Below are 72,089 nucleotides of genomic sequence, written 5' to 3' on the forward strand. Positions count from 1 at the left end.
GTTTCTGTTAATAAACAAGTTAATTTGCTCTGTTTTTTCACCTCTTCCAGGAGTGTTGACACCTTTGAACTGCACTATTCTCTCTGAAAAAAAACCCTAAAATCTGCTTGAATGAATCACCTGAGATTTTTAGAACTTATTCTAGACAGAGTGCTCAACAGAGAATGCAAACCACTGCAAATTCATGGAATCACAGGATGGTTTGAGTTGGATAGGGCCCTAAAGACCATCTTATTCCACCTCCCCAGCCATGGGCAGGGACACCTTCCTCTAGATCAGATTGCTTCAAACCCCATCCAACCTGCCCAGAACAAATTGGTAAGTCACTGCTATAATATATATTAATAAAAAGTTACCTTTATATTAATATATAAATAGTGTTGAGGGAGGCTTACAGTTGTGTGGCACAATATGCTCAAAGCAATTTAGGAAATTTGGCTATTCACAGCTGTCTAAGACATTTCTCAAGTATCTTAACGAGGTTTGGGAATCACAGAATTACAAAATCTCAGAAAAGACCTCTGAGATCAACAAATCCAGCCTTTGAAGATGAAAACAAAAATGTAAAACTGTCATTTAAAAAAGACATTTAAAAACAACATCTGAAACAATCTGCTGGGTGCTCCAGAATTCATTATTCATTGTATCTCAAGGTAATACATTTTTTTGCAGAGACAGTTGGAGTTTTCATTTTTCTCCTTGCACTGTTCTCCAGTTGTCCATTTCTTCCCTTGAGTCATTTCTTTGTTTTTCCTCATTCTTTCCAAGGTCAACTGAAGGTCTTCCCAGCTGATGCAGTAAATTAATTCACTTTGTTTTATTTGTTCCCTCAAAAACAGCCAGACCAAGACTACTACATCCAGCAATCAACTTGTCCCTTCCTTTATCCAGACTGAGAAGCAGAGTTACTCAACAAATAGCTCCAATTTATGTCCATCATCCACAGTGTAAGGTAGTTGTCAGTGTGGGAAAAGATGATATAGTACAGCTCTGTCTGCTCTGTTTCCCCAGGTCCAGGGGCCTTTTTGTGGTGCTATTGACCTTGGCAGAGCTGAGAAGTTTTATTTAGTGTTGCTGTTTCCTTCACTGAAGTTTACATATTTTAACTGGCTCAGGAGATGTGTGTGCCTGTGTGTTTCAGACAATAAATGACTTCAGGCATTCTGATTCTATCAGTCAGTGAGATCTATCCTCCTCTGCTCTGAAAGCTACCACATTTTATACTGAAACAGCTGAAGATGTTATATGCTGCTTGTACTATTGAAAATGCATATTTTTTCAATTTATTTTATTTTATGAAAACAACTTCATCATTTTGTTGACACTTTGGAAGCCCTGCTTTGTGCCCAGGTGAGACTATGTTGATTCAGTGCACAAGTTTAATTCTTAGAGTTAATATGCTGAAATTTATTTTAGCAGTAGAGTTTTGTAACATTAAATGCTTAACCTATAAGCATTTATAGTACTTTATTTTTCAAGGATTGGAAAAATAAAATTAAAAAAAAAATACAGGGGGAAAGGTGCTTGTGTGGAAAACATCCCTAAAATAACAAACTACTGAATGTTAGAGGTGAATGTTGCAGCCACCTCCAAGAAAATTCTTGTAAGATTCAGCCAGAAAACACTTTGTGACAATGGTTTATAATAACACTTTAAGACTTAGAGAATCTGAACATCAACAGAGATGAATAGACATAAAAAATAAATAGTTACCTATGTAAATAAATGAAAGATAGCTGCAGTATTTGGTTATCATCTTGGGGAAGAAATATCCCAGTCAGAGAAAAACATGAGATAGTTATCTGTAAATCTTGGATGTCTTTCTATAAAATCTGTTGTATTCTTAGGTGTCAGATTAAAGATTTACCAAGCACTGAGCACAGCAGATCTGGAATGGCTTTGAAAAGGCATTTTTGGCCACAACAGGAATGTGACTGAATTAACATTTCTGAAAGAGGAGGAGCTTTTGTGGATGATTTTCTTAGAGCTGTTGGCAAATAATAACCTCCCATGCTGTTTGCAGACTATGAAATGCACAGAGAAAACAGTCAGGAAATGGATAAAAGTGAAAAATATTTCTTCTTGTTTCTTCATTTATTTCTTCTGTGAAACATTTATCACAGACAAATGTTTGGGGTGTTCAGGTGTGAGCCAATGAAAGACCAAATAAACACAAGCACTTAAGCATTATTTTCTTCCAGTGCAAGCATGAGTTTGGTTTGATTATAATGAGTTCATTAAAAATTGTCTGAAGCAAACATTTTGACCTTTTGTGACAGGTAGCATCGCTCACAGCAGAATTGTCACCTTTCCTAAATTTTTATCAGAATATTCACCTTTGGGGATCATTATTTCTGAAGAGGAAAGATGGTAGAGATTTTGCAAGGAAAAATTACGGTTCTAACACTTATACAGGTCCTTTTGTAGCTGTGAACAGAGGTGAGGCAAGGTCAGGAGAAATAGGAAATATGTTTTATGATATCCTTGGAAAAAAACCAAAACCACCACAGGTGCTTTCAACTCTTTTCTTCAAATCTCTGTTAGAAACAGCAGCTTTCAAAATAAAATCCAGCTTGAAAACAGTTGCTCTGAATTTCCCTTGATCTTTCCTTTCTCAGTCTCCAAGGCTTTCCTGTGTAATTGTACAACATACCTGGAGCGGGACATGGTACTCAACAGTTTTTTACTGTAAAAACTTTGGGGTGAAGATCTGTTTTTCTTTTGACACCCAGGGCAAATGGTTTGATGTTTCGGTGCTTGGATGCTTCTCCTACCTTTAGTTTTCTCTGTTTACTTGACAACTGGAAACACATCTTTCACTTTCTATTTCTAGTGCACTGATGTTTCCATTGGAGCTGAGTCACCTCCCAGACAAAGCAGAAAAAATGGGACTTTTGAGTGCAAGTCTTCTTACTTGGGTGTTTGTTTTGGGATGAGATGAGTCACACTTGATAGGTCTTATTTTTCTCCATTTGTTAAAGGGAGTTCAGAGGAATATATCAGATAGAGGTGTCAAGATAGAAACAATTTTGATTACCATCCTAGGCTACTTATCCATCCCTTCAGATTTGGGGCACTGAATTTGTTCAGTGATCACACTAGAGGACTCAAGAAGTCAAAATGCTCAATCTTCACTTTCAGGAGTTGGGAGAAAATGCAATTTATGTTTTTTATTTTGCAGATTTTTTTACTATAGAACAAATGATAAATATTATTCACTATCTGCTTAAAATAAACTACTCATGGTATAGAATGGTTTGGGTTGGATGGGATCTTCAAGTTCATCTCATTCCAGCCCCTTGCCATGGGCAGGGACACCTTCCACTATCCCAGGTTGCTCCAAGTCTCATCCAACCTGGCCTTGGACACTTCCAGGGATGGGGCAGCCACAGCTTCTCTGGGCAACCTGTGCCAGGGCCTCACCACCCTCACAGGAAAAAAAATTATCCAAATATCTAATCCAAACCTCCCATCCTTCCATTATCCAGGAGATTTGCTAGTGACAGGTGCAAGGCAGATCCCATTCAAAACGTGTCACAATGTGCTCTGCTCCAGCTGTGAGCCAAGGAATCTTTGGAGATGTTTCCCAAGTAATTTCACCAATTTGTGGATCATCCAAACCCTTGGTAACACGGATCATGATGCAGCTGAAGGACTTCTCAAGAGGCCTTCCAGAAGTTTTTCCTCTTTCCTGTCACAGCTGTTTCTCCACAATTATTGTCTCCCTTGTCCCTCTCATCCCACAGCAAAGTTCTGAGCATCCAGAGGTCAGACGGGCTCCCAGGCACTACACATGATTAAATTTGCAGTTCAAAAGAAACTGTTATGAGTCCAACTGTTGTTAAAAATCAGGCCAAGGTTTAGAGTCCTCCAGCATGGGCCACAATAGCAGGAACAAGATCCCTGCTGGGTAACTTGTTTATCTTTTACCTCCATTCCCAAGCCTTTATTTCCTTAAGATCTTGAGATAATGTTGCTTCTTAGCTTTTTATCAGACTGTTTGTGAGCACTGGAGGAAATGTTTTGCTATTAAGGCAGCATCTGATGCTTAAATACTTTCAATCTCTCCCAGGGAAAGAAGAGGGGAACAGATGTTAACATCTGCTTCCTTGAATCTGGCCTACATTTTCTTGTTGCCGACCCTCTTCTCCTCCCCACAGTGTATTGCAGTAACATCCTGCCAGACAAAAAGCATAAAATATCATTCTGCAATTCTTGTGATGAAATCAGAAACCTGTAATTGGAGCACAGACTATCTTGAGAAGAGAAAGGAAGTAAAAACAACAAACCCCTCAATTCCAAATTTATAAAGTTCAGGTGACAAAAGAATTCTCTTCAGGCATCTGTTCCTCTGGCTAGCTTACTGTCAGTGTTACCTTCCCAAAGATTAAATAAATAAATAAAAATACAAAAAGGGGCAAGAATTATTTTCATCGTGAATTTTGCTTGATCTGACTCCCCACAGCCTGGTTTTGTACAGGAGCTGTCTGTTCAGTAAAGAGCCCTGCAGCATCATTTCAGGGAATATCTCTCCTAGATCCAGGTTTTGCTGTAAATCTTTTAGAACTGCACACAGAAATGACATGCTTCATCCCAGATTTTAGCAGCCCACAATCTTGATGTTATGCTTTAATTGAACTGAAATTACATTTAGTCAGAGCTTGAAATTTCTGATTTGCTCAGATGCCATTGTTTTCACATACAAAGCTCTTGCTCTGTACTTTTTCCCCTCACCCTTTCCTTCTTGAATTATTTAACACTTAGAAAGCTGAGCTTTGCCACTTTTATTTCCATCCCCAGTTTTATTGCTATCTAAGTGATTTACAAATCAAGCCTTGCATCTAATGGCGCTGTGTATTTCCATTTCCAGTGCTCTTCTTTACTGTCGTCTCTTGTTGGATGGGGCAAACCTCAGACACAAATAACTGAAATTAATGTCAAATTGCATCATGTGCAGCTTGAATTTCAATTATGGGATCTGAGTGAAAATGCATGTTTTCAGCAAACAGCAATAATGCTGTGACTCGCCTGGACCCGGAACTCGCATTACTAGAAAGCATCACACACAAGACAAAGACACAGGAGCTCAAAAGCTTAAAACAAATCTGCTTGGCATTTAGTTAAGACCAATAAGCTGAGAGAATGAGCAGTCATTCCCTGCCCTATGATATGTCTGTGTCTGTTTATGGCCTGGAATTCCAATGTTTTCTTCCAGAATAATAGGAAGTGAGGAGGGATTAATCTGCCCTCCTAAACCCTAGTGCATCCTAAATATATGGCAGTTTGTGGGCAACACAAGTGGCTCAGCCCATCTTTAATTCTCTGTTCAGGGACCTGAGGGTGCTGGCTGGCAGTGGCTGAACATGATCCAGTGTGTGCCCAGATGGGCAAGGAGGCCAGTGGCCTTCTGGCCTTCTGTGTCAGCACTAGCGTGGCCAGCAGGACCAGGGCAGGGACTGTCCCTCTGTGCTGGGCACTGGGGAGGCCACACCTCGAATTCTTGGGTCAGTCTTGGGTCCTTCATGACAAGAAGGATGTTGAGGTCCTGGAATATGTCCAGAGAAGGGAACAGAGCTGGGGAAGGGACTGGAGCACAAGGCTGATGAGGAGCAGCTGAGGGAGCTGGGGGGGCTCAGCCTGGAGTAAATGAAGCTCAGATGGGACCTCATTGCTCTCTACCCTTGACAGGAGAGTGTTCATTTTATCTGCCATGTCTCAAGTGAAAGGATGAGAGGAAATGACCTTAAATTGCACCAGGAGAGGTTCAGATTAGGTATCAAGAAAAAAAAATCCATTGAAAATATGGCTAGGCATTGGATTAAGTGACCCAGGGAGGTGTTGGAGTCATCATCCCTGGGAGTTTCCAAGAGGCATCAGGACATGGCACTTGGGGATACGGGTTGGGAGTGATTATGGTGGTGTTGGTTTGATGGTTGTACTGGATGGTCTTGAAGGTCTCTTCCAACCCTGGTGATTCTGTCACTCACTGTAATGCTCAGAGAGTGTGAGGGCTCATTGGGAAGATGATTTTCTCTCATGGTTACTTGTCATCCACCTGGTGATACAAAGCTCAACTTTGTTTAGTTTTCTGGAATAGCTGAATGAAAGAATTAGAGGTATTGAGGACAGATATATTTTATATTCATGCAGATGTTGAAGTAGGTTGAAGGAATCACATTCTCCCCTGCCTGTTCCTCTCCACTGCATTCATGTTAAAGCACAAGGTTATATTCAATCTACAAAGTGCAGTGCCCTGTCTCTGCTGAAGTTTATGTGGTTTCAAAAACTTCAGCTAATGGAATGACCAACATATCCCCTCCAAGAGGGTCATTGCAATGCAGCTGCATGTTTTGCCTCTTAACTTGCTGAAGAAAATATGTTCCTTCCATTAACGAGTGGATGCAACATTTGGACATTCTACCTAGGGGTAAAAGTCATATTGCACTCCTGTTGCTTTGCAAGCACTTCTCTCAAAGAAAGAAAAAATAGCCTTCTAATAACATAAAATAATATGATTTTTTTTTTTAATGCTACAGCCCAAGTGAAGCTAATGAATGTGCCCAGATGGCACTTGAAAAAGCCATATAGATACCATTTAACTTATTTCTGCTAAAACCATCCAGAACCTGATGTCCTAGTTAAAATGACAGCAACTTGGAGTTTTGGAAAAGTACTTTTTTATAATCTGGTGCAAGTCTTTCTGTAAAGACCAGCTCTAAACAGAAACTGAAGAGCTACCCAGCAAAATATTAATCAGGTGAACTTTAAAAGAGTTATAACTTTAAAATACAGAGAGCTTGTGAGGACATTTTTCTAGGGGACTGGGATGTGGGTTTGTGTTAGATTCTCAGTGATTAAACCTTCCCTTTATCTGCATAAGAGAAAGAGCAAAGATGGATTTCTATAATTATTCCTCTGAAAATACATTTTAAGCAGGAAAGAGATAGCAAGTTATCTTTCACTGTTTCTGCTGCTTCCCAGCTCAGGGTGTTGGCTTTGGTCAGACACTCAGATCCAAGCTGAGGTCACAAACCCCATTTTTATGCCACGACAAATGCTTACACGACTGAACTGTTAATAAGGGCTTTAGAACTGGAAGGGACGAGCCAAGCCCAGTCCTTCTATGCCTATAGGCACCACATCACCTGTGCTGATGTTTCTGACCACATCAGGAGTTCCCAAATATAAAATGTCTACACCCCCACCCCCTGACAGAGCACTGAAATTGATTTGGATGAACTTGGGTAAGATGCAGCTGCTCCTGTTAGGGCTGTGTTTCAGGAAACAGATTGTTTTTCATTTACTGTATCTGCCCCTAAGTAATGTGCTCAGTCTAAGCTGATGATTTAGGCTCCCTTTGTAGCTGCTGGACTGACAGATTCAGCACCAGAAGTTGCTTCATCCCATTGTGAGGCAGAGCTGTGATGTCTCTAATAAATATAAAGGAAGTTTACACATCTGGCTCAGATTCAGCATTGAGCTTTTAGATAGTTAAATTAGGTGAAAGCAAATTCAGCTACACTGTGAGCTTGAAAAGTTGCTGACAACCAAGATTAGGCATGGCAAACTCAAGACATGCAACTTAAACAAAGAAGATCTTATTTTGGAAGGGATCCTGCAGAAAAAAAATACAAGATACAGTCCTTTGAGGAGGAAGATAGACAGGGCAAAGCAATATGTGAGAGCTCTTTTCCATAAAACCCAGTGTCAAAGGTAAAACAAACCATTTATATTTCTGTCAGCTTCCCTGGTTTATTGTGTGCAAAAGCTTTTGGAAGTCAACAGAAAGGTCAACCAGCAGGGTGGAAATTTTATTAAAAAAAATTTAGACTGGCTTTTCTTGCCAAATGTAAATGGAAACCAATTAGATAATCAAACTAAAAGTAGGCAAAGAAATGGCATTAACACTCCCAGCATGTAATGATCATTGCTAAGGACAGGTTTTGTCCAGTTACTTGCCTTTGGTGGTGATGTCAGGGGGAAATCAATTATGTTTCACCTTTTAACTGCCTTTTAAAGACTTGCAAAATGATTTCATACAGCATCAAAGATCCAGCAATAAAGCAAGGAAGAAGTGGATTATAGAGAAAGGATGATGTAAACAATCTGTAAATGCTGGTCTGCAAAAATACCCCAAAAATCCACAAAAAACCTTCCTACATGGGAAAATGGGTTAAATAGGTACTGCTCCATTGCAGCCATGAGTGCAGAACAGAATTATTGTGGCAAAGTTTGTATCCCTGGGGTGAGAGGTGTGATTCCTTCAGCACACTGCCCCCATGGAAGACTCGGCATTTGCATTTGCCACAAAAAAGCAATGAACATCTTCAGCTCGTGACCACCCAAGTCCAAGCCACAGCAGTCAGGCCATCACAAGGTTGTGATTGAGTCATTGAATCACAGAATGGTTTGGGTTAGAAGGAATTGAAGTTCATCCAGTTCCATCCCCCTGCCATGTGCAGGGACACCTTCCACTAGACCAGGCTGCTCAAAACCCCATCCAAACTGGCCTTGAACACTTCCGTGGATGGGGTGTCAACAACTTCTCTCATCAACCTGTTCAAGGGCCTCATCACTCTCACAGAAATAATTTCTTCCCTATATCTAATCTAAACCTACTCTTTTTCAAATTAAAGACATGAAAGACGTGCAACAATTGTGTACTTTGGGTTAATCCTCTGGGTACCCATCTTCTGCATTTTGTGCACAAATAAAGGTAGCCAAGACAAGTGGGGTTCAGAACCAGGTAGGTTCCTCCCATCCACGTGTGGGGCTACTGTGACACTGTGACCCCAGGTCCAGCAGCAGCAAAGCTGAGCATGTGTCCCCAAAAAGGGCACACACAAATACACACACACAGACAGCCACAGAGAAGAACACAGAGAGCTCCTCATAAACTCACACAGCACTCAAACATGAACAGCACACCCACCACATTGCCCTCCTGCTCCCCTCCTTTAGCTAACTGGGGTTGAAATTGCTACAGGAATAGACACAGTAGAGATTTTTCCAGCAGCTGGACAGATTTTGGAACAGCTGGCCTTGAGGTCACAGTCCTTGCCTGAGGCTTTTACCAGGACTCTCAGACCTCTGGTGGCCCCAGTCTGGCACCAGAGCTCCCATCGTGCCCACAGCCAGCCTGGCTTGCATCCCATCACCTTCATGTGCTGGCTCACAACAGTGAGTTCACTAGCACAGGAGAAAGCAGCAGGATTTAGGAATAAGACAGAGTAAATTGTGGTGAAGGGTTCGTCCAGACAAACATCCTGCCCAGCAGACAGTTTGCCCATAACCCTTTTCCATCTATTTTCCCACTCTTTTTTTCTTCCTGTTCCATCTTGACCCGTCCTTTCTGTTGCCTTTGCTCCTGCTAAACATTCAATTATTGCACAATTATTTCTGCTTCTGTGTCCTACAGTAAGCCCTGATTTTTTTCATGCAGGAACTCCTCCAGTTTTCAGGGCATTTCTGAGAAAGTGGTTTTTGGCTGACTCACCCACCTGGACTGCTTAGGTTACAGGGACTCAGACTCATCCCTGGGTCTCTGAGTTTGGAAAGAATGGCCCTTAATCACATAACCCACCAAAGAGCACATGACATTCCTTTCAGATCTCTTCCCATGCTTTATTTCTTCTTTTCACTTGCCCTTTGTTTTGTCCTCCATTCCCTGCCTTGTCTGCCAAATAAGAACCAAATGTCAGCAGTTCCTGCAGCAGGGAAAAATTTCCACACTGGTTAGTCCAGAGAGGGAACTTTCCCCCTGTGCTATGGATCATTGTGACATCCAGTTTTGTCTCTTCTGCTCATGAAGTGCTGCCATTAACCCATAATGCCATATTTTGCTGTGGCTTGGGAACCAAGGGAAATATATTTTGGCTATTGGAAACATCCCCTACAACAACAGTAACTCATTTAGCTGAAGGCACATCCAAGTGAAATTGGAAAGTTGGAGAGAAGTTTGTGAAATGTCACAGGGTGGTTTGTGTGGATCAATGAGATTACCTTGGTCCCTCAACTCTGGCCTTATGAACTGCCAGCACATCAGCGAGGCAGCTTGGCTGGGCAAGACCTCAATTGCACTCCCAAGTTTTCCCAAAGAACAGGAAGGGTAAGGAAAATGTCAGTCTCTACTTTGTTGTGATTTGGAGCCTGGTCTGGCTTCCAGACTGGGGTAATCCATTCCACTCTATTAAAGCAAAGGGAAAATCCATTCCATTTCCACTAATACATTCCATCCCTTTTAAAAGAATTAGAAACTGGTTAAATAGGAGGATTTTTATCTCTGTCTGATATCAAGTTCTTAGACAAGCTTCTTATTTTGGCCTGAGGTAGCACACTGAAACCCACTGAAAGGTGGGTTCTGTTATGTTTCACATTTCTTTTTTCCTTCTTCCCATTGCTTATAACTGTATGGAAATCCTGTAACATCATGTAGTTAATGGTAGGAAAGAATATTGGTACCAGTATCGCTTTAAATCATGAGAGCTCTGCTTAAACAAATTATCATCTTCCACTCTTCAGAATACATGTGATGCCTGATGAAAGGTCAAAGACAAACCTTTTAAACCAAAATAGAAAGCAGATTTAAAGACAGTGCAACCCTATTCCTTTCTTATTACCTTTGACTTGTTTTATAGGGGACATGAGGGATGCAGGTCAGCTCTGCAATCTGAAAGTCTTATCATGTCTGATTGCCTTTCAAACCCTTTCATTTATATAGAGTTATTTAATTTAGCTAAGAAATCCTGTAAAATTTCTGCAAGCCATAAGATTCTTACACATGGAAAGAGGATCTGTCTCATCCTGCATATCCCATCCTTCATTCTTTCTTGTCCTGTCCAGGACTAACTAACCCTTTCCGTCTGTTTCTCCTTAATGCTCACCCTAAACAGTAATAAATCTAATTATCTTCAGTGTTTGGGAACTTCACTGCTGCTGCTGGACTTTACCTCTTATTCTTATAAGAACTTAGCTTGAAAACATCCCTCTTTTCTTTTCTCATACCATTACAAGTTGCATTCCTTACCAAACAGTTAAGACTCTTGGGGGCAATTAAAACACAAATGCTGAATATTTCCATGGATCCACTTTTATTTTCCTGGAGACAGTAAAACAAAGCTACAGCCCAAAGGCTAAAGAGAATTCATTACTGTGCATGTTGTTATCCTCTAATGTCGCCATAAATTAGTTGGAAGACTCTTCTCCCAAAATAAGGATCAGAAAGATCCTTTGAGGTTAAAGTTTCGTTACAGCAAGAAGATGTCCTGAAAGCATCCTCATTTCAGAGACACTGCAGGCTTGGACATACTCATACCTTGGAGGGCCCCATTTCGAGTCACGCACATTTCCTTAGGCAGCGGGGAAAATAAAGAAATCAGTATTATTGAAAATGCCCTTTCTCACCCTATTTCTAACTGTGTTCCTACTGAGGAGAGCTCACCTTCCTTCTATGCCAAATACTCATCTATTATAAAGCTTTATGCCAATTTAATAATTTTAATAATAAAATATTATAAAACACGTTCTTATAGCAAATTTCCTGGGAATTGATGTAATTTTCTGTTTCACATCCCTTGCATTGTCTCTTTCACTCCATGTTATTTAACATTTTGGACACACAGATCTACCCAAGGAATGAGGTGCCATGACAACAGAAAATCCTTTCTCACAAAGGAAATAATCTAAGAAGACAGAGGTCAAAAAAGGACATTATGAGCATTTCCAAGAGCTAGGGAATATGAAAGACTCCCAGATAACCTGGTGCTGTTTGAAGCATTCAAAGGAGTCCCACCTGAGCTCCAGCCACTGCTCCAGGAAGGAGAGGCTCCCTCGAGGATCCGCTGTTGTGTTTATAGCCCTATAGAGACATCCTGGACAGCCTGGAATACACCAGATACGACTGGGAAGGGAAATTTCCCCTATGGTGAGGTGAAATCCCACTTTAATATCTCTAAATGTAGGTGTATGGGTGAAGTTATCTCCATCTGTGTGAGATCTGGTCAGTATAGTCAATATAACATAAAGAATAATTCAGTTACAAACCTCTAGGTATTTATTTAATAATAAATACAAATTTCTTTAGTCCTTATTTACTATTTTTTCTATTTTTTTTTCCTCTGGGCTTTTTATTTTTTTTTTTTCCCAAGTCATTAATGTCCTTATTTGAGTCTATGTCTAAAATACGGTTTTGGAGGTGGGGAAGTTTAAACAAATCATTTCAGTTGCACCATCTGGTATATCTTTGGGTAATTATGACACCCAAAATATAGTAATTTTTCAGATGTTTTTCAGGCGTTATTAGCAATCTATCCACTGGATGTGTGAAGGTCATTTTAAGGACTTTCAAAGGACTGATGGTTAGTTTTGCTTCTGATTTTATTTATTTATTTATTTTTAAATATATAATGTAAAGCAATTTAGAGAGATCTGATTTTCAGAAAGAGTGTGAAATCCATCCATGTCTTCAATTTTGATACCAGCATTATTATCTTGCTGGGATCTTTGATGGGCCCAGCATATCAAAAAGGCGCTGAAAGAGTTTCCCATGCTTCCCATCGGCTCAGGGAATATTGGCATTCACTTGTTCTGAGAAGTGTTTCTGTTCTGAATTAAGATCTTTTGCCTAGAATTTCAGATAATACCTCCAACTGAAGATAATTTTTTATCCCAGAAAATGCCTTTAGGATTACAGTTTCAGAACAGGAACTAATAGAGAGGATAATGTACTGAAAAAACAAAGATGAGTTTTCTGCAGCTGTATCAATCACACAGACAAGTAACTTCTAGACTTTCACACTCAGGAATCAGAAAGGGTTTTTTGGTTACATATGGTTATGTTACATTTTTTGATGTTGTTGCTATTGGTGGTGGGTTTTTTCCTTCCAAATTTATGAGAAATGCAATATATTGTGATCAACTCCTAGAGAAGTAATTTATTTATTTCTTCTGAAATATTTATAATATTATAATATATTAATAATATCTATTATAATATAGTAATATAATATATTAATATCTATAAATTATACATATTATTATTATTATTATTATTATTATACAATTAGCTTCCAGGTGCTCCCAGAAATAATTGATTGTGTTCCATGACATCAGACACCTTATCTATCTGTACAAAAAATTTCTTCTTCTTCTTCTTCTTCTTCTTCTTCTTCTTCTTCTTCTTCTTCTTCTTCTTCTTCTTCTTCTTCTTCTTCTTCTTCTTCTTCTTCTTCTTCTTCTTCTTCTTCTTCTTCTTCTTCTTCTTCTTCTTCTTCTCCTTCTCCTTCTCCTTCTCCTTCTCCTTCCTATTCTATTATAATCATTGTTGCTGTTATTATGCTGTAAGGTCTCATTGCTATCACTTTTTTATGATGTATAAATCCTTTGGTCCCCCAAATCCAGGTTCAGGCACCAGAAATATAATTGTCAAGGTGATCTTGCTAATAATGTCCCAAGTTTGGATTTTTCCATGATGTTAGAAATAAATTATCAGAAGCTCTACCATCAACTTTTCCTACAATGCCCTGGTACTGTATTTGAAGAAACAGCAATATCTTGGACAGAAACAAGGGATTCAAGATGGTTCATATGCCTGGTAAGGAAAACATGGATATTTTGTATTTTTCCAGAATTCTCTGCTTTGCAGATTATTTCAACTCAGCATCTGCTGGATGTCTGAATCTATTATTGCCATATATGCAAAACAAATCAACAGAATAAGGCAAAATTACTTGTAAATTAAGAATGGGGCTTTTTCCTGCTTCAGTCCAACTGCATATTTCTGAGCTACAAACCCAGATTTATACTCTTTTCCCAGAATCAAAGGAATCAACAGAAAGAAACAGACATTTCTGGGATGTGATATATCTGACATCTAAAATAGATCAGATGTGCCACGTCTGTTCCTATCCACTGGCTCCATAAAAGGAACAGAGCTGACTGCTCAGGCTCCTGCACTGCAGAATTTATTTCAACTAATTTTAGCAGTGTAATCCATTTCGAGATGCAGTGAATTAGGGGTCTATGGTACCGTTATCACAGTGAAGTTGGGTGTGTAGGATAAGGGAAAATCTTATATAAGAACACCAGATTGGGAAAAGACAAGACTTTCTGCCTGTTCCCATTTTTTAGGCTTGCAGCAGAAGCAGCAAACTCCGGGCTAAAGAATAAATTGCTGTGACAACATAATTCTGTTAATCAATTAGACAACTCAAGAGAAAAAAAAAGGTGATTACTGGAAGCTGACAATGAGTTGCCTGCGGAGGAAGACATAAAAGCAAACAAACAATCCGGCCTGCCAATTTAGCCTGGAGGGAACACTCACATTCTCTGACCTCAAATCTAAGCAGCAGTTGAACTTTGAGCACAGCAGCAAGTCCCATCAACCAGCTGCTTTCCACTCCACACAGGATTTCACTGTCCAGCCTACTGCCTCTAGCCTGAAAGATGTGAGGATGTGTTTCCAGCAGTCATTCATCAATTTTTCTACTCTGCTGCAGGGATGCACAACAGGCTGGAGGTGTGTCTTTTTTTTTTTTTTTTTATTCCATAGCTACCCAAAATAGAGAGAATGAATGAGCTTTGCTCAGGATCCATCCTGCCAGAACACCAACCTGGCCCAGCGTTCTGACGATGAGAGAGAGTTATAAAATAACACATTTTGGCTGTTGTTTACCAGATAATAGAAGCCATCAGGGAGAGAGGAAATTCCGAGTGGCACTTTCCTGACAGCTCATCTCTGGCAAGCTGTCAGGTGCAGGCTCTGAGGAGCTCCCCGGAGCAGAGCAGAGCCCAGAACACTCGAGGAGCTGTTCAGAGCGAAATCCTGACCTGCGGGGCAGGCTCCCATCGACCAGCCTGATGTGTGCTAATTGTGTACCAAAAGGATTAAATTAGCAAGGCAATCGTCTGCCATTTCCTTTTTCTCCTTCTCTCTCTCTCTCTCTCTCTGTTTCCTAATTTGCTTGAATCACGCACTCGAGAGGAATTTTTAGACTAGGAAGCTTGTTAGCTAAAATATACTTCTCCATTCACTTGATTTCATCTGCCAAAAGCCTCAAGCAAAAGTGCAAGTAAGGACAGATAAAAGGGTAGTAATTAGAGCATATAGTGATTAATTTTTTTAAAAAATCATTTATGTGATAACGACTGTGTTTTTGTTGCCACTTATCTTTCATTATGGAAATTAGTGAGGAATGAATCCATAACTTCTGACCTCAGGTGTATGAAGACTGCAGATCCTTCTCCTTGGTGCATTTCTCCTTGTGATGTTAATGAAATAATTTTACTGTCTTCTACTCTTTCAGTTGTTGAAGAACAGAGCTCCAGCACAGAGACAAGATTTCCTGTGGATTTGGAAAAAATTTGGAGCCTCTTCCATCTTTTCTAGAATAAAATCAGATCAGAGACACACCAGTATTACATTATAGTGCATGTATAGCAGATTTTGCATATATATCATATGTAAGTTTGTATATATATGGGAAATTTCCAGTTACAATTTTAATTTTGATGCCTTTCTTATTTGAAATGCCAGATGAATATGGATTCTTCCACAGATAAATTAAATACAGTGGAACAAGAGCATTAACTTAAATGAAAGTGAATATATAGACTTCAAAATAAAAAAGGAAGAGGAGGAAAACCTAAATTTCATATTTGTGAATAGACCTCACACCCCTTGAATGACTGTCCTGATTTACAGTCTCCTACCTATGGGATAAAGAGTGATGCTGAAATGCTCCATTTTTTTCCCTCTAAAAAAGCATAAGATGGAAAATGAAGTGAAATCAGATGGAAAGAATCCTTCTCTTGACATTTTAGCTATTTTGTCCATCTCAAATTTGATGAGAGACTCTCAGTAAGCAGAGTCTGGCATACTTTAAGCACAGAGACTTTGTGTAGAAAACAGCTGTGAAACACAGACAGCAGCCTGGACTGGAAGAGCCTTGTCTCAGACACCACTCCCTGCATTCCACCAGGGGCTTTTCACACATCCAGCATCCCATAAAAAGGCAGGCTAGCACTGGAAGGACCGTGCAGGGACTTTCTGGATGGTGTTGGTCAGAGCTGATTTATACAAATGCCCAAGGGGCCAGTCAGGGGTGATGCTGTTCTTGGGCTGGGAAGACTTGCTGGGAAATGTGGCCACAGAAGTGGAGATGAGATGATTGAGTTGATGGAGTGGAAGGCAAGCAAAAGAGGCAAGAGTGGGTTTAGGAGAGCAGGTAATGATTCCTGGCAGAATTCCCTAAGAAACTTCAACAGGAAAAAGGTAAGAGTCAGAAGATCTGCAAAGAAATCTGAGGAACAGGTGTCTCATTATGTAGGAAGTTTGGGAATTCCAGCAGAAGACCCTTGTGGCTAAGCCAGACACAAGCCTTGGATTGTGTTCATTGGATTTTGGTTAAGCCAGACACTTTCCAATGACCAAAATCCATCCTTGACCTTTTTCAAGGCTTGGCCAGAAAATATTATCCTGTCTCTACCTAGAGAGTATTCTCTGACAGTATTCCAACTTCCAGTGAGCTGCTGGACAGGAGACCTTCACAGGTCCAAGGCTAGAAATTTCTAAGGAAACAGAATCACAGGTTGGAAAAGACTTTTAAGATTATTAAGTCCAAATGTCAATTCCATCATAAACCATGACCCTTAGTGTCACATCTGCATTTCTTTTAAAAACCTCCAGGGATGGTGACTCCACCACTTTCCTGGGCAGCCTGTTCTGACAGGTCTGCTTGCCTGACTTTTCAATGAATAAATTTTACCTAATATCTAATCTGCCCTCCCGTGGTGAAACTGGAGGCCTTTACCCCTTGTACTATCTCTTGTTACCTGGGAGAGGAGTCTGACCCATTTTCCTTGAGCCTCCTTTTCTCCAGGCTGAACCTCCCCCAGCTCCCTCAGCTGCTTCTCACCAGCCTTGAGCTCCAGACCATTCATTCCCCAGCTCTGTTCCCTTCTCTGGACACTTTCCATCACCTCAAGATTTTTCTTATAATGAGGGGCCCAAAACTGAACTCAGAATTAGTGATGGGGCTGAAAGCAACACAGAATTAGTGATGCAGCCTCAGCAGTGCCAAGCACAAATAAGAGATTATTTTTATTTCTCTAGTGTTGGTGTTAATGACAACACCAATTCAATATTGGAAAACCAGGAAGACATCCAGAAAATATCATTTACATTTTCATGCTTCTATAGTAACACTAGATTGATATATAAGAAAAGTAGATCTTTAGACGTTTTATACAGATAAAAGTCTGTACCCATCTCTTTTGTTTTTTATTTAATCCTCAGTAAATTGTCCTATAGTGGAACCATGGCATAATCCTGAAAATCCAGGGCACAGCTCAGGACAGAGGGTGCTCAGTCAAGTTTCTCTCCATCTGCATAACAAAGAGCGCCACTGTACCTGGAAATCTGGTTGCCTTTCAGCAGGCAATTATTTGGTTCAAGGAATGCTCCTTAGGTTGAACATCAGGGAAAAAACCTTCAGCCAGCCAGAGGAGTCACCCCTGCACTCTGCTTTTGTGAGCATGAAATCTCCTTCTGCCCTCGCTGTGAATGGGAGAGTCAATCGCACGTCAGGAATGATTTAGATAAGGTTTGACCCTGCCTTAGGTCAGAAACAGGAAGAAATGGTCTTTCGATTTCTCCTCCAGAGAACTGTATCCACGAATCTCAGTTTCTACCATTGCATTCCTATGATTTTCTATGAATATTAAACTGCTGTCGAGGTCCAAGGCATCTTGAGATAAAACATGACATTCCTGGAGGGTGATTCAGTCCATCCTAAACAGGTGAGCATTTTTCTAGAGCAAGTGGGGGAAGGGGAATAGATCTGAAAAAGATTCCTCAGAAAATTGATTTCTCAGTTCATCTTCTTAGTAGGAAGCCATGAAGATGGATTGAATCATTGGGATAAGTTATTTTTTTTTTTACCATTGCAATTATTTTGATGTACTGAAGATAAAAAAGGGGCCTTGTGACTAAGAAACTTTTCCCAAAACAATGAACTCTCAGGCAGCAGGAAGGGTGAGAGCTCCACAAAGAAAAGATAAAACAGTGTTTGGCATCTTCCAAATAATGAAATAGCATGTTTATGATATTAGGATTATATATTAGTTTGGATTTGTCAGAAACAGAATGTTTTATATCGCAAGTTTTAATAATTTCTCTGGTAATTGATTATAGATGCCCACAGTAATTCTGCATTTGAGTTTGCTCTTCATCTAGACGTTCTTCTTTTTAGCTTTTTTAAACAAGTCTTAAATAGTCTAGTTCATTTAATGATGATTAAAAGGAAAGAAGAAGGTCACACACACACAGAGTTGTGTGCCACAGTGTTTATTGGTTAGATTTTGTTTAATAACAAAAAGGAAAGTCACATCTTGACACCATAAGAGAGTAGTTATATGCCAGAATAGGAAAGTTACCACCAATGTCCTTATCAAACACAGGACTCATATAAACTGTTACTCAAATTTCTATTATGATTTTTACTCTCTTCAGCAATGAAACATTTGCATTGCTTTAAAAAGCATTATATTCTTAAAAGATTCTCTTCCCAGACTAACATCTTACATTAATTCATGCAAAAGTGATTTTTAAATAAGCCAGTCCATGGTTTCAGAGTGCACAACACTAATCTGAATTGCAGCCTCTGCCACTGATTGTGTAAGAGTAGTTCTATTTTGAACAAGTAGAAAAAACCTTGTAAGAATTTCGCCTTTCAAATCCAGCTGCTGCCAATCCAGGTGCCATACAGGTGAATTTTGTGGTGCAGCAACCAAGATAATAATAATTTCTGTAAGTATAAGTAACAATCTCTTAAATTTCAAAAATCTATGAATATTTTTTAATAGTTGTGGACTCAAAAAAAAAATTTTTTTACCAGCTACATCTGTAAATTTCACTAGCTGGTCTTTGAGAAATTGTGTCAGACTCTCCCTGCAGTCAGAGCAGACATAAAGGGACACCCAGAACTGAATATTTCATTTTCCAAAAAAGGCGCTAACAAAGATGCGGTGAGGATTTGTCCTATAAGTCAAGGCAAAGGTAATTTAGAGGAACTCCAGCTTTGCCCCCAGTTCTGTTTGGTAGCTACTGAGAAACAGGTGAAAGTGGGAGCAGCTGGATGGGAGCACCTGCAGAGAGAAATGTCCCATCAGTTAGCCTGAGTTAACTTCAGGCTCTGTGAGCTCTGGGACTTGTAAACATCAGAAATAAATTCCTGTCTTAGACACTAATCCCTGGCATTATTTCCCTTCTATTATCTTGTCTGGAGTGTAAAACTCAATCCTTGATTTTTTCTCCCCACTTGGAGAATATCATTAATGCTAATTGTGAACTTGGCTGTGATTGCATATTGCTTAGTGTGATGCTAATGAATTTGAATAGTAATTTGTACTATATTGAATTAGCATCATATCTCAGAGACCATGGAGAATTGAACCCTAAAGCTTTCATCATCCCTTTCTTCTCCTTTTACCAGCCAGGCCTCGTGGCTTTTCTGCTTTTTGAAAATCATTTAACAGGCTGCTCACTGCCCAGCTGAGATGAGATCAACACTGCTGACAAGAGCACTCTAATACCTTATTACCAGCTAAATATAGACTGGTTTAAAATCAGAATGAGTTAGTGTTAGTGCTATTCTTTGGAATATATAATTTTTGTTATTATTAATAAATTAATTAATTTATGATGTTCACAGAATCACAGAACAGGTGAGGATGGAAGCAACCACATCAGTGGGGTCACCTGGTGCCACCTCCCTGCTCCAGCAGGGTCATCCCAGAGCACAGGCTCAGGATCGTGTCCAGACAATGCTGGAATATCTCCAGGTAGGGAGACTCCACACCCTCCCTGGGCAATCTGTTCAGAGTTAAAATATAGATCATGTACAGAGCTCCAAAACCTCCCACGTCCTCTGGGGTTGCTGAAGCCAAATCCAAGTAAAGTGCATAAAACATCTGAACAAAAGCAGTGTAAAGACATTTTCCAGTGAAAGGAACGAGACCTCCATGCACACATCAGTAGTAACAAAACTTCCATGCTTTGGTTGGAAATTTTAGAAGCATAAGGGAAATAAATTTTAGAAGCTTAAGTTGTTTGGTAATTTAAAGATTTTACTCTTTTATTTTAAACCTAACTATCTACATGAGAATAAAAGCTTGATCACTTTGATCAATTACCTTCTACAGGTTTAGGTGAAGAAGAAAATTAGACAAAGATGAGACTATAGAGAAATCAATTATAATCAGATATAATTTTAAAAATTTCAACATAAATTTCAGTATTTCTGCAAGATCTTGACAACAGAAAACCCAAGCAACCATAGCTTTCAAGCTTCTAAGGAAGTGGAGTTAATTATTTGCAAATAAATATGTTCATAAGATCATAAATACTTTTGCAGAAGATCTTATGATTATGTCACAGTAACAAAATGTAGCTATATTTGAATTTTCACAAATGAAAATAAGCTTTGATTACAATTTAAAATGTCAGAATAAGATTTTAAATATTTTGGGATTTTTTTTTCTTTTTTCCCTGAATTAATAATGGAATTAATTATGCACAGATTCATACACTCAGTAATGTAATATCTAAAATATTTCCTGCAAAAATCAAAATATTTGATTGTGTTGCTATTTAATATGTTCCAACCCAAACCATTCTGTAATCCCGTGATGGTTTCTTTATGTCTCACAGTCCTACTGGAGAATTATCTGTGCCTCATTGCTTTTCTATTCAAGGACATGGATATTTTTGAATAATTCCTTCCTCACTGTTTTCTCAGCGTTATGGGACATTTCATACATGAATATTCTAGACATTTCTCTGATATTCTCTGTGACAGAGAGGGGCTTGGAAACAAGATAAAGGATATTTACTAAAGGGTTTAAAGCCATTTTTGGATCACGTATATGTGTGTAGATTTTTACACAATTTTTTCCTACTGTCTAGAAAATAAAGAAATCTGTGGGCACTGGGCAGATCTGTGCTCATTCCTTGGTAAAAGGGAGATTTATTACAGAGTCAGTGCATTCTCCAGCTTAACTTGCCTTACATGAAACTCACCATGATATTCATTCTGCATTCCCCCACCATGACTCCTCCACCTGACTCTTTGTTTTATGACCTTGAACCAGTCTAAACAATCTCTGACAAGCTCATCAGTGACTTGTGATTATTCCAACAGAAGTATAAACAGTAGCTTAGTAAAAAGCTGAATTAAATAAGTAATCTCTGCAATACTTTCCCAAGCTTGAATCTCAGCAGCAGGCTGGAAAAATTACACTTGATTTTTTCTAAAATCTCCTACGGAATTCCTGAATTAAACAGTAAAATTCAATATGACCAAATTACCTGTGATGTTACTGTAAATTGCTCCTGCCTAGAATCACATAACTCATTGAACTAAACCTTCAAAGGATGAAAACTGAATTGAGCTATCTGAGAATCTTTACTTACATACCCCATGTGAGTTCAAACATCCTCATGAACAGCACTTGGATGTTTTAACCACAAATATTGGATTCTGGTGCTGTAAGCCTGAAAACTGAGTAGGACCACTTCAGGGAAGGGAACGGAGTTCAGGGAAGAAAGGACCCAAAACCAAGAAAGGAACGAGTTCCTTCAAGGTCTGATATCAGGCAGATGTCCTCAGACCATTCTGTCAGAGGGGGTCTGGAGGTGTTACCTATGGGCTCAATGAGCAAAATTCTGATTGATGAGTGACTTGGAAAGACCCACAAGAAAGATGAACTTGCAATGCAGCAGCTCCATGGTAAGAGCTGGGAGGTGGGAAATGCTTTGGTCCCTCCAAACTCTGCTTGTAATCCACATGGGTGTTCAGGCCACCCCTTCAGCTAAATGTAAACTGATGTATGGAGACATTCTGAATTGCCTGTTCCCATTTACCCTGATTACAACATCATTCTCTCTTATTCTGTGGTGCAAAGGGGTTGTTGGAAATGTCTGTGGTGGAAAGTGGGGTGGTGTGTGCCCAGGCCCAGCCCTAAGACAAACTCCCAGCCTGGCTGACACGTGCCCACAGAAAGGACATCCTGAATCCCACACTTTAGGAATATTTTCGTGTGGCTGACAGTAGAATTTGCTCCTATTCTGATCAGCCATGCTCTCCCTTCCCTGATTTTACAACCCTGTGAATTGAGTCTGAGACACACGTGCCAATTCCCCACAATTGTCTTGCCTGAGTCTTTTATATTAAATTTTCCAATATGATTCTCTTACCTAGTTAAATGCCTTTCAAGGATTAGGATTCTTATTTTTTTTTACTTTGCTTGTGTCTCAGTTCTGTCTCAGTAAAAATGGGTGACAGTATTGCCTTGCTTTGCAGGACTGCCATGAAGATTACTACGCTGAAGTGTGTGAAGACATATTTAATGTATCATAAATGTGTTCAGAGCTTGTGCTAATTTAGGACTGGGGAAATTAACCTGAAGTGCAGAGCACATCTGCTCTGCCCTGATCTCCAGTCAGCTCACCAAGTCAGACTGCAATATGGTGATAAATATAATCACTGGAGATGTCAAACAGCAAACTGCTATTAGCAATACAAAGATAATGTGGAAGCACTTCTGAAACCCACACTGAAGAAAAAAATAGATTACTACAAAGGGCTTAGAAAACAGTAATTCAGCTTCCTCAGAGTGTGAAACGCATTGAACATGTTGAAGAGGAGATTAGCAAGGAACTTAATTAAGGTCTATATGTGAGTTTTAAGATTTTTCCCACTGGTAAGAGAAGAGATTATTGATAAGTGACAGCTTGGTACTGTGCACAACTCAATGAAATAGTCAAATGTAGGAGCTGTTATTTGAAACAAGATAAATTCAGATTATAAATAAAACCCAAATATTCAACAGGGAGAACAATTTACCACATGCAGAGATGCAATCAACTCACCTTTACATGAAGAGATCAGTAATGCACACTCTCAGGAGCAGAATGAGGGTGTAAGTGCCCTGGCTTGTGTTATACAAGAAAACAACTTAGATCATAATGATCCTGTCTGACTCATAAACATAAATATCCATTGCCTATCAAGACCATTTATTGTCACCTGTAGCAGGGAGCTGTGCAGAAATCCTGCTCAGAATTGAGATCCCTTCCTTCCGGGCAAGCACCAAACCCTTGGCCCTGCTCCTGCCACCAAGGAACGTCCCCCTGGAGTAACATCTTTAAACCCAAGTGGCATCTTTCTGCTGCAGATCTCCTGCATGGAAGAGCAAAAAGTTCTTCACTGATACATCTCAGACCCAAACATGAGATTAATCTCAGCTGAGTCTCCGTCTGCAGGCGCGTTTCAGCGATTTGACTGTATATGCCTTTTGTCAAATACATTTGTCAGAAGATGGTATTTTCCACAAACCTTCCAGAATAAACTTATTTTGTTTACAGAAATAGCCTTGGGTTTAAAGTAAAAACAAAACAAAACAAAACAAAACAAAACCAAAAACAAAACCAACAACCCTGATACTTTGTTTTCAATATATTTTTAACAAAGAACATTTTAAACTATTGGAATTTTCTGTAAAGCAACATTTTTAAAAACAATAGGTTGCAAAGAAACCTTGTTAACTGTGCTTTGACATTATAATATACAGGAAAAATTTAGAAATCCAAGCCATGAAGAAGTGTTTTTTCTTAATTCACATTCTAGTTAATCTATAATTCTGTCCAAAACCAAACAAAACTCCAAAATTCTTCAATATAATGAAAAGAATAAGAAGAAATATTAAGAGATACAGATAATTTTTAAAGGTATTTAAAGAAATGCAAAACAAGAGAATGGAATATGTCTGTAAAAATAGGTCTTTCAGAATCAAGGTCAGAATTTCATCTGGGTCTAAACCAATAAAATGTGTCATTTTCCACACCAAAGAAGTGGTGGGACCATCTGCTTCAGATTCCCAGGGAGCCACGGGGGGATGCAAACTCTGTGGCTGAGCCTTGATGCAAAGCTTAAACTCCCGTTTCCACATTTCAGCTGAGATCTCCAAAAGTCTCTTCAGATAATTCCTTTCACCATAGGTGTAAAATCACAGAAAAAACTCTGTCTTTGCATCCATTTATCACACACCTTTACTCAGTGACCCACCTGCCATTGTCAACATAAGGTGAAGGAAAAGAACCAACTCTTTCAAATGAAAATTAAATGTATTCTCTACCTTTTTTTTTTTTTTTTTAACCCTGGGTAATGTGGTCAGACATGAAAGCACCACACACTCTCAATAAATAAATTATAGTTGCCTGCAGTTTTCCATGACTGTAAGACATTGAGATTGCTCCTTAGGAACACCCAGTTGCCATCCATCAGTCTGTGGCTAGGTCATGAATCATTAGAGAAATGGATGTGCAGTCTTGTCTCTGTTCAATAGATGTCCAAGATTTCAGATGTTCCCTCATGTGCTGTGGATTTTATTATGATGGTAAAGCATTTATCAACAACGACCAAAATAAAAAATAATTTTCAAGTGGACTTCAAGGCTGGGTATTCTCAAGCAAAAAAACAGCTCATAAGTCATCTTTTAAAATATTACCATTCTTCTGTGAAATAATTTCTTTTCTTGATGTATCCAGGGAACTTGTTGACTTCCTTCCGCAGAGTTGCAAGAGAAATATTATGCACTCCTTTGTCAAAGTGAGAGTTTTTATTGGAATGAGTTTCATGGGAGACACTTGAAGCCAGGGTGGTGATTTGTTTCTGACTAAATATATTTGGACCACGTAAAATATTCCTCAAAAAGACCATCCCATCCAGTGATGCCCTAATGCAAATCAGTATTGCAGCTTCCCTGAATCAGACCTTTCAACTGGTAAAATCAAGACAGAAACTATTTATATAAAGAGAAGGGGCTGGACTGAACCAGTGGGAATGATTAAAGGGCTGCAAAAGCACTTGCATACTGTAAGTGAAGGAAAAAAAAATAAATTATCACAATACAAAAAAATTTAGAAAAAACACGTTGAATGCAGTAGAAATTCAGGAAAATAATTAATGGCTTAGAGAAGGCAGATGTGGTGTTCTGTTCTCATCTTGGACTGTAAGAAAGAAGGCAGCAGCGGGAAATAAAAATAACAGTTCTTTTCTTCTTATCTCAGATGCTCCTAGAAGTTAAGTCCATTCATTCCCTGGTTCTGCTGTGGAGCTCTCACTAAGTAACTCCTCAGGGACAGAAAGTTACAGGATTAGACATGCAGTTGTAATTTGTAAAACAAATAGCTTCAGCTAATTAATGGTACTAATTCTCAATTGCTGCAGCCATAAAGCTCAGGAGACAATCTGGGTTGGTATTTTAATACACTGGATTCACTCTGTTTGGCACTGTTGTGTTGCTGAAGAGACAGGGCTTGTTTTTATGTTAATGCAATTTCCTTAGCCATAAATTTAGTACAGCAAGAATAAGGAATATTCCAACTTTTTTTAAATAGGCTTTTCTGAATGCCGCTTTCTGCACTGCCATGCATGTCTGAGCTCAGAATGTTTGAGCCACATTTAGTCAAAAACATGGACAAAATTAAATAACATCATGATGGATTTAATGGTCTATTATTTTCTCCACTGAATGGAGCAACCTGGTGAAACTTCTCAATATTGGTTAAAGCATCTCTTCCTCACCCCCACTTCATCTTGCTGGTCTCTCCCCTCTTTACCTGTCTCTCCTCTGATTTTCCTGCAGGTTGACCACTGGAATTTTCTATCTCTGTGTGTCACTGCCATAGGAAATCCATGCAATGCAGCAAAAATAATTCTTCTTGCAATCAAAAGGAGCCACTACTTCCTGAGTCAAATGGAAAGGTCTCACAGATATCCTAGGGGAAAGGTGTGATCATAGAATCCCAGAATCACCCAGAATGGTTTGGTTTTGAAGAGACCTTAAAGATCATCTCATTTCAACCCCTGCCATGGACAGGGACACCTTCAACTAGACCAGGTTACTCAGAGCTCCATCCAACCTGGCCTTGAACATTTCCAGGGATGGGGAGCCCACAACATCTCTGGGCAAGGAGGTGGCAGGAAAATCGAATTCCTGGCTCTTTTTCCCAGCTTTGTCCTGTATGTCAGAATGCAAACAGGTCCTGGCTGGCAGGACATGGAGTTGAATTCAGACACTCACTACGTTTCCTCATCCAAAATCAATGAGGATAATTAGCAGATGAAAGATCCACTGGAAATGGGTAATTTTCCGTGTCAGCAAGTAGATAAGGAATCAATGAGACAGTCTTGTTCCTCTCATTTCAGTGAATTTGTTTCCATTAGAGGAGGTAACACATCTAATGAAAAACATGTTTGTTTGTTTGGGATGCTCCTGTCTGTCTCCTAGGCAAAACCACACAGGATAAAATATCTGGAACAAATAGGACAGCTTCCTGGGTATACATACCCACTTTTCCAATTATCCCAGACCGGGAGTCTGACCCAAGATTCATTACTCTCAGGCATATCCAGCTGCCTTAAAACAAACTGGGGAATGTCCTTTTATTCAGCAGAATCTCATGCCAGATTGGAGCTACAAAAGACTCAATCTGAACTCACAACCGCATACCTAGAAGAAAAATGCCCCCAAGTGTTCCAAAAAACATGAATATTCATTAGTCCTCTTCGCTGGAAAGATGCAATGGAATGGCCACAGAATGACAAAACAAAGGTTTTGGCTGAGCTTCAGAGGAAGTTTATCAACAACAGATCTGGGAGACTTAATTAACCCAATGAGCCCAAATGAGTGTGGGCAGCTGATGACCTGCAGCAGTGACAGGGAGAGGCAGCAATGAAGGAGCTGGAGATCTCATTGTGGGATGAACAGGGATTCAGCTCCTGAAAGTCAGGGATGGGATAATTTGAGAGTGTGGCATAAACAGGATGAACTGGGGCACTTCTCTCCCCTGGCCAGCCTGGCTGGGGCCTGGAGGAGAATTTCTGACCATTTGTCACTGGTTTATCACTTCCTCTCTTCTTTCTCCATCCCTTCTCACTCCCCTCCCTTACCTGACAGAAATGTTTACATAAGAAGTTTAATGTATATTAATCCAAGCACTCTGCATTTCCAGTCATTAAATTAGGCCTGGAAACAAAGCTGCTCAATTAAATTTGAGTAGGTTTTACTCCTTTTTTGTGTCTGCAATTCCATTTGAAGTATGAACTTCGTTAGCTCACAGAAAGACATGTTATCTCCCAGCATCACTGCTCTAACTGCAGTTCTCTTTCATTGATCATAAAAGACTCAACTTATAGACAGTATATAAATAATTTAAACAATGGAAAATGCTTTGTGTTCACAGCTAGCCTTTCCCTTTGCAAATAGGTTTCTTGTATATTTTGTCCCTCTTTTTTTTTTCCCAAGGCAACACATAAATACTTAAATAAATGCATAAGTTTATTAAGCTGTTGCCAAAATCAGATTTTTAAAAAAGATCGATTTTGCAGTTTGCTCACAAATTTTTAAAAAGGTCACAGGAAACATAACTTATTATTATTTCTTTATTTTTGTTCTGTATTATTGCTACTGCCAGAAGAACAGAGAGCTTAATTGCGATTGTCATCATTATGAGCAGCAGATTTAAGCATGCATATGCAATGTATTTAAATTTACATAAATTGTTTATTAAAAGAAATGGAAAGTCTGAGTATCACTTCTCATTTTCTCAAAGTAAGCCCTGCCCTACTCTTCTTCAGCAAGGACTTTGCAAATAATTATGAACCACTATTTATAACAAGTCTGGGCTCACAATTCAATCTTCCTCTGTGACTTAAAGGCAGAAGATATTTCCTGTTCAATAAAAATAATTTTTAAATTAAAAGATGATGTACTTGTCTATGGCCCTCACTCTTTCGAGGCAAGAATTTCATCCTTATATCTAATAGAAATTGACCCTTTTTCAATTTAAAGCCATTGCCCCTTGTCCTGCTACTCCAGGCCCTTCTTAAAATTCCCTCTCCAAATTTCCTTTCCATTCTCTTTAGGCACTGGAAGGGGCTGTAACGTCCCTCCTCTCCTCTCCTCTCCTCTCCTCTCCTCTCCTCTCCTCCTCCTCTCCTCTCCTCTCCTCTCCTCTCCTCTCCTCTCCTCTCCTCTCCTCTCCTCTCCTCTCCTCTCCTCTCCTCTCCTCTCCTCTCCTCTCCTCTCCTCTCCTCTCCTCTCCTCTCCTCTCCTCTCCTCTCCTCTCCTCTCCTCTCCTCTCCTCTCCTCTCCTCTCCTCTCCTCTCCTCTCCTCTCCTCTCCTCTCCTCTCCTCTCCTCTCCTCTCCTCTCCTCTCCTCTCCTCTCCTCTCCTCCTCTCCTCTCCTCTCCTCTCCTCTCCTCTCCTCTCCTCTCCTCTCCTCTCGAGATATTAGGGGATGGTGCTGGCTGGAGGTGGAGAAGAGGCCCTGGTGTGCCCAGGGTGGGACAGTGAAGTGGTGCTTCGAACACAGCTCTGTTTTCAGCTCTGCTGCTTCTCAGTTTCCAGAGCTGGACTAAGTCGTGGTGTCAGCCTTGTCTCTTCCACCATCTGTGCCTGTCTGTTTGCATTGAACAAGCTTTGGGGACAGTAACTTTTTTTTTTTTTTTTTTTTTTCTCCTTTGTGCTGCACTTATCAGCAAAAAGCCCAGAAGCTCAAATTCTGGGGGATTCTGGGGGAACGTCTGTAAGTGTAAGAATATTCCTTGTAAAAGGCAAGCAAGCCACAGAAATGCTATCTGACAACCTGCACAGACCTGCCACGGCATCTTGTCAGACCTCTTGGGCAGCAAACGTTATCTTAGGAGAGCTCAATCAGAGAAACTCACAGGCAATTCCCAGGTCTCCAGATGCCTCCCTCACAGGCAGACAGGTCTCAGCACAGCTTGGACATTCATTGCAGAGCTTAGACAGTGCCCAAAGAGTTTCTGGTGAGATATTGCTGTTGCTGCAGGGACTCCTCTGATAACTTTTTGTCCTTTCTTCCCAGCAACTCACTACAAGTATAGGAACAAGTTGTTGTGTGGTTTTTTTTTTTTTGTTTGTTTGTTTTTTTTTTTTGTTGTTGTTTTTTTTTTTCTTTTTTTTTTTCAGGATAATGACTGACAACTCCAGCGACAGATTTTTGAGTTCTTGACATAAATGTGGAAGGGGGTAAAGGAAGTGAAGCACAAAGCAGTGGAATGTGTGTGCTTGCACAGAAAGTGCCAAGCACCACAGCCTGAAACTAAGTTTTGACAGCCTGAGCTGGTGGAAGGAAGATGGAGACAAATGTGTCTGTGTTTGTGAAGGGTGAGAGCTGCTGCAAGCAGAGAAGCAAAACTCAGCAGGCTTCACTCAATGGTTGAACAGGATTTTTCTCTCTGCTCTGCATCCACATGTACAGCTGTGTGTTTTCATGGCCAACAAGGCAGTGCACTAAAATACTGAAGCTGTTAGAAAATAAATCCTCTGATAATTCTAATTTCTTCTCATCTACTCAGTTTCTCATTTCCGTATTGAAGTTTAAAATAAGACACTGTCTTGTTAGTTTTGGGCTTCTTTTGTGTCCAGTTTCACTTTCTGGTCCTCAGATCTCAACACTGCAGTATTGGGTTGTCAAGGCTAAGAGAACCATTTAAATTACCCTTATTCATTGGTGTGCCTTGAACAGAAACACTCAGATTGATCTAATTTGCTGAATTTTCCAATTAAAATTTAATTTTACAGAGACCATTTTTCTAGCCATTAGTCTCCAGCAGATTTAATGCCAATGGCTCAGTTTAGATTAGCTTAGATCCCTGCACTAAGATCACCTTGTCAGACCCACTTTGGGACTCATAACATTTATCAGAATTGCAGAATCTGTCCCACTCAGCCCAAATTGACCAACTTTTAAGCAGAAAGCACAGCTCATATTCCCAGTCAAAGGGCAAAATTCAGCAGAGGGAGAACAAAAAGCTGCATGACCAATTTTAAATGAAGCGTATTGAATAAGAGTTTCATTTAGACTAGAGGAATCACTCATTGGGTTCTGAATTACATAAAAAAAAATTAAAACATGACTATGCAAGACTGCCATCAGATTGTGTCTTGATTAAAAGTCAATAGATTTGTTTCAACAGTCATTACCATTTCTGGAATGTGAAATAACTGTTCTGGATGTATGGACACAGTGGATCCAATGCTGGATTGAGCCCAGCATCAACTTCAGCTGCTGCCCAGTGCCTTACTGGGAGGGACAGGAACTCTTGGAGCGGCATTTATATGGAAAATGTCCTGCAGAGATATTTGTAGCTAATATTTCCGGCCAGTTTTGCTCCTGAGAAACACACAAAGTTCCTGCTCCTGTGATTCATCCGCCCACTATGGAAAAAGCAGCCCCATTTTCTACTTTTGTTTACAGGCCTGCTGTTTGGTCAGCATGTATTTTATTTAGCATGATGGCGTTTTTTAAAAGGTCATCAGAAAGTAAAATACAATTCCAGATCAAGTCTCAGGGGGAAAAACAACACAAACAGAACCAAACAAAACAAAACACACACACACACACAATAAAACGGCCCCAAAACAACAACAACAAAAACCAAAATAAAACAGAAAACAAACAAACAAACAAAAGACAAAAACAAACAACAACAACAAAAAAAAAACACAAAAACAACCAACCTGCTCAATTTAACTAAATAATGTCATTTCCTCTTCTAGATCATAATAAATTGTACTGACCAACATTAATCATGTTGTGTGTTTGTGATTAAAAAAAAAAAAAAAAAAGTCATTTTGCAGTCATATGCCTTTTATTTCTTCTATTTTGGCCCTTTCGAGATCCCACTAAATGGCAGAATCAGAATTTTCCTGATTGATCAAAAAAATTCATGGAAAAGGCAATAATTTATCCTTAGTAAATGAGTGTTAGGGGTCCTGGTATCACCATATTGAGATGCACTTCCAAATACACGAGATTTATGGGTTACTTTAAGGTTTAACAGATTATAGTTGAAATAAGAAGGTGTCTGGTACCATGGATGATGAGAAAAACCTGTCAAATGTATCCTAGGATCACAGAATAGTTTGGGAAAGGGATTTTCAAAGATCTTCTAGTCCAAACCTCCCAGCATCTTCAGGAGGACCAGGTTCCTCAGAGCACTGTCCAACTTGACCTTGGATGTTTCCATGGTTGGGGCATCCATCACATCTCTGGACAGCCTGGTCCACTGTTTCACAACTTCATTATAAAAAAAATTCCTCCTTTATCTAGTCTAAATCTCCCCTGTTTTAGTTTAAAATGTTGTTGGGCTGTCCTATTGCAAGAGGCTGTATAAAAAAATCTGTCCCCATTTGTTTTATACCATTTTTAATAGGTTTAATTTTAAAAGGTGGTTTTATACCACCTTTTAACCATTGAAAGTTTACAGTTAGGTCTACCTGGAGCCTTCTCTTCTCCAGGCTGAACAACCCCAACTCTCTCAGCCTGTCTTCACAAAAGAGGTGCTCAATCCCCATCTTTGTGGCCTCCTTTGGACCTTCTTCAGCAGGTCCACGTCTTTCCTGTGCTGAGAACTCCAGAGCTGGATACAGCACTGCAGGAGAGAAGAGAAGAGAAGAGAAGAGAAGAGAAGAGAAGAGAAGAGAAGAGAAGAGAAGAGAAGAGAAGAGAAGAGAGAAGAGAGAAGAGAGAAGAGAGAAGAGAGAAGAGAGAAGAGAGAAGAGAGAAGAGAGAAGAGAGAAGAGAGAAGAGAGAAGAGAGAAGAGAGAAGAGAGAAGAGAGAAGAGAGAAGAGAGAAGAGAGAAGAGAGAAGAGAGAAGAGAGAAGAGAGAAGAGAGAAGAGGAGAAGAGAGAAGAGAGAAGAGAGAAGAGAGAAGAGAGAAGAGAGAAGAGAGAAGAGAGAAGAGAGAAGAGAGAAGAGAGAAGAGAGAAGAGAGAAGAGAGAAGAGAGAAGAGAGAAGAGAGAAGAGAGAAGAGAGAAGAGATTTTTTTCCCTTGACAGCAGGTTTCATTTTTAATAATATTCTCCCAAGCTGTGATTACCATCAAACTTTGGATAGGACTCTTCCTGAATTATTCAGGGCAACTTGTACTGTAATCATATGCTTGTTAATACGGCTGCTTGCAACTTTAATTCAAAAGGGTTTTTCTTCTGTGCCCTGGAGCTGCTGCCATCAAGGTTAGAGATGGTCTCTGTTTAACAATCTGCTTCTCAATGCTGTGCAGAAAACTGCAAGATGCTCTAGAATTTGCTGTTCAGAGAAAGATCAATAAAACACCTAACAAGATATGGGCAAATGTGAAGTTCCTTTCCCATGTTCAGGAACGTTGGGGCATTTGTCATATTGGGTCATTATGAATTTCAATTTTAATGGAAGACTCTTGGTTTGTAATCAAAGAGAAGGGGTACAGCTTGGTTTAATACCCCCCAAATGGGCAAGGATGAAGGCTTGATCAATCACTGGAGGTGTAACCCCTCTGTTATACCCTTACAAACCATTCTACACCTTTCTCCCTCTGTAGAGTCAAGCAGGAGTTGACCCAAGGCTGCCCAAATCTTGATTCTGTCCTTGCCCTTATTACCTGTCCATCTTCATTAGCTGTCCATTTTCTAACTCAGAAGATTGATAAAAAGCATTCCATTAGTTAGGGTGCCTTTACCAGTTACTCGAGAAATCCTTTCTCTCAGTGGCAGTGGATCTGCATCCTCATCCTCACAAAATCCACAGGATGTGTGAAGGAAACACCACAGTGATTTTCAGTCTTGGAAGAAAGGGCAACTTCTTTTTCTTTCTGATCAGAGGCATATATTATAATTTAATTCTATTCACTTGAAGACTGAATAGAACACAGAGCCCTACAGCAACCTCTAGCCATTCATTTTACTCCATATTTTCTGCTGCTGTAATCCACAGCCAAGCTTATAAAGCCCTGCACGATATTTTGCAAATCTAAATTGTTGAGCCACACAGGGAGCAAAGCTCCCATTGAAATGTCAGCACACTGAAATTACAATTTAATGAGTAGCTTTCCAGCAGCAGCTTTCACATATCAGTTGTGCCTCACAGCAATAAAAGAGAGTGGGGGAAAAAAAATATATATTAAAAAAATCTGTGTCTGTTTGAGATAAAGGTCAAGTGCCAGGTGACACTGAATGATGCCTCCTAATCAGTTTTGGTTCCCAGGCACTGTGGTTATTATTGCTCCTCTCACTATTTTACTATTTCTGTTACAGAAGTAGTTAACGATTCTACTTGAGATTAGGGACCCATTTCTTCAGGGGTTGGTACAAATTCTTAAAAAATCAGTTCTGATCCTAAGAATTTACAGTCTAAGGAGATTAAGAGGCAGAAACAGAGAAGGTGAAGTGATATCTCCCAAACCTCTGCATGATTCCAAGATAAGAATTGGTGCAACTAATGGAATATCCGGTTTGGTGGATAAAATGGAGGAAAACCCACCCAAACCCACCAACCTGCCGCATTCTCCCAGTGCACACGAGTCAAAATAAATAATTTTGGGTCCAATTCTTCCTAATCAGCTCACGTATTTCTTGATGAGACAAATTAACACAATGAAAAAATTTTTAAAACTGTTTGTAGAAAAACAAAGCAGTTCATTGTATTGATTAGGCTAATTATGTATTTTTAAAAAAAATAGTTTGGGCTCACTTCAAAGAAAAAGAAACACTTAATAATGAAATATTTTGAGCATTTTTCTCAAAAAAAAAACACTCCCCACTTATTTTGTGTTCAGTGGTTTTTTTTCAAACACTTTTCCTTGTGTGACCCCCAAAATTTTCACATTTTACAAACGCCATGTCTTGTACCCTTCCAAAGACAATTTTAATGCCCTATGACATCTTTGGAACTCTGATGACCTTTGCATAAATGGTCATAGAAAACACTTTTAAGCTTTGATTTATTTATTTATTTCATACCTAAAGTCCCAAATCGAGCCTTGCCTTTGCAAAACTTTCACAACAAAAATAGCAAATAAAGAAACCTGCTGTTGTCTCAGGAGAGCAAAATCCTGTGTTGTGTTTGAGTTTTATGTGATCATAAATGTACAAATAGATAAAAGAGGGTTCTGCTGGCTCAGACTTACAGTCTCTAAATACATTAGAAATATTGTAAGGTACTGTTCCACATTTGGAGACACTCTGAGTTATCAAATTAACTGGTTTGTTGTCCCAGAATCAAGATACTCCTGGGTTATATTACATATTGAAAGCTTTCTCAGGGGTGCTTACACCATGGCTGGGTTTAAGGTGATTTATCAGCACGGGCAGAATACAGAGCCTTGCTGCAATGGTTTTTTTCTTCCTTTTGGTGTATAGTTCAGTATCTATAGAATGGTCTGGTTTGAAAATGGCCTCAAAAATCATCTTGTTCCACTCTTCTGCCATGGTCAAGGACACCTTCCACCATCTCAGGTTGTTCCAAGCCCCATCCAACCTGGCCTTTAACAATTCCAGGGATGGGGCAGCCACAGCTTTTCTGGGAAACCTGTGCCAGAGCCTGACCACCCTCACAGGGAAGAATTTATTCCTTATATGCAACCTAAATCTACCCTCTTTCACTTTCAAGCCATCTATATGGTACATATTTTTTCCCTCCCTGTGTCTTTCTCACGTTGTAGATTACATGACCTGTTTTGTCCATGTCAAAAGACACAATAAATTACTGAATAAATGAACCAGTTTTATCTCTTTCTGTGTATAATTTATACACAAGAGAGGATCAAACCTTAAACTAGTGCAATAAAGGATAAAGTTATCTTTATTCTTATTGATAAAATGATTGGGGAGAGCTTATTTTTATTTTCCTTGAAAAAAGAAACACACAAATGAAGAAAACTAAAAATATCCTCTAGCTTCCCCCTCAGAAAAAAAAAAAAACCAAAAAAAACCACAAAAAAAACCCCAAAAAAACAAAACAAAAAAAAAAAAAACAAAAAAAAACAAAAAAAACCAAACAACAAAAACCAAAAAACCATACCCACCTGTGAAAGACCTGCAGATTTTTTATGGAAAAAAAATTAAAAAAGGGAAAGAAGGAACAAGAAGTTGCTGCATTGTTCTTGGCAGAAAAATTACCTCCTAGTATTTAATCTAAATCTACCCTCCTTCTGCTTAAAAAACCAAAAATTCTCCAATTTTTCAACACTTTTTTTTCTTCATTTATATTTTTCTTTTCCATTGAAATAATGTGACCAGAAATTAAATGAAGAGAATTTAAGGGGTGGGCAACATAGAAAGACCTTCAAAATAAAGTCCAGAACCACACAAGTGTTCAGGAGGTAATAGATATTTAAAAATCTGATTGCTAGTAAGTCCCATTAATTTTAATGGTTTATTCATTCAGATAGGAATTGTCAGCTTAAATGTGCTTGAACGTCTCTGCCTTTGAACTTTGGCCCATGGGTCAGAAATTGTCTTGTCTTCTTTCAGGGAAGGATTGTCTGCACCTGCCCTGGCAGAGTCAGGGCAAAGTCACCCAGGTCCTTTTTTCTGCTCTCCAAATCGTGATGTGTAACAGGGATCTTTCACTGAAGGGCAGGGAGGACAAATGCACACAGACAGCAAAACATGTTTTATTCATGGCACTTCCCAACAGATAACCTCCATTATTTGGCATTTTATCTGCCTTTTAAGGCATTCCTACAGGCAGCAGGGTGAATTGTGTTTCCCCCTGCTCAGCCCATCAGTTAGCTCAAAAGTAAAAGGGGAGAGGGACTGTATGGGATTTATCAGCAGGAATTCTTGGCTCAGGTATCTCTCCTGGTGAGGCTTGTCTGTGTAGGAAGGTCGTGAAGCACCATCTGTGATGGGAGAATCTGATGAGGCTGCAGTGTTAGATCTTGGTGTCTGTTCTTACACATTTACTCTGGTTTAATGTCTGCTTGGCAGCTCATGGCTTTTACAGTTCAGTAATTTCTTCTCCTCTTTAGCAAATCACGAAATCATCTTGCCCTGTGCTGTCACATAATTCTTGTCAATCAGAGCTCTCTGAAGGCCGATGGTTTCCTCTTGCTGCTTGAAACTGAGTCTGCATTTAGCTTGGGAATTACAGAATGATTTTCTAATTTTAGTGCCAGCTAAAATGTGAACTTAGGAATCAGAGTGTCCTGGATACTGAAGCAAAAGGGGCTGGAAGGACTTTGTAGCAGCCAAAGGTTGCATCCCACAGGTCATTTATGGACTGCCAAATTTATCACATTTGTTTCTGAGTCTTGCCCTTCAAGCCTGTGACTGAAAGTACTTTTTTTTTTTTTTTTTCAAAGATATTGATTCCAAGTGAAATGGTAACTTTGACAGATTGAGATGTTTGGGCATCCTGTCTTGTTAGGGCTGTCTCAGGTCAGGTTACTGGAGGTCTAGAGGAACTATAAACCCTTAAATTCAAGGTCTCACTTGACTTTGAAAGATGAAGTGATTTCTACTCCAAGGGAAAGATGGGGCACTTGAACTTATTGCACTAAGCAGGATTTCTTTTTTCCCCAGGTGCAGCTGTGGTTTTGTTTTTCAGTGAAAAGAAACAGGAAAAGATTACACTGGAATGTGAGACCACTGCCCTTTGCCAGCAATGTACCCACCCCCAGTGGCAGTGCAAATGCCAGAGTTTGGAGAGGTAAATGCTCAAAAACTGTCTCTGAATTCCCTGCATCATTCCTATGCTGATCTCTGTGTCCTTTGCAACCATTGGATACAAGCTACAACTTTTGTTGGAAAACCTGTCATTAGGAATTAGGCATAAACATATCTGATTGATTTATCAATTTACCTGATATTCTGAGTTGACTCTTCTTTCTCTCACTCAGCCAAAGAGGCATCAGAAGAAAATTTTAAACCCCAGATGACTACTCAGTTATATCCTCAAGCCTTTTATTTTGTTTTCATCTGCAGCAGAATCTCTGTGCACATAAAAGCTCTATAACTTTCAAATTTCAAGGTCGACCTCCACGTATCCAAAGAGCTCAACATTTCAGTCAGGCTTATTGATGGATAGCTTTTCTTTTGTTCTGCCACATGTACATCTATACTTACATCTGATGCTCAGATAGGTGATCTTTTCTCCCACAAATAAATATACTGCCCTAGGCTCCCATTTGCAGTACTCTGGAGGGAGCAGAAAATTTTCCTGGGACACGGAACTGACAGTGCTGCATAATGTTATTTGAAATTGAGACATACTTGAACCTTGCACTAAAGTACACAATAATATTTGCTTTTTGATTATACAATCTTTTCTTCCATGTCACGGTTTATTTCCTGTGGGCAGCTGAGCCACACACAAGGGCTCACTCCCCCCCCCACCCCCGCCTTCCTGGGATGGGGCAATGAAGAAAATGGGATGGTAAAAGTGAGAAAACTTGTGGGTTGAGATAAAGACAGTTTAATAGGGAAAAGAAAAGCTGTGCCCACCGGCAAAGGAAACCAGTAAATTCCTTCCCCACTTGCCAAGGGCAGTTCAGCCACCCCCAGGGAAGCAGAGCTCCATCATGTGTGACAGTGACCTGGTGAGAAAAATCCATCACTGAGAACATCCCTTCTTCTTTCCTGTTCCCCCAGCTTCATATCCTGAGCATGCCATGGTTTGTCTGGAATATCCCTTTGGTGACTTGGGGCCAGCTGTCCTGGATGTGCCCATCAGATTTCTTTGTGCCCCTGCAGTGAGAGGCAGAAGAGGCTTTGATGTCATAAAAACACCAACACAACTTTCACCACAAATCCAAAATGCAAGTTATCCAACAAATCACCACAAATCCATACAAGTTATGTGAAAAAATGTAACTGTATCCCAGCTAAATCCAATCTATTCCATCATCATGCTTGATTAATGTCCATATTTGTTCAATAATTACTTCCTAATAAACACATCAGAGGAGCCTATTTGCCTGCATAAAACAATGGTAAAAGCAGATGAGCTTCCCAGGATGGTGACTGATTTCCCAGAAAAACCAGATTATATTTTTAGAATTGTGTGTAATTAGTGTAGCCAAATACTAATCTGATTGGAGCAGAAAGGGTATTTGGGAGCTGCAATCTGTGACAAGCAAGGGTTTGAGTACTTTGAGATAGTTTTGTGCATGTCATAAACTTGCCACACAAAGAAGGCCAAGAGATTGCAGAAGACAAAGGGGGAGAGAAGAGTGAAGCATTGACACTTCCAGTGACAATAATTGATGTGGTTCTTTTCCAATTCATGGCAGTTGAACTCCTGAAGGTTGAGCCTTTTTCCTATAGAAGAAAGGCACAAGATTAGAAAGACAATAGCAGTGGTGGCAAATTAAAACCAGAAGACCCAAGGGTCAGAGAACAGGTTCTCTGCAAATAACTCAAGCCAAGGAAATGCCAAATGTAATTTAGATGGATTTTATTGCTTTTTCCAGCACAATTCCTATCACTGAGGTTTGTTTCCAGGCGCTGTGGACTTCTGTCTTCTGTCTCTGCTTTGGGTGTTACTGTTAAAAGATTCAGAAAAAACATTTCTCTCCACATCCTCACACACATTTCTTAACAGAGGTACAATGACAATGACAAACCACTTTTCTATGCTGAGCAATTAGCTGGAGAGAAGTCAAAGCAGTTTGAGAGGCTGCTCAGTGGGACAATCTTGCCCAAGAATTTCTCCTGACTTGGCTTCTCTGCTGCTAAAGGACACAGAGTCCCTTTGTGAGGGCTGAGCCTGGTGTGACTGCACTGTCAGCTCCTGGTAAACTCATATATATTTAAGTGCATTAAACATCTGCTGAATTAGTTCTGGGAGGGCTGCTCTGCCAGAGGAGCCCTCCTGCCCTTGAGAAGGAAATCACGAGGCAGCTCGCGCTGAGCACTGACGTTGCGTGCGACCGGAGGCAGCATCGCCCTCCCGAGAAAGGATGGAGGAGACTCCATCCTCAGAAACAAACTGCTGACTTTCCCTGTCCCAGGCAATATAATGAAGCCTTAACCTTGCAAAGCTTCTTCCCCTGTGATCAGAAATATATCCACTTCGACCCAGCTATGCACTCCCTTCTGGGTAAAGCACTCCTGAGCTAAGCATTTCTCTTTCCCTCAATCCTAGGTGGAAGTGAGCTACAGAGGATAATGTTGGCAAAGTGTTTTCCTGCCTGGCAGCACTTGAACAGCCCTGGAGATGCATTCATTGCTCCAGGTTTGTTTAAACCTGCAAGGCTGGTATGTGGATTGCCAGGACACAGCCTGCTGGAGACTTGCTGAGCGAGTTGGGGTTGTTCAGCCTGGAGAAGAGAAGGCTCCAGGGAGACCTCAGAGCTCCTTCCAGTTCCTAAAGGGGCTCCAAGAGAGCTGGAGAGGGACTTTGAACAAGGGTACGGAGTGACAGCATGAAGGAGAATGACTTCAAACTGAAAGACAGTAGGTTTAGATTAAATAGTAGGAAAAAAAAAATCTTTCCTGTGAGGGTGGTGAAGGCCTGGCACAGAGAAGCTGTGGCTGCCCCATCTCAGGAAGTGCTCAAGGGCAAGTTGGACAGGGCTTGGATCAACCTGGGTGAGTGGAATGTGTCCCTGCCCATGGTAGGGGGGTGGAACTGGATAGCCCTTATGGACCCTTCCAACCCAAACCCTTCTGTGATTCTGTGATTATTCCATGACACTGTTCCTCATTTCTGGCTTGGTACTCCTCAAGAGTGATGCTGGATAAAGACTTTCAGGATTTCCTAAGTTCATTTCTGTGGTTCATGAGACACAAAAGATCTCCTGAAGTGTCCACAGACACGCTGGAGCTGGCAGAGAAGTGGCACCAGTTGGAGACAGACCAGGCAGGACAGAGGAGAGCAAATCAGTACTGGGGGTACTGAGGGGAACATGACAATCATTGAGAGTTATTTCACACCTGCATCCTATCACAGCAAAAGCAGAAGTTGTGCAGGATGAAAAATTAACAGCTGGTTGAAATTTCTGTAAGTATGAGGGCAGTGGCTTGCCAGCTGACAATTGAAAGCCTTTTTTTTTAAACTTAGTATTACCAAAAATAAATTGTAGAATTAGTTTTCCTTTTTTTTTTCCCCCATAAAAATGGCTAATTTTGGGCTCTATTCAGGACAGCCCATAAGTGAAGTACATATGAATAATCCATTGGTGTCTCCTTGCAAAATTCATCTTCACACCCACAAAAGACCCGCAGAGGAGCAACTGGGGGTAGGTGACCCCTAAAAAAAACCCTGCCCTGGCTGCTCCCAGGCTTATCACAGGAAACTCTCCCCACACACAGAGGAGCCAAGAGCAGAAAGGGCAGTGGGGGAGCCCTCAGTGATGGGTCAGAGCAAGCCCCAGCCCCGTGGGTGTGGGGACACCCCCTCAGTGGGTCGGGAGAGGATCCACTCATACACTAAGAGGGGTCACTTCCTTGGGGAAATGTCATGGGATGCAGAAAAAGAGTATTTTGTGATTCCAAAAGGATTATTATTGCATGTGGAAGGGAGAAAGCAGTGGCAGGGGAAGGAATAGGTTTAAGTGATTTGAGAAGGAACAAGAATTGTGAAATAGAGGGATCGGGGGTTAGAATTATGTGTTTGAGTTATCACACATTTCTCACCCTGGGTGTGTTTTTGTTGTGTGAGACTGTGGCCTCCAGGGTTCATCTCTCCATGTGCCAGAAACTGGGAAGGCCATGACCCAGGGGAGTTGGATCCACACTCTGCACGTATATTATTTATATTTATATTCATATTTATATTTATATTTATATTTATATTTATATTTATATTTATATTTATATTTATTTATAATATTTATGTTATAGGTATAGTTATGGATTAGTATTTATAATTTTACATTTATATTTATGTTATGTTTATAATGATAATAATATTTATTGATACGGCTATATTTATATTTACTTTTTATTTGTAATTTTATTTATATTTCATATATATGTATGTATATATATATATATATATATGTGTATATAGGTAAAAACACAATTATCTAATTAAACAAAAAAGCAAAAATCCCTCTCCTTAACAGACCTTAATCCTGAGCTGCCAAACAAGGGCAGCAGGAAAGGCTATGAGTGAGGATGTATCTCTGGAACAGTGTGGCCACCATGGATATATGGATTTATGAGCTCTGTATGTGCCTGCTGGGAATATCTGCTCAGTCCCACCACTGATTGGGCATTTCTTGGGCTGGTGGATTTACTAACTCCTAAAAAGTACTTAGGGGGCTCCCAAATTTCTCTGTAAAAGAATACATAGACCATACTAATGATCTGTCTCAAATTATTCAGTGCATTTTCCTTTCCTCATATCTTTAGTCTATTATTATCCATCTGAAAAGAGAAAGCCCCATCTGGCTCACTAATTTTTTTTTTCTTTTATATTTTGGTAAGAATGGGAAATATTTCCCTTGTATTTGGCCTGAGATCTACTATACTCCCTAGATCCTTTGCAGAACAACTCCCACTTTTCCAAGTGTTCCCCAGCTTTCATTTTGGAAAGTACTTTTACCAAAATTGAAGGCATTTGCCAATCTAGAAAAATATGTAGCCACAATTTTCAGACTATTTCTCACATTTGCCAAGACTTACCACTATGTCCTGCAAAATACAAATAGTCCTCAAAAGCTTGACATGAACAAACCCAATCCCAGTGTCACCACTGAGGATAGAAAGTGAGCTCTACCCAGCACAGATGTCTCACAAACCTTATTTGACACAACCCTTCACTCGTCAGCACAACTTTGTTATGTGCTCTGGACAGAAGTTATTGTCAGGTTTGCCTTCCCTCAGACTAATTTTGTTTAGTTTATGTTTATCTTAGTGATGTCCTACAGTGACAGAGCTTCACTGCAGACAGGGATTGAAGGCTTTTCCCCCTTCACCATGCTCCACAGTGTTTATTATCTTGCCATACAAGGAAACCACATTGTGCTGTTCTTGACAAATCCATCCCCTTGTCACCCTGTTTGTTTAGATGTTGTCTGCTCAATGTTGTTCACTAGGGACTGAATATTTATGTGGGGTTTTTTTCTTTTCCATTTTAAAGACATCTCTTGTGGATTTTTCCTCTCCCAATTTCCTTTCCTTCCACAAGGTCTTGAAAATCTGACATAGCATTAGCCAATTAAATAAATTACCCAGGATGAAGTTAATTGGAAGAAGGTATATTTTAGTTGATTACTATTTAACATTCTTTTCCTATTATAATCTGTGAGTTTGTATTTTTGGACCAGTTATTTCTCACTGAAATTTTTTATGAACCCTGATAACACATGAGAAGGGTCACTCTAACTTTTCTACTAATTTTCCATCCCACTGAGTGATTTGAGCCCACAGAGTGCCTCTCTTTTTACTAATGATGCACTCACATGGGGTTTCCTTTTTCCCCAGGATGTTCTTTGGGAAATTAGCTCAGTTTATCACTGGCCTCTCCTATTTTACTCTCCATATACTCACATCACAAGGAGTCAGATTGCCTGAGTGGTGTCAATACTTTTTTCTGTAATAGTTTTATTTCATTAATTTTCTCACAAAATTAGATTGTGTCTTTACTGTTCTTTCTGCTGTGCTTAGTAATGTATCCATAAGCTCACCCTGGCCTCCCTCAGTGGCATCATATCCCTTATAATTATTAATTTATTCATCCAGGAATGGAGAGCAGAATTATTTGTGGCAACCTTTTACTGGCACTTTCTATTCCTATAAAAGAAATCGAAAATGAAGATACTTTGCCTAAAAAGTGGTCAGATCTCCTTGCAAGGTGGGACAAATTTAAAACCAGAGTGTTAAATTTGTTCCTCAATGCTGTTGCCCTCATGGACCATGCAAGAGCTCTGAGCCTATGGTCAGGGAGGAACATGCAAAGATCTCTTTTAGCTGTATTTGTGCTGGAATTAATTAGATTTATGGAGCGGCTTGGGAGAAAGAAAAGTCTCTTTGGGACTGAGCTGATGGGAAGATGGGATGTGATTAATCTCATCATGTCCTTGAAGAATGAATTTCACTGAGGAGTGCATTCATTATCAAGCATCATCACCAGAATAGAGATGTTATATTATTTGAGAAACTTGATGGTCAAAACTCCACTCTTGAATCATGATACCATGAGCCTCCAAATAATGCCTGTCCCTGACTCCAGTTATAGGGAAGGAAAACTGGCACTTGGGGGCTTGAGTTTGGAAAGATCTTCCCAGGAAAGCACAATACTTGAGATGCTTTTCCTTTTAGTATTTATAATTATTTCTACAACAAAAAAAAAACTCTAAAACCCTAGGTCATGGCCAGAAATTTGAAATGTTATAACAAGACAATAAAAACAGGGAAGCAAACTTATTATATAAGTTCAGCTTGAAAAGGTACAAATAACAATGAGACTTAAAAGTGTGAAGAACACAAAGCAGATTGATTGATGATAAATAATTATCCAATGTGGATGCTTAGAGGATGGCAAATATACCATGATGTTTCCTCAAATTCCAGCAATTTGCAGCTTGTGAACTCCCCGAACCAGAGGTTATTTTTCTATGTTTATTAGTCCTTGGTAAGTTATGATTCTATGAATAATCTGAGATATTATTATTGCTCTGCACTGCTGCAGAGCAGTAATATTATTTATTAATAAGAAATGTTTATTCTTCTTGACTCATCAACAGAGATTCTGTAAAACTATACAAATGACTGTGTACTATGAAAAATAATGTCCATGTAATCATTTCCATCACATTTTGTTTCTTAGCAGGATGTGGACAAAGTGTGTATTTTATAGAAAATGTTGTTTAGAGAGAGAGAGAGGGATATGTTTCCAACCAGTCTTTTAGGCTTTTTTGTGTAGCTCTCAATTCAGAATTTGTGATACTCTTTCACTAATAAATCATGGCCCACATCCCCTTCCCTCCATCAGAAACTCTTGCAGAGACCAATCACAAAAGTACATCCAAAAACCATCTTTACTTTTCCTCTCCCTGTAATCATTTGGCAAAAGAGAACATTTCATATTGATTTAAAATTGTCCTTAGAAACTCTATTTTGTCTGAGCAGAATCTGATGTATTTTCACATAAAATTGATTCTCTTCCTAAAAAAATAAAAACTCAATCATTGTTCATGGAAAAAGAGTTGACTATTTTCAGCTCTTCCATAAATGCCTCAGCTTATCTGGGAAGGGAAAGTTTTTCAATTTTTTCTTTTTTTTTTTTTTTTTGGCATTGCCAAAAGAAGAACCTAAACCTTGGCTGAAGAACCTAAACCTCCATGTCCTTCCCAAGGAGACCTTGAAGGGCTGGAAAGGATGAATTGTCCCCAAACACACAATACATGTCACAGGTTCAGTGTGAATAGTGTGTGCAAGGGGCGAAAGGACTAATTTGGTTTTATCAGAACTACCCACCATCAACAAGTTCAGAGAGCCCAAAGAAAACCCTCCAGAACCCCACTAGCAATTATGAACGTAGAAAATCCCCGGAAATGTTCCAGGCCAGACTGGATGGGCTCTGAGCAACCTGGTCTAGTGGGAGATGTTCCTGCCCATGGCAGGGGGTTGAAACAAGACCATTTCTAAGATCCCTTCGTATCCAAACCACTCCATAATTCTATGGTTCTATGCAAATTCCATGGCTGCTTTATCTCCAATATCACCGCACAATTCCAGCTCATCCTGCCATATGTACCTTCCTGGCTAAGGCTTTTTTAATTTCATACTCACTATTTTACAGGACAGAAGGACTGGGTTTTAGTTTGATGGTTTGCTCCAATTCTGATCTCTGGATGTTCTCTAAATGATTTCACAGATACTGCACTCCAGTAGCTGATCCCAAAGGAATGTATTCCTGATGCATTTATGAACAGCTGATGCACTTCACAGCAAGTCAGTGAGAGCATGGCTTTAAAAGTTTCACAGACTTTTGTTCCTTCTGCTTAATTTTTCCCCTTTCCCTCAGCTCATATTAAAATGAGTTGTTACTTTCAACAGTGAGCAGACAAGCAAGAGTAAAAGAGGACTGGAAGCAGAAAGCTGAGGAAGATCAGAAAGGAAAGGAATTAAATAGGACTTGGTGACAGGCAATAAATGAGCATCAGACAGGAGTCATCCAAGAGGGAGAACTCATTTTGGAGTTTACACCTTGTCTCCTTAGACGAGGGGTTGTCATTCCTCCTTCACAGAAAAGGTTGAAGACACCCACTAGACAAAATGCTTTTAAGCCCTAAAATCAGTGTGAGAAGAACTAGAAGATTGTGTGTGTGTGTACTTCCACCATCCCACCAGCTTAGCACCACTCATTTTCTTGGGAATGTCCTCTCTCCCATGTGGTGCTTCTGCTTCATTCTGACTTTGTTAGGCTGGGAAGGCAAAACCTGTGCATGGTAGTATGGAGAGTGAGGAAAAATTGTGAGGAAAAACTGTGAGCACCAAAGCCAGAGGAGGAGGAGGAGGAGAAGGTTTAACCCACCTTAGCCATGGGCAGCTGCCAGCCCTGCACCTCACTGTTCTCTCACTCCCACTCAGCAGGTGGGAAAAGGTCAAGATAAAGGCTGAAACCTGTGTCTGACACGAGGGAAATCCACTTTCTCCTCCCTGACTACCCTGCAGCCCCCACTGCCAACACCTGGGCACAGCCAGCCAGTGTCAGTCACCAAAATATGGAATTTACAGGTCTTGCAATGCAAGAAGCCAAAGTAGCCTCTGAGAGGCTTTCACTGGGAGAGCACTGGGGTAGGAAGGGCCAGAAGCCGAATTTCGCCTGCATCTCCCTCCAACTGAATTGTTCCTAATGTCTGCCCAGAATTAACTGCATTGGCTCTCAAGGCAAGCCAAAGTCAAAAGGAAGACTTAATTAGCAAAATGTGTTAAAAACTCAGCTAGAGAGTCATCTATCCCCAGAATACTGAAAACAGAAGATATTCTAGTCTAGATATGCTTCCTATGGATTTGTATTGAAAATTTCACTTTGTCTTTCTAAAACTTTTTCACCACATTGCTTCTGTGGCAATAAGCCATGACTGAGAGAGTTCAGTCACTACAGCTTTTGTATGCAAGCAGACTCAAAACTACTCAGCACTAAACCAGCAGACAGAAACTGCCCCATGCTGCTGTGCCACAGCTAGGAAATGTCAAAAAAAAAAAAAAAAAAGGATGTGAAGAAACATTTGATTTCTGTACCACAGTAAGCATGGAGGAGATAGCCAGTAAAAGAGGAAGAACTGAGGCTGAGCTCTGTCCTGTACATTACCACTGTAAAATCAATCTGAAAAATTAGTCTGGCTTTTCATTGCACAGATTTGTCCAGGTATTAGGATGTACATTCCCTGATCAACAGAGTTTTGTGGGGCAGCATGTTCCAACCTAAAAAAACCTTACCTGTACTGGTGTGATTACCAGAGCAGGGTAGATTTACTCCCCTGGTTCAAAGCACAGTTGGTTTGCACAGCTGCATCCTGCTCTCAGAGCTCTTTGTGAGTCCATCACACTCTCAAATATTCCCTTAAGTGCTGACATTATCATAGATACTTAGTTTGGCAGAAGGGAGAATTCACTCTTCGTTGGAGCTGCAATTTGGCCTGACCTCATCTCCTCCCTCCTGAGGCAATTCACACCCTCTCCACTCCCCACACTTCAGGAGAGCACCCAGTTAATGATTCATTGAGAGCCGAGGCCTTTAAACTCCATTGATTTCTTGCTCTGGCTCTTGACTGCATCTGGTAAATTCATTTCTGTTTGATGTATTAAGTATTTTGAATAATAAATACGGTAATTTATCCCAGGCTGAGGAGTAAATGTTACCTTCTGCTGGGAGGAGGGTTGGGAGGGGAATACTCTTTAGGGCACTTTTCCCAATCCCTTTAATGTCAACATGGTGCTTAATGTAAGTGCCTGTCTGACAGCTATTGCTGCTCTGAGACTCCAGGGCAAGCTCGACTGGGAGAACAAACACTCCATGCACAAGCATCCATTCTTGCAGTTTGCCTTTAATTGTCTGAAAAACAATCAAAACGCCCATGTGACATCAAACAGAAGTGGGGAAAAAAAAAAAAATCTCTGATCTATCGTGGGCTTCTCAAATCAATGGAAGTTTTTGTGGTGAAGTATTCAGAACTCCAGGATCCAAGCCATGGTAAGAACACTCTTGTACAGAACACTCGTGGAAGCTTAATCCATTTTGGATTTAACAGACCTACTAGTGACTTCTGGACCTTCCTGTCCAATCCACAGTAAAATAACCCTTCCTTAATGGAAATGAGCATTGGGACATAATTGAATTTTCTCATTATTTCTATTGTAATACATCTAATAATCAGAACCATCAATTACTTATGGGTTTACTTTCTACTCCATTAACTTCTTTTCTAGACTGGTATTCATATCTTTCAGGTATTCATATCAAAATTCCCAGACCTTGAAATCATCAGTAAACCTACAGCTACCCGAACCAATCAAATGCTTTAAATCAAAATAACTCTTCCTTTGATTTGGCTCTGATGTGAAGATTCTTTTTTTCTTGTGAGGTCATGCAGTACTAGGCATTCAGACACTGGAATAAAAATCATATAGTCAAACTACTCAGTCACTTTTCATTACAAAGACGTTTCAGAATCAGGATTCCCCCTAAAAAACATAGCAGCATATCATCAGTGGTGGTTATATACAAGACCAGCTTAATTCCTCAAAGTGCTTTCCATTGTTTCATGACTTCCCTTTGAGGGTTTGACTTCTACACGACAGTGATTGGTTTTGGGTTTGTTTCTTTTTTTTTTTTTTTTTTTTTTTTTTTTTTTTTTGTCTAAGCTGATCTTGTGTTCTCACAAGTTTTTTGCTGGCACTTGAGTCTATTTCTGATCTATTTTCTCCAGTGCTGTGTACAGTTTTTGAGGGCAGAAATAAGAAGAGAAGGGACAATTTATTTTTGCAAAACTGTAGAGATGAAGGCAATTTAATTCTCTCTACTTATTGGATATGTTCATCCAGAGAGGGTTTGAGCCATTTTATTTCTTAGATTAGACAGCAGTACTTTATGACCAACTGCAGAGCCTTCCTGTCTGACAGTGCCTAGAGAGCAGTTTCAGTCCCACGGCTTGGTCCCAGCTAAGCAAAATCCAGAATAAAAGCTTCAGCTAAGTGGTGGGACTCCAGATCAGTGCAATTGTGGATTAGAGGTTACAGCTCTAACTTTTGGGGTTTTTGTCCTTGTTGGGCTGTTAAAACCTTGATATCTTCCTGCTCATGCAAACTCCATTCTGTGACTACCCTGACAATTTCCAGGATCAGAGAGATTCCACCAGTGAATAAAATATGTAGCACATTTGGGCACATCTGAAGCAATCTGTGCTTCTACACATCTTCCAGACCTGTTTCTCCACTACAGGGTGCCGATTTCTTTCCTGGAATGCCCATTTTCAGCTTCAGAGATGGATTCCACATTACATAAACAGTTAGTCTGTGAGAACGTAGTCATTTATTAGCTAAAATGTCCAGGGGGCTACTATTAGAAGAGGAAAAAATCTGAAAGACATCTATTTGGCTGTTTGCCCACAATTCAAAGCATTTAATATCTAATGCTATCTTAAATAATTCATTACTGCTCAATATGCCTAATACCTCTGATGAGAGCGCTGATAAATGAGGTTAAACAGGATTCCTGCTGATTTCTTCTCCTTCTGTTCGTTTAAACTTTGATAAATATATATTTTTACCAGACTTGATATTAACATCAGGGAACAAATGCTTTTCAGTCAGGGAAATGAGTCAGAGGCATTTTCCTCTCTCTGTGACAGCAAAGATAGTATTTCCTCATTAACCTTACAAGTTTCTTTGAATTACAGCTGGTGAATTTGTATGAGGAACTGGTCCTTAAGGACCAAGCTGTGTGGATCAGCTCAATAGCTTCAAAATTCATATTAAAAGAGACTTTTGGTAGTATATTAATCTGTGTGCATGTATCTGTCTGTGTGCTGCTAAGCAACTAAATCAAATAAACAAATTATAAGAAAAAATTGGATAAAAGAAATTTCAAATATGTCTGCCTAGCCTCAGTTTAAGAGCATGTGCCCCACTGGGAACTTAGGATACGTGTAAATGAATATCCAGACATTAACCATGAATCTTGCAAATATTTCAGCCTGTCGTTTGTTCAGGAGCGTAATAACTTTGCAGATGATGACAGTGTGAAATGTTTCCTCTCTCTTAACCTATGCCCCTCCTCGGTGTTCTTAGAGCTTTCCTAATAGGCAACATGATTCTTGCACAGGAAATTTATTAGTTCAGCATATTGTTTCTGACTCGTCACCTCTTGCTTGTAATTAAATCCAGCTGCAGATGGAAAGACAACAAATCCCTGGCAAAGTTCACCAGGAAAACAGAGAAGCACGACGTATGGGATAATAAAGGATAACAGACAGTGGAAAGAAACTCTGATCTGAGGTTTTCTGATCAAAATCATACTGAAAGCTAAATTACAGTCTGCCCACCTCCTCCTATAGCTCCTTCACTTAGCAACTCAGTGTTTGAGCTGCGGTGCATCTCTCACACGTGAAACCACCACTGCCTCTGATGCCAAATCTCCCAGCAGTGAGACTTGGGCCACCGAATCCTCCATCCAGAGGCTTTGCCTGAAGCCAGGGGGGAGATTTCTAGGAAGAGGATGATGCCTAAAGATTTTTACCTTTTTATATATTTTTTACATATTTGTATCTTTGTGGACTGTTAATAGATACTTTTAACTTCTAGTGCTTTTCCTGCCCTCTACCATAGTTTATCAAAGGCTTAATAATTAAATCTTGAATTCTCTTTAGTCCTGCTTTTAGTCTAGCAAGGACATTTTGTTTTGCACCATACATTGTAGACACAATAAAGTGTAGGAATAAAAGTTGGGAAAGGTGGGGGCTCCAGTGGGGCAGAACCCTGGAGGGAAATTACTTAACCAACTGCTCTACTAATTGGACAATATTTAATAGATATACTACTCAACTAACCTTATAAAAATTTCAGAAATACTATATCACATGTGCATATTGTGCCATATTGTGCACCTTGGAAGCTTTTATTTAAATATTGTATTTTATATTATCATTTTAACACTGTTTAGAAAGGTTTTGTGTGTTATTCTGGGCAACAAGGACACTGGAGCAGTAGTTTCATCTAGTACCAGAGACCATGTCTGTGCAAACTCCCTCAATCCCACACTATCTTAAAATCAATTCAAAGCCCACCCCAATTCTGACAGCCAAAGTCCCTGTTAGCCAGTCCTGAGAGCTGTTCTAGATGTGCTTCCCAGTAACACCTGGGTAAGAGCACTGATACTGCCCAAGGAGGAATTCTCTCAAGCTAAAAAGAGTGGACATTCTTTAATCAGGAAATTTTCAAGCAGAGAACCGCTTAGGAACATTTGACTCTATAACTCTGTAAGTTGTTACTTATCATTATTTGTTGGAAGGAAATGATTGCTGTGTTACCTGCTGAAGTTCTTGGCTCGTCTTGTTCATCAAGCTCTGTTTTATGAGATGCAGAACACAAACTATGGGAGCAGTTTCTGTGTCACGAGTTACTGAAAGAAAAACTCCAAGTTGCACTTTAAGTCTCAACAAAGTAGGACTTAAAGATACCTGAACACTTCTGAAGCATGAATGAGAAACCACATAGAAGATCTACAATTTATTGTCTTCTTTGTGGCACTGAATATTATTCTATTCAAAATTACAGTGTTGATTTTGATGATTCTCTTATTGGAAAGTCCAGTAGAGAGACTGTAAGCTATGGAATTTTGACAATTAGGAATCTTGTTATAGGTTGTCTGGAAAATAAAAGTTGCACTGTGAAAACACATCTTTTACAGACAAGCTGTCATAGTTTCACTGCATAATTCCATCATATTTTAGTTCATAACAGTTATAAATATTTAAATACGGGTATCTATGGAAATTTAGGTGTGTGTGTATATATATATACATATATATTAAATGATTAAGAGAGATACAAGAAAGTCCTGCATCATAGAAACATGGAAAAAAAAAATATTTCCTGTGAGGATAGTAAGACCCTGGCAGAGGCTGCCCAGAGAAGCTGTGGTTGCCCCATCCCTGGAAGTGCCAAAGGCCAGGTTGGATGGGGTTTGGAGCAACCTGGGATAGTGGAAGGTGTCCCTGTCCATGGCAGGGAGTTGGAACTGGATGATCTTTAAGATTCCTTCCAACCCAAACCATTCTGTGACTTTGTGATATAGTATTCAGAAATATGAAGATTCTAGTCTTTCTTTAATTATTGTTCTTACAAATATATAAATGGTATCCATGTTTTTTGCCCATAACCTGTGAGTGGTTTGTTGAGTTTTGGTAATTCCATCATCAGACAAGAATGGTGGGGAGACAGCTGGAGCATAAGAAAAACAGTTTGGGCAAGTTTCTTATGGTCATTTTTAAAGTGGTACAACTTTTGAGAAGATAACCTGAAAACTTGGGAGATATCATGTGTAACCAAGTGAAAAATAATATTCAGCAAACATAAATGATACTTTTCTAAAGTGATTATATTCTGAACAGAGAAGTCGACAAGGGAAAACAACACCTCATAGCATTCTTGAATTAACTATGCAATATGTCATTCCAGTTCTATAGTAAAACAGGGAAAATGCTTCCAGGTCTCTGAGAACAAAATGAATTCTACATCCAAGAACTGGAACATGGAAAACAGACAAGAATTAGCATGTTGTTACTTTTCAAAATTGATAAACACAATTAAATTTATCCTAATTTTGTTGCAAATACAAAGTTTAATTAGCACTTGCAATAATCCAATGAGGTGATTTTTTTTTTTTTGGTCAAAAAAAGGCTTTTCCTATCCAAACAAAAGTCCCATTTCCTAGGCTATGGCTACAGTACTTCAAGTAAAACATGCAAAGAACAGGGACTGGATAAAAATAAATAACTTCTCTCTCATTTTACAGATGATAAAACTGACATTATGAGAGACTGAGTAATTTATAGATCATACTGAAAATTTAAGATGGGCTTGAACTAAGTCATGTCTTGAATTCTCATTCATTGCATCATTAGTTTAAAGATAAATAAATGAATGAATAAATAAATAAATAAAATCTCTTCCAGGAAGTAAATTTGTTGAAGGTTGTTTAGCATTGAGAATAAAAAAATTATTAAATGCTATTAAGAGCATGATTTAAATATCGGTCATATACATTTAAATGTTTTAAACATCACTTTATAAGTATACTTTTAAAAGGTATAATTTCTTTGACTAGCAACTAACCATGCAGCACTTTTATGTCTTGTAAAAAATAATTTTATCAAAAATATGTGTAGCATTTAAATGAGATGCAAACCAGCTTTTATGACCCCATCCAAGAACAGTGAAATCTTCAGTCCCTTTGCTGCTGCACTGGAATAAACAAGCAAATTCATACCCCTTGGAAAAGCAATTTTTTAGCAAAATGCTGATCCTGACGCTCCACTCCCAGAAGCTCGACTGTTTATCTGCCTCGCCCACAGACACCATACGGAGCATATGTAGGACACATTGAGTGGCTGGAATTAGCAGAGTCATTTATGAACTGCATATAAATACATCATTTCCACAAAATTCTCAGTGATAATAGCCAAATTAGGGAAGGTGATAGCACCATCATTTTTTTTTTTCCTCCCCAATTTAACATTTATTTAAATGATGACTTTATCCAGTTCCTGTCCTTCTCAGAGCTGAAGTTAAATGAGAAACAAGATGTCTTAGGACATATTAGAAATAAATGGTCAAAAATTTCTTTTCATTAGAGTTATGAGAAGTTTCTTTTTTGTTTTTTTGAGGAGCAGAGGGATATTTTGCTCACACTGACTGCAGTTTAAAACCCTGATTAAGCACTTCCTTAACCTCTTGGATGTCAGTGGATCCAAGTGTTTATTGAACAGTTACCACAGCAACTCTTCCATACCCTCACATGCATCGATGTGGCTTTGGTGCAAGATAAAAATAATTTCCTCGCTTTTGAACATTGGAGTCTGAATGCAACCAGAACGTGGCCCAGGGAGACCAGACAGACTCAGTGCAGGGAAATGAGTTGGATAAAAGTTTAAAGTGCCAGCTCAAAGAACATCTGTTCCAGCTTTTCAGAGAGAATTCAGCAATTTAAAGGCAGTGACACCCTTTGTCAGACTTCCTGCTTAGTCCATAATTGATCTGTAAAGGTTTTTCAAAGTGTCATCAGAGGAAGGAGACAAGAGGGTTCCAAATTTTTAAGGTCTTCTGGTTCTTCTGTTAAAATTTGCCTGAACCTTCCTTAGAAACAGAAACAACTGCACCCCAAGACTGGTGTTTTTCAAATTAAGATGAAAATGTGGCAGTGGCACTGCCTTTCCTTCTTCATCCCACATCTCAAGCCACAGCCAAGGACTTCAAAGGGAGGCGAAAGCATCACATACAGCAGTCAACTACTTCTCCATTTCCCTTACATCATTCTCCAGATGTAAGAGAGGAGCAAATGTAGGCTGTGATTATTGCCTGACCAATTTTATGCCACTTTTACTTTCTGGAAGCAGCTCAGTTCCTTGTGAGAGGGAATGAGTGTTAATACTTGCTGAAGTCAGTTATAATTTCTCCTCATCCTGAGTCTTGAAGAAACCAAGCTGCTTCTGAGAAAAAATGCTCCACAGACACAGATGAACGAAAGAAGCTTCTACTTCCAAAATTTTGAGAAGCACTGGCATAGCATTAATCACTGTCATTTGCCAGTAGAAACAATCACGGAGTGCAATCACTTCTTGATTGCTAAAGAAATTTTCCTTTGCCTAGAGTACTAAGCTTTGAATTTTTTCTTTTTTTTCAGCAGAAATATCTGTTGCAGCTGCCACTGAAAACCACAACTGACAGCAGAAGATATTTGTGATATTTTGGTGTTTCTGTTTACAAACAGAAGCTCATAAAGTTAGTGTATATATATATATCTAAATGAATATTTCATAGATGTGATGGAGGTTGTCATGAGTATTTTTCCTGTCCTTGAAGCCACAGCCCATGAGAGCACCAGCTACCACTCACAAAAGTCCTGTCTTCATCTCACCCAAGGAATGCAGCATTATAGCTTTCAAATTTTCACAGGATATCTGGAGCAGAAGTAGGACTGCAATTAGGATAAGCATCCTTTGAAAATGAGACTTCCACTCTTTGCTCTGTTCCACTCAGTCATGGCTGCTAAAACAATTCTGCACTGCTGGGCAAGTAATGCCTTTATGTGATATTTTATGTAATGCCTTTATGTGATGTTTTATCCTGAGTAAACAATTAATCTTAAATCATACTTTTATGGAGAATTAGTCTTAAATAATACTTTTATGGAGTATTTATTCTTTTATTCCCTTTGGGCTCTGCGATATCAATGTCATGCCCGTCACAAACAATGACATATGGAAAATAAACCGAAATATACTGAAAATAAAGATACGTGAGAGGATGTAACTTGGTAGGAATTCAAAGAGATAACACCTGATCTGGGAATAACAGTGAAAATGTCCAGGAAATAGGTGTTAAATAACCAAATTCACATAGATGTCTCTGTGGCAAAGAAGAGCAGAGCAAATAAGTTTTGTTGCCCTGAAAGGTGACAGGTGTCTCATCCCTGGAAAGGTTCAGGTGGGAGGGAGCTCTGAGCACACTGATCTAATCAAAGGTATCCCTGATAATTTCAGTTGGACTAGATTACTTTTAAAAGTCCTTTTAAACCCTGAGCATTCCAGTGGTCTATTTTAGACTTTTGAGGACTAGAGAAACATATTTGAAATTATTGCATCACTGAGACATTTGTATCTCACCTACAGCAAGTCATCTGCAAGCATCTGAGAGTCAATAACTCAGGGGCTGACTGATTCCAGCCCTTAAGGAGTATTTTCATCTCCATTGTAAGGAATTAACTTCCTACAGAGACAATAATTACAAGAACATGAAGCTTGATCTGGTTGTCAATGAGTTCCACAAATGACTTACAAATTGATGTGTCCTTCTGCTTCCTTTCTCTGAGACGCAAAGCCAATAATTGGGATAATAGGTGGAATGGAAATAGATTTATTCCTCTTGAATTTTCTGTTATACTGGTCAAACTGCAATGTTCAGGATGGTTTATTTCCCTTACCAGAAGTTTAACGTGGTGTATACCCTGAGCAATATATCCTTTATTGAGGAAGAAATTTAATTAATCTGCTTTTCTATTGGTTAAAGAAAAAAACATCAACCTGATGCACAGACTCATCTCTCAAATTAAGAAAGTGGAAGGGAGTACAGCATAAACAGAGAGCAGATATAATTGAATATCAATAATCCAGTGGCAATGGCCATTAGTCTCTATGGGAACTTGTAATCACATAACAACAATTAAAGAGGCTGAATGGGTGATAGCAGCTAGAGAAATGCTGGTGGTGTCACTGGCCATGAATACAGGACTTAGGAGTTGTACAGGAGAATACAGAGCTGGGCAGAGAGAAAGGCAATGAGGTTCAACAAGGGCAAGTGTAGGGTCCTGTATCTGAGGAGGAATAATCCCAAATACCAGTGAAGGCTGGGGGCTGCCCTGCTGGAGGGCAGCTCTGCTGAGAATGACCTGGGTGTCTTGGTGGGTGACGAGCTGTCCATGAGGCAGAAGTGTCCCCTGGGGGGCAGGAGGGCCAGTGGGATCCTGGAGTTCACAAAGAAAAGTGTGGGGGTTGAAGGAGGTGATCCTCCCCTCTACTCTGCCCTGGTGTTATTTTGGTCTCCACAAAGACAAGGAGCTGCTGGAAAGGGTCCAGCAGAGGCCACAAAGATGATGAGGAGCCTGGAACAATTCTGCTGTGAGGGAAATGTGGGAGCTGGGCCTGGTTAGTCTGGAGAAGACATGACTGAGAGGGAATCTCATCAATAGAAATATCTCAAATATTTTATAACTCAAAGGTTGGTGTCAAGAGGAGGGTGCCAGACTCTCTTCACTGGTGCCCAATAACAGGACAAGGAGCAATGGCCATAAACTAAAACACAAGATCCACCTCAACAGGTGGAAGAATTTCTTTCCACTGAATGTGGCAGAGCACTGGAACAGCTGCCCAGGGAGAGCACCGAGTTCTCTCTCTGGAGACATTCCAAACCCACCTGGATGTGTTCCTTGTCACCTGCTCCAGGGCACCCTGCCTTGGCACAGGGATAGGACTGCATAGACTCCACAGGTCCCTTCTAATCCTGAATCTTTTGTGATTCTGTGATTCTTTAATGAACAGAATATTACAAATATATTTACTTCTTTTTTTTTTCTGCTTTGTCTTTCAGAAATCAGACTTGGGATATCATTATGATCTTTGTGTTTCTCCTAAAAATGTTTTAGCTATTGGCCAATTTCAAAAAAACAATTAAATATGGAGACATCTGGGATATCTTAACCTTTGTCATTAAATTGATATAAAAATAGATAGATGAGGGAACTGAGAACTAAGGGAACTGAAGTGCCTCACAGAGGAAAACATCACAATGTGACCATACGCCTTCTGAGAGACCAGAAAATTCATATGAACATTTTTATAGGTGATAATATTATTATTTTGAATATAAATTGTTATAATTCATATAATCATAGGATGGTTTGGGTTTGAATGGACCTCCAATCCAACCTCCCTGCAATGAGCAGGGACATCTTCAACCAGACCAGCTTGCTCAGAGCCCAAACCCATAGGGAAGAAGCTTCATGAGCTCCTGTGTTTGCAGAGTAATTTGTGCCCCTAATCTGTTTGTTCAAGCAAGACTTTAGAAGAAACATCTCTTCCTACCTCTTTCTTTCAAAGATCACCTCACCTCTCCTAGGTGCCTCTCCTCTTCTGAGCTGTCTTGATTGATCAAAATCAACATTTTCAATCTGCTTTTAATTTTCTCAGGCCTGAGTCCTAATTCCCAGTCTCAAAGACTTCTTCTGCCCCTTCTCTTCCACTTGAATTCTAAATAGGGAAATTACTTTGGAAAAATAATGAGAGTAAAAATTAAAAATTCCCTAGAAACCTTTGGTTTAAATTCGGTGTGAAACAAATGGAAGATGGATGGCATTCCTGATCACATCCATTATAATTTCATTATGATGACAACACATGAAGTTCTGACAGTTCTGGACTGAAATTCCTACATTAATCAAAAGCTGTCTTCATTGTTTTTCTGGCACTTCTTCATTAAAACTGTTGCAGCTGAGCTATAGTCCTGTAAGTTATTCCTAAACTGACTCCTTTTAAGGTACAAATATGAGTATTTCCAGGCATGGAGATTTCAAAGCACAGTAGGGGGGAGATAAAAGTAATTATACCTCTGTTTTAAGAGATAGACTGACAGAGGATGATACCCAATCTGTCTGACAGTTGCTTACTGTAATTTCTCTAATGTATGTGTAAGCACTCTCTTTCCATTAGCTCACAACTTTCATAAATTCATCCTCATAAGAGAACAGATTTTACAGAAGAGCTGGTGAACACTTTTCCTAGAGGGGAACTGAGGTGAGGCAAGAAGAGAAACACACCTGGGGTTGAATCTAACTCTTCTCTTGTATCAAATTATTCCTTTAAAGAATGAGGAAACTTTTTTTCCCCAAAGTCTAACAAAGCATTCAGAAGAATCCTAGATCTAATAATATTGTCATGTTCATTGACAGTAACAAAAAAAAAAAAAAATCCCAACTTTTGCACCAGTATTTATCAGTTCAAATTTTCTGTATCTGAAGAGACCTTCTCTGGTCAGGCCAGCACTCATCCCCTGGAGTAATCTGTGTTTAGGTTATAAATAGAGGGCCAGAGTCAGGACAAGTGGAAATGGCCTCAAGCTGTGCCAGAAGAGGTTTAGGTTTGGCATCAGGAAGAATTTCTTCACTGAAATGGGTGAAAAGCTGGTCAGGCATTGGAAAGGGCTGTCCAAAGAGGTGGTGGAGTCCCCATCCCTGGAGGTGTTCAAGGAGTGACTGGAATTGGCACTCAGGGGTCTGGTCTGGGTGTCAAGGTGGTGTCTGGTCACAGGTTGGACTCAGTGATCTTGGAGGTCTTTCCCAAACATTATGATTCCATGGGTCTAAGGCCAGGAATATCATACAGGATTGCAGGAATAATGCACAAAGGAGGTCTAAATCCTGTGCTAGATCAGGTTTTCCACCCAAAAATGAAGGTTGTGCAGCATCTTTGGGAAACCTCTTTACTCCTGCTTCTTTTTCTTTTTACCTAACAGGAAAACATCCTGCTGAACAGCACCACTGTCACCTCACGTGGTGACATGAGGACTCAGCATCCTCTTAGATCCCACAGACCACTCTCAGCAACAACACTGACCAGGATATTTCCCCAGGGTTTGCTGAAGACAAAGGAATTTTTCAGCAAACTTCTAAGATACCTATCTTCACATTTTTTAATGAATTTTTAGGACCTCTCAGTGTTTATAGTACACACTGAGAATCCACTTCAGCCACTGGTGGAGTAGAATGAGGTGTCCTTGGTCATCCTTTAGCATTGTCTAAATTATTTAGTTATATTACAAATAGTTCTTTACTTTTACCATCAATTCTCCCACTTTAATTCATAAAAGGTCCAGTAACACCACTTACCTTTATTTTGGTTTTGGTATATACAAGATTTGCTATACCTAACCTATAGTTCTTTTAATCAAATATTTCCCTGTGTTTTGTTTCCCTTACCACTTATCCATTTTCTTACTTCTTAATTATATTGATTGTTCCAATTCTTCCCTCCTTCTGTTTGTTTATTTATATATATTTCTATGTCTACCTAGAAATTGTCATCCTTTTATATCTTACTTCAATTTTCCTGGGAGCCCAGGCTGGATAATAATCAGTGTGGCCTTTCTTGAACTGCAATTTCCTGAGTGTCTAATAAAATACACTTATGGCTTTTAATTTTTCATTTTATCTATGTTTTGTTTTTTGTATTTCTAAAGCTGATTGAAGCAAAGGAGACAGTCATCACCTCCTTTTGTCCAACAGGTCAAGCCATAAGTCTAGAATAAATGCAGACACACTGACCTCCAAATTTTCCTTTTATGTATTGAAATAATTTTGTGACAACCAGCTGCCTCTCTTTGCCTTTTGTTGGAATATTTCTGGAATACTCCACACCTACACATGCAGCTGTTCCTTGGACACAGAATTGGACTCTGCTCTGCCTTCCAAGAGAGTAAATAGTGAGCTAAATATCCTACTGACTTTGCAGTGTCTTTTTATAAATCCTAATATTAGCTATTGCAGGTGTTCAGCGGCACAAGTTTTATTTTCAGCTCAATTTTGTCAACAGCATTTGTCGTGCCTGTGATGCAAGAGCTCCTAAGTGCAGGAGACACACAATCTTCTATCTGTCAGGTTCAACTTGTTTTGAGCTAATAATATGAAAAAATAAGGGCGGGGGGAAATGTTGTTTTAGTAGGAGATACACCACTATCACCCTGAGTGAGCTCACTTTGCATTTACTGCAATAAAACTATGAAAGAAGTTGTGTTGGACTTGCCATTTAACACAGCATCATAACAATTGTCCATCCCAAGGATGGCTACTTCCATCTGGTGACATGTGAATAAAAGGAAGTGCAGAAAAGGCTTCTCAGATCCTTTGGAAGCACCTCAAAAGCATCACCTATTCTATGTATGTATTACTACAACTCCGTGGGGAAAAACAGTGATAATAATTTGGGGTATTTGTTTAAGGTTCAGTCCTGTTGCTCCCAAATTTTGTTACAGGAATTTGTTTCACTCTAGGGAGCTCTTTATGCTTTTGGTGAACATGGGACACAGAGCCCATCAGAAAGTGGAAAATTCCCTGTTGAAGGCACAGGGAGAGAGTAATTCCTTATAGATCAAATTGTATATATCAGTGTCTTTTATTATTAAATTAAATGCTCTTAACCACTAAAAATATATGTAACAAATCATTAAAATTATAAATAAATAATTCTCTGTGAAGATGACATCTCTCTAAATTCCCAGGAGTGAAAGCACAGCTTTCCAAAATTCATATCAGTAGGACCACAGTGTCTCAGATATTTCAATCTTTGCCTCCCAGGATGCTACAAAAACCAGCTGTTCAGGCTGTTGTTTCTCGTTCACTGGGATATTTTTTTTTTGGCCAGTGGTGTGGATGAATTCTGGTTTGCAGCAGTTGCTCTCACTCCTAAAACTGAATTATCATCCTGCAGCTTCCTGAAGGGACCAAAATAAATGCATGTGCAAAGAAGGGCAGTGAAGCTGGGGGTCAGGCTGGAGTACAAGTCCTGGGAGGAGCAGCTGGGAGAACTGGGATTGTTTAGGAAAACAATTGTTTTGGGAAAAAAAAAAAAGTCTCAGTGAGGGAATTTCTTGCTCTCTACAACTCCCTGAAAGGAGAGTGTAGCCAGGTGAGGGTAGGACTCTGCTCCCAGGTAAGAAGTGTTAGGATGAAAGGAAGTGGATATTAAGAAAAATTCCCTCACCAAAAGGATTGTCAGGCATCTGGACAGGCTGCCCAGAGAGTGGTGGAGTGACCATTCCTGGAGGTATTTAGAAGATGTGGCACTTGGGGACATGGATTAATGCTGGACTTGGCAGTGCTGGGTTAATGTTTGGACTTGATGATCTCAGCGGTCTTTTCCAATGAAAACCATTCTCTGATTCTCTGGAAATATTTAGGATAAACTCAGAAAGGGTGGGGAGCTACAGGCAGAGATTTGAGATGTTATCCTTGCTTTGGAGCACTTTTATCCCCAAACCCGAGAGCTGTTTTTGAAGCAGCCACCAGCATTGCACCAGTAGCATCCTGCCCCTCCTTGATCTCTCCCACTAGAGATTTCCAAAGACCATGACCTGTGCCTGAAATTTTTCAGTGTTCAGAGAAATACCCAGTTCAATTTTCCTTAAGGAGGCAGATATTATAAAGACTTTCAGGCAAATATACTTGGTCTTACCTGCTCCAGGTCTGAACTTAGCACAACAGGAACTCAGCTCAGCCTCTGAGAGATGAGAGATTCCTCAGCAATGACTGTGAAACCTTGCTTTTTATTCTACCTGCCAGGATATTTTCCATTTTCTCCTGAAAAACTTCTTTAATCTTTCTGTCTCCCTTCCCTGCTGCTTTGGAAACTCCCTTCCTTATTTGTTCCCACTTAGCAGAAAACTGCAAATGGCCAGCAATTTTCCATGTAAAAGAGGCTGGTTTCCTTAAATCTGCCTTAAATTTAGTGACTTCACTCCCTGGGTAAGGAGACTGAGCCAAGTGTAGCTGCAAAGAAATTTTTTTTCTGCCTTTTCTCTAAAGAAAGTGCGTTTGTTCAGATGTGTTGTCTGTCTGTCCATGCTGAAGGTGCTTCACTCTGCTTATTCATCAGAAAGATGCATCTAATTAAGATAAAAAGCCTCAAAAGTTTTAAAGAAAATGGATTCTTGAACCCAGTGAGAAACTTGAATTAAGGTTCTCAACATCCTAATGAGATCAGTCATCTCAACAGACACTGGAGAATCCACACAGCAGAGCTAAAAGCAATCAGACCTCATAGTCCCTCTGAACAAACACAGTGTATTTAAAATTTCAACTAAATTTCATTACAGTGCATGCCTTAAGGAACAAAAACTAGTTAGGCATGAGTATCTTTAGGTTGCAATTTCATTTATTTGGTTGGTATTAAAGTTTATGTGTTAAAGTGGTTGTTCACTGAGCAAACAGACATAACAACAGTTTTTATTCCGATATTGATTGGTTATTTTATCTTCTCAGTCATCTCCATGCTGCAGGGATCTTTTTTATTGGACAGAATGGAATTGCACTTCACATTCCAGTTTGGGATGGTAGGTACTTAAAGTTCTCATGAAATTACTTTCCTGCTTTCCTCAACATTTCTGCACAAAAGTAGAATTAATCCTACAACAGGATTTGTAAAATATTTACAAAGTGACTCTTCAACACTACTACTATTATTATTATTATTATTATTATTATTATTATTATTATTATTATTATTACTGGAGTAGTTAGTAGTTTCATACATAGGAAATTTATAGTGGAGCAGCGCAATTCTATAAAGAGAAAAAAGTGATTTCATTTAATTTTTATAATAATAAAATCAGTGATGGAAAGGTTGCTGCATCTTCTTTTAAACACTGAATTCCTCATCCCAGACCATGGAGAAATGTGTTTGCACAGAAAAACATATTAAAGAAATAGCAGTATCCCCCAAACAACCAGTAAACAAAAAAAAATAATTATTGATAAAAATATTTTTCTTCCCTGCATTAATTCGAGAGGATCTCTGAGTTTGATTTTGAAATATGCATTAGATAGGGAAAAAATAATGTTGCTCAGAAACACAGCAAATGAGGTACTAAAGCAGAACATCCCCTGCTTTACTGCCTAAACTGGTATCTTGAATCTAGTGGGCTAAAAAAGGCTCCATTACAATATTGATTGCACTTTGTTATTCTGCTTTAGTGATTAAACACATCAGCCACACCATCAAAGCATTAAGTCTCGTTTAATCATTCTCAGAACCACAGGAGTAATATACAGAATATTGATTTAAAGTGTAGGTAGAGAGAGATCCATTGATGATTTATTCCTAGGTCGGCTGGAAGCCGTCTTTTGACTTTTCTTGGTTTTGTTTTGTTTTGATTTCTCCCTATTCCTTACAGTTCAAAGAATCACAGAATATCCTGAGCTGGAAAGGACCCACAAGGATCATGGAATCCAACTCCTGGTCCTGCACAGGACACAACAGGAATCCCACCCTGTGCCTGAGAGGTTAACATCCCACTCCCTAAGGAGCTGACTGAGAATTGGACAACATTAAAAATCTACTATTAATACCAATATTAATATTAAAATCCTTTCTGCTTTTGTTTAAAAAACTGAAAATATTTTGGACATGAAACAAAAAACAAATCAGAAGACAACATCCAGTTATTATCTAAAATGACAAAACAAAGACAGACAATTCAAATAGAAAAGCAGAAAAATTTGTACATAATTAAAAACAAGAAAAAAAGTTCTGAACTAGTTTTTTTCTATCCTTCAAGCCACTAAGATATGACCAAACTCCAAGCTGATAAAAATCATTATCATAGGGAAGTATTGAAACTTATAAATTCAGACTCCCCATAGGATTTTATAACCTCCAGTCCATTGTTTCATTAATACAAATACAAGCTCAATATCTGAGTGAGGTCTATGCTCCTGTGACCAGAGGAAACTTATAGTTCTGACTTTTCTTACAAAAAAAAAACTTGTAAAAAGAGGGGGGGAAGTATTATTTATTTAAGTAGAAATTATACAGAAAAAAACTATGTTGCATTAGGAGTATTTTTGCTCATCTCATTGTCTTTTAACCTCCTCCATAACCCTCACTTGAAAAACAATTCTTGAACAGAATAGAAATCTAAAATGCTATTCTTTATCAATGTATGATTAAATTACAACAAGGAGGATGAAATGTTTATGTAAAAGAGTCACAGAAGAACAAACACCCTCAATTTTCATTGCTGCCCCTGAGAAATGTCTTTAGTGGGATAGTCTTCATTTTGGACAAAATGTGCATAATCTGAGCTGTAAAAGACAAAAAGCTTCAAGTAGATTTTCCAGACAAGTGTGGTTGTAAGAAATCCAGAGCCACTAAGGACTTCTTGTTTGTCATATTTCCATGCACTCTGCAGAGCTCTGTCTGAAGAGTTCATATTTCATATTTTCACAGAATCTTAGAATGTTCTGGGTTGGAAGAGGCCTTAAAGATCATTTCACTGCAACCATGGGAAGGGCCATCTTCCATGAAACCAGTGTGCTCAAAGCCCTGACCAACCTGGCCTTCCTCTCCCTTGTTCTTTTTCTACATGTTCTTAAAAAAGAAATAAAAGAACTTGTGAGTTATTCCAGGCTTGCCATTCATGATAATTGAACATGACTGAATTTTGAAGTTGGGATTCAAGGATTCCAAGACTATTTTTGTACCATACGAGGGAATTGTCCATATTTCAAATCACCTATTCTGGGACTCTCCAGTTCACTCATAGAGTCCTGGAACATCCTGAGCTGAGAGGACTCATCAGGATGAGTGAATCGAACTCCTGGCCCTGCACAGGGCACCACAAGAATTCCACCCTGTGCCTGAGAGACTTGTCCAGACACTTCTTGAGCTCTGGCAGTCTTGATGCCAGGACCACCTCTCTGGAGAGCCTGCTCCAGTGCCCAACCACCCTCTGGATGAAGAACTGTTTCCTAATATTCAACCTAAACCTCCAGCCATTCCTTCAGGTCCTGTATGGTCACCAGAGAGCAGAGATCTTCCTGGTGAGGATGATTCAGAGCAGCTGCAGACATCCAAGAGAAGGACTGATGTTCACTCACAGATATATCCCGACATGAAGATGGATCTGTTGAACATCTCAAATCAATGTCTGCACTCTGCTCTTCACCCTGCATTACACAAGAATCTGTTCCAGTGAGAAGTGAATAAAAAATGACAGCAATAGAAGTAGAAATGATGTCCTGGGTAATGTGTTTTCCTCCTCACAGTACAAACTCGTTTCTTGTGTCACCTGCTCCCTGTTTTTAATACTCACCTTAAATATCTCTTGCTTCAATGCTGAGCTAAGTCCCAATCCATCCTGTTGTTAGAAATGCCTCCTGTGACACATTTTGTTCTGAAAATCTTTGTTATCATCACCATAGAATGGTCTGATTAGTTATAACATTTACCTGGGATAAGAAAATGAAGTGTCACATTGCTGAAAACATGTACAAGGGCTACAGGAGACCGAGTTATTAAATTCCAGTAACTCTGGTCTGCATTTTTAAAGGTGTAGCTTAGGTAGCTCCCAGTTTTTCATGCTGCCTTCTTCTTGTAGGATTTCAGGACTTTAAATACACCCCTGTGGCATGGGGGAGCCTCAGTGGCCAGTCTGAAATGATGATTTTCTCTAGGGAGGAAGGTGTGTGCCCTATTTCCATATATTTTGCCCTTATTATCTGTATATAATGTAGAAAAAATTGAAACAAAAAATTTATTTCTATTTTAGTCCTTAAATTGATTAAATATAGAGTCTGAAAAAGACAGAGATTATCAGACCTTGAGCAGGTTTCATTTCAAATAAACTGAGAGGATATAAATATTTTTTAACATCTGAAAGCCAGTTATTTGGTAATTCTGCCCTTAAATGGAATCTCAATAGAAATTTAAATAACATCCATGTGAACAGCAGATGGTTTTCCATGATGGATAGCATTAAAATAAATGATGGGAACACTTCTGCAAACAAATAGGCATTAATTAAATCTGTTATCTGTATTACAATATGGGTGTGTAGAAAAAACATATTACAGATGTCTGATGTGTTAAAAGTGTTTTTCCTACCAATTAACACAGTACTAAATATTATTTTATTTATTTATGATTTTTTGAGTGTAACTAACTTAGAAAAATAATCTTCTGAATGTAGATAATTTTTTTATTAGCCTCTGGAGAAAATTACTCTCTCCCTGGGGAAGAGTAATCTATATTCCTTCCATTCTTTTTTAACTAGATTGTGTTTGCAAATACAATTGCATTAATAAGACTCCCACTTTCTCAGAGTCTTAGATAAGTTTAAATATAGCATTTTGGTAGTGCTCTCATGATGAATGTATCTATTGCTACAGGCACTCCAAGACCAATTTTTCAGAGCTATCTACGCAATTATTCAGGGAAAACTTGTTCACTGTGTCCTGGGAGAGTTTAATGCATAATGACTGCCTTTCTTGTTTCAAATTAGTTAAATACCTGAGCAGAGCAAGTTGGAACTGTGGGTAACTATTTCTGCAAGCAACGTTTTCCTGTGTTTACACTGAAATAATTGTGTGTATAACCCAGAGGTGTCGTTACATCTCTATTGCATGAGCAACTGCATCAGCCCTCACAACGCACGGAATAAAATCCTATTTTCCTGCAGTATTTTGATCCATCAGGCTGAGCATGGATCCCTGCACTGCTGCTGAGTCCACTTGTCCCTGAACACTGGAGGCTTTTGTCCCAAAGGATCATGTGCTATATCAAATGCTTGACAGCAGCAGCAAAACATCCTGGGAAATGGAAGTGAACCTGTAAGAAGAGTTTCTTCAGTTAGCAGTGGTGTTCCAGGGATGATTAAGGACTGGAAAAGGCTCCCCAGAGAAGTGGTGGAGTCACCATCCCCAGAAGGGTTCAAAAAAACAAGCAGATGTAGCACATTAATGGGCATGGTGGTATTTGGTTGAAGCTTGGACTTGATAATCTTGTTGGCTTTTTGCCACCTCAGGGATTCCACAATTCTATGATTTGGTGTGACCACAGCCACCAGAAGGACCAAACTTTTAAAAGTGGGAAAAGGAATGTTTAGAGCCCCATGTGTTTGTTGTGAGCTTGAGGCCTGTATATTAAGGGGTTCAATTTTATTTTTCTTTTAATGACAGGAGCTACAGAGTGACCAAAGCAGAGCAAAGGGAAACAGTATATAAAAAATTGAGCGTGACCAATTTAGGAAACAACTTCGACTGGGTGAATTTGAACTTCTTTCTATGTGATATTTGCCAAAGTAAAGAAAAGGAAATTAAGACCAAGTGAGATTGTTATTGGCTCATTTCTCTCCTGCAGTAACTGTCTGTACCATGTATTTTCATGATATAGCAAAGCACTTCATCCTAAATCTGAAGTGGGTCTTGATTTATCCAGGTTCTTCTTTAATCTTGAATGAAAGAGAAATATTTACAGGATTAATGGACAAAACTGCAAATTCATTAAAAAAACTTGCTGCTATTGAGATCTCTAAGCAACTACAGCACAAAGTTTAATCTTCCCTTTCTCCCAGTTATTTTTAACAAAATGCATCTAACTGACAAGGCAGGGAGCCAGGCCCACACCCTTTCATTTCCAGAATCCTTGTGGAGTCTTTAAAAAGGGGAATATGTGTTTTCCTTGTAACTACTGTAAAATGGGTGTGCAGCTGGCTATAATGATGTTGCACAATTTAGGGGGAAAATCAAGTAGCAACTGCTTCTGGATTTTATACATTCAGTATTTTCACTAGAAATGCAGAAGATGCCATAGGAAAAGCACTTCAGGCATTAAAAAGAAAGAGGTTATTAAAGGATTTAAAGGGATAGGATTAACATTCAAAATGATCTTGAGAAATTAGCATGTGAGGCTCAGATTGATGGAGTGAGACTCTTAAATCAAAATTAAAATCATTCTTCTGTAGAAAATGCAATCCAACACAGAAGTTTGGCATTCAAGAAAACTGTTAAAGGAGCTCAAGAGGATGGAAGGATGATAAAAGGGCTGGAGAATCTGTCCTGTGAAGAAATAGTGAAGGAGTGATGTCTCCCATGGAGAAGAGAAAGCTCAGGAAGACCTCACCAAAATATTTCAGTACTTAGAGGGTGGCTCAAAAAGAACAGAGTCTCTCTCCATGAGGAGCCACTTGCAGAAGACGAGGAGAAATTGGTACCAATGGCAGAGATCTCATCTTGATCTAAGGGAGAAAATGTTTAGAGTGAGAACAATCAACCAACAAAACAACCTCACAAGGGGTTCTCAGGATGGGATGGGACAGGGTGCTGGATGACCTCATCCAGGCCCCCTTTCCCATGGAAACTTGGGCCAGATGGTCTTTTGATGTCCCTTCCAACCTAGGCTGTTCTGTGAGTATATGAATTAATATCTGTCCTACTCTATTTTTTCTTCCACCCACTTATATCCAGAGCGAGATCTGGGAGCAGGATGGCCCATATGCTTCTGTGAGGGTATTTTTCTCTTCAGTGTGCCTGTTTCTATATATTTCTGTTAGTGAAGACAGGTTCTTTGTGAATGTGTCACACAGAAATTAAATTTGTTTTGACCCTTTATACATCAAGCTATCTGTCTCACAACTAAGTTCCCATCCTGCTGTTGTCAGTTTTTTTCCTAATATCCATGGCAACAGGATTGTCTTGTCAATCAAATATTTCACAAGTTTTGAGGCCCAAAAGATTTATTAAAACATTTTTCTGAAGAAAAAAAAAATCCTAGAATTTTTTTCCTTTTCTCCTCTGATGAATCCAAAATGCATATTTGTGAGAAATACCTTCCAGGGAAAAAAAAAAAAAAAAAAAAAAAAAAAGCCTGCATACAGCCTGTAAAACTCAGGAAGATGGAGCATTCACCAAGATCATTGGGAATTTTAGTCTATGTTAATTTTTTCACATGTTTTAGAATTCATGTCTTGTTTCTAATTTGAATTTATATGTTTCTTGCTTCTGGGCTCTGTTTCTTGTTATGTCTTTCTCTACTAAATTAAAGATCTTTTTACTACGTGGTATTTCTCCCTGTGGAGATATTTAAACCATAATAGAGTCACCTCTTGGTTGTCCTTTTTTAAGACAAACAGCCCAAGTTCTTTATGTGTGATTAAATAAGTCTTTGAGCACATGAAAAACCTAATAACTGAAAACAACAAAAAAAATTCTTCCTTTGTCTTCCTCAAACATCCAAAAAAATTGCATGCCTACTCAAAAGGGAGTACTTACAAGAAAATATAATAATCTATACAACACTAACGAGTTGGACTACAAATGCTGAATTTATCCCAATATGGTGGTTCTTTAGAAGAGAGCTGAGAGGGGATATATGAAATAAAGATGAAAATTTTCTATATGGGCTTTTGGTAATTTTAAATAAGTTGAGCAGCCTCTGTTCAGAGAAAATGATAGAAAATGATGCAGCCATTGCTTAAAGAGTTGGTGTAGAACTTAAGCATCTCTTTGAGTCAAGTGGAGCCCGTAAACAGAACAAAGCAGGGTGTGCAAAGCTAGAGGGACTTCACTAACGAGGACTTGAAAGTAACATGAAAAGAAATATCATAACTTAACAATCATTCTGGGATTAGAAGTAATTGTCAATGAAAGTTGTGGAATTGTCATCAGAGGAGTTATTCCAGCCTTGTTATGAGCTTTTGAGATAAAACAAAGTGCTGGAAAGCTACAGGGAATGATTGGGGAAACCTACGTGGTCCCGTTTGAAGCCAGAAATCCATAATTAGATATTTTAGGCCACACTGAGGAAGCTTCCTTCATTTGGATATAAATAGAGGGATGATGGTGAAACATCTAATGAGTGTCATTAAGCCCCACTAAAAGTCAGCACTGCCGATGATCTGAAAAAGCTCTTTTTTGTCTTCAATTAATGTCCAGCAAATCAGCACCAAAGTTGGACAATTAGACCTGGAAGAAACTGCAGGCCCATTTTCCCATTGCAAACTGGGCATATTGGGTTGAATCAGAAAATATATCTGACCATGACCCAGTAGTGGGAGAGCAGCAACTGCCTTTCCCCTGGGCATTGCATCACTGATAGCTGGAAATCAGTGGAACTCAATCAATCAATCAATCAATCAATCAATCAATCACTCAATCAGCTACTGGAGACCAGCTGGAGAATTCTAGGTCCCTGGTGCTGTAAACCAGGATGCTGGTGAATGATAGGAAAGAGGATATTGCTGGTTGGAAACTGCTTTGTTGTGAAGAGAGGAAAGGCATTTCTTGCTCTGAGGAGGGGATTCTCAAGGCTAATGCCTTGCTGTCCTCATCAATAAGGTCACTGACAGGTGACTTATCAGGACTTACCAGTTTGTTTTTCTCCATGCTGAACATGTAACTCACCCACCTGGGGTGTAATCCAGTGTGGGATACCCCAGAAGTGAAATTTCTGAGAAATGTGCTGGGCTGCCTGTGGGTATTAGGACCAGAAGATACTGACGACTGAGAGAATTAAGTTGAAATTCCAGATTGCCAGAGACTCTGCAGGTCTGTGTTCAGTGTTTACCAACATTTCTCTCTTTGTTTACCAACATTTCTCTCTTTGTTTATCCTTTAAGATAATGTTACAAGATTAAGAGGTAATTTGTTTTTCCTTTGAATCAGGGCTTTGTTCAGTCTCTTGCCATCTATTATTACAATACTGGGAATTCTGGACAAATCTCAAACAATTAAAAAACCAGTAGAAACACAAACCTAGAACCATTTATCTCATGACTTAAAATGGCACATGGTTTCCTGAAGGTGTGATTAAAGTTTTTTAAAACTGAAGCCACCTATGGTAATTTTCCAGTAAGTGTAGGCAATAAGCAATAAATACAGGTAAGATCCAGAAAGGAAGAAATTGTCAGATGCGGGATAAAAATGCTGGATGTTCTTTCATCATGGAATAGGATGTCTTCCAACATTATACATTATATACTATATACTATATATTATTACTATTATATATTATATACTATATATTACATTAATATATTTGGGATTTTAATCTAGTTGATAGTGGCTTAAAAATGGGAAATTCACATGCCCATTCAAGAAACACCTGAAAGGAATACTGTAAAAAGCCCAAAATTTTAATTTCTTGTGGAGTACATCCCTTTCAGCAGGTGTCACAGTGTAATGGTTTCCCACAGTGCAGGCTTGAGCACTGAGTTAGATAATGAACATCCATAGGTCTCCTATCACGTTCTTGGATCAAGACAAGGCACAGCAAAGATGGGGGCTGTTTTCCTATAAGTGGATAAATTTCTATTTGGACAACTTAGGGTCAAATATTTGTCTGGCTGTGAGTGCCTTAGTTACCAAAAATGAGCAATTTCTTGTTACAGGCAAGAGATTCTGCAATTTAGAGAAGAATATTTTATTTAATATAATTAAGTCCTTCACAACACCATGTATCATTTTTGAAGACCTGAGGGCAAGATGGAAAGATAAACACCTCTAATATTTTTTTTCTCTCTTAGAGTTTAATTCACCATTAACTTACTGCCATATCTGGTCAATCCCCTTCAGCCACATTTCACTCCAAAGGTTGCAGCCACAGCAGTGGATGTTGTTTTGAAGATTACCTGAACATTTCTGCTTTTTTATCCCAGTGACTGAAAAGCATAAAGTAGTTCTTCACCTCTTGCTGCTTCCTTATCAAATCCTGCATCCACATAAAATTTATAACAGAGGAGGAAAATCAAATTACTATTAAGTATAGTTTTTGTGTTTGCTATTGCAAAATCATAATTTTCATGAAGCATTTTCAGAAGAACCAGAAGAAGCCTAATCTGAAGTCAACAGTGCTTCTAATCTCACCATATTCTTGTCCAAAATGAAATTACTTGCCTGAAAACAGAAGGAACAAACCAATTTAAAATTCCAGGAGATATTGGTTTCAAGTGCTTCAAGAGGAGGTTCTATGTCTTTGGCTTTTATACCACAGCCAAACCCAAAATGACTTCAGCCATCTCTTTTTTCCTTACAGAACTCCTTCCACAGTCTACATTCCAGTAATTTGTCATGTTTCATGATAAACTTGCTCTCCTACTTAGGAAAGATCAGGAAAAAAATGTTGTGGATGCATGCATATTGGGGTGATAAAATAAGGGGATTCTGACAAAATCTATTATCCCTCAAATAAATTAGAACTATTTGTTATTATTTTAGGTAATTAATGGGTCTCTGTCTGCAGCTGTAGTTATGGCAATTAGTTCAGCTTAGCACAAGTCTCTAATTTCCTACATCAATAAATGTAAGATCAGGGCAGGATCACTGTCAAGTGTAGTCATTGTTTACAGCAAATTCATCTTCATAAGTGACTGACTATAAACAGAACATCTTTCCACTGAGGTTTGCCTAAAAATATCTATCAGCGTGCCTTAGAAATGTTGGGAAATACTGGAGGGAGGGAGAAAATGTAATAGATCTGCAAAATTGTAAGCCAAAATGTCAGAGTAAGGAAGACATTTATTTTCCTCTACTACTTGAGTGCCTGCATGAAATAGAAACTCTATGGTCTTGTCCAAGCCAAGGGAGAAATGCTTTCTGAGGGATCAGGAGCTGGACTTAAAGGATCATTGGGGGTCCCTTACAACTCAGGATATTCCCTGATTTTCTATGATTTGTTAAGGCTACAAAGTGTGGTTAAATGTGGGAGATGTGTGAAGAGGGAATGAGAGAAATAAGGATTTCATAGGAACATGGTGGTGAAGACAGGACTGAAAATCAGGTGTTCACCAACAAATCACAAAAAAACCCGGTTTTTTTTTTCTTTTTTCTTTTTTTTTTTTTTTACACAATAAACAACAATTTATTTGGACACAATAATTTGGTCTCCATTCTTTGAAGAGAGCTGTTAAGGAGGAAGAAATCAGAGGGAACTCTTACTTTGGACTCCTAAGAAAGACTTTAAGGAA

The sequence above is a fragment of the Vidua macroura genome, chromosome 1, assembly GCF_024509145.1.
Source record: "Vidua macroura isolate BioBank_ID:100142 chromosome 1, ASM2450914v1, whole genome shotgun sequence".
Lineage (NCBI taxonomy): Eukaryota > Metazoa > Chordata > Aves > Passeriformes > Viduidae > Vidua > Vidua macroura.